Source organism: Ursus americanus, chromosome 14 (genome assembly GCF_024610735.1).
Source record: "Ursus americanus isolate L20-20 chromosome 14, mUrsAme1.1.p, whole genome shotgun sequence".
NCBI lineage: Eukaryota > Metazoa > Chordata > Mammalia > Carnivora > Ursidae > Ursus > Ursus americanus.
Window position 1 is genome coordinate 37262460 of NC_142140.1, and position 54222 is coordinate 37316681.

At 44.5% G+C, this 54222-nt stretch overlaps 2 protein-coding genes and 1 pseudogene across 4 annotated transcripts; 1 reads left to right on the forward strand and 2 right to left on the reverse strand.

Annotated features, from left to right (window-relative positions):
* Positions 1-5340: 5340 nt before the first annotated feature.
* On the reverse strand, positions 5341-7169 carry LOC148108940 (IQ domain-containing protein F5-like). Of its 2 annotated transcripts, XM_087866642.1 has the most exons (4): positions 7152-7169; positions 6822-6971; positions 6276-6277; positions 5341-5812 (listed from the first exon to the last, which is right to left on the reverse strand). In XM_087866642.1, exons 1-4 carry the CDS (start codon positions 7167-7169, stop codon positions 5341-5343), a joined length of 642 nt encoding a protein of 213 aa, XP_087722768.1. The 2 variants fall into 2 exon arrangements, with proteins under 2 accessions (XP_087722768.1, XP_087722769.1); XM_087866643.1 differs by lacking the exon at positions 6276-6277 and having other exon boundaries at positions 5341-5775.
* Positions 7170-15495: 8326 nt separating this feature from the next.
* Positions 15496-15712, reverse strand: LOC123798836 (large ribosomal subunit protein eL39-like; annotated as a pseudogene).
* Positions 15713-32905: 17193 nt separating this feature from the next.
* IQCF6 (IQ motif containing F6) lies at positions 32906-33530 on the forward strand. Of its 2 annotated transcripts, none has more exons than XM_045807248.2 (2): positions 32906-32950; positions 33162-33530. In XM_045807248.2, exons 1-2 carry the CDS (start codon positions 32906-32908, stop codon positions 33528-33530), a joined length of 414 nt encoding a protein of 137 aa, XP_045663204.2. The 2 variants fall into 2 exon arrangements, with proteins under 2 accessions (XP_045663204.2, XP_087722770.1); XM_087866644.1 differs by having other exon boundaries at positions 32936-33011; positions 33166-33530.
* The last annotated feature ends 20692 nt before the right edge of the window (positions 33531-54222 follow it).

The following is a 54222-nucleotide window of genomic DNA, read 5'->3' on the forward strand; positions in this document are numbered from 1 at the left end:
GTCTCTTTTTTCAACGTTGTCTTGACTGACTGTGGACAATCAATGTGATTTTTCTTTTTTTTTTTGGTATCAGTTTGTCAAGTGTCCAAAAACTCCTGATGAGATTTTTATAGGAATTGAATTTAACTTATAGATAAACTTGGAGATAACTGACAACTTTACAATGGTAAGTCATTCTATCAATAACTCTATGGCATATTTCTCCTTTTATTTGGTCCTCTTGTATATCCTCTGAGCTATGGACAGAAGTGGCATGTGTAACTTCAAGGATATGCCCTAGAAGAGAAGGAGGTGCCTTTCTCGTCCTCTTTCCTCCTTGCTGGCTAGGCTGCGGGTGGGAATATTGAAGTTGAAGCAGCTGGGGCGCCTCGGTCGCTCAGTCTGTTAAGCTCTGACGTCTTGATCTCAGCTCAGGGTCCTGAGTTCAAGCCCCAGGTTGGGCTCCACCACTGTGGAGCCTCCTTAAAAAACAAAACAACAAAAAGAAACCTCAGAAGCCATTCGGGATCATGAAGTGACCTTGGGCTAGAGACGGTATATACCCAAGTTCCAAGTTAGAAGGGGCCAGAGCTCCTCCCCCTGTGGAGTTCCATCCGGGCCTAGATACCTATTTCTGAACTTCTTTGGGAAAGAGAAATAAAATTCCAATTTATTTGAACCTCTGCTGCCTTGGTTGTATTGGCGTTCACAGTGACCACATAGTTATGCTCTACCCCACTGGTTCTCAAAGTGGGGTTCCATGAACAGGAGCCACAACATCACCTGGAAACTTCTTAGAAATACCCATTCTTGGGACCCTCTACTGAATCAGAAGTGCTGGGTGGCTATCTTCTCTAATGAGCCCACCCCGTGATGGTGATGTATACTACTTTTTTTTTTTTTTAAGATTTTATTTATTTATTTGACAGAGAGAGAGACAGCCAGTGAGAGAGGGAACACAAGCAGGGGGAGTGGGAGAGGAAGAAGCAGGCTCCTAGCAGAGGAGCCTGATGTGGGGCTCGATCCCATAACGCCGGGATCACGCCCGGAGCCAAAGGCAGACGCTTACCGACTGCGCCAGCCAGGTGCCCCTGATGTATGCTACCTTTTGAAAAGAATTGCTCTATTTCTCTCCTAGGGTCCAGCACATAAAATAATAGGATGTCCATGGGACGACTGCCTACTTTCTTTAGGAGGCAGAGCTCAGAGGTTATCCCGGAAGTGAAGGCTGCCACACATATACTTTGTGCAAGTCGAGGGGAGGGCAAGAGAAGGACGTGACAATTTTATTCCTAATACAGTTGTTTCACGAATGGCCGATGGCTGCCTGTAGCTCCCTCCTGCTGACTTGTTGAGCTAGGTTTATTAAAGACTCCACATTTGGCTCACAGGTGACCCATCCATGATTAGATTCATATTCAGGCCATTCTGGTTTTAGATAATTAGAAGATTTACCCATTAATCCACAGCACTTTCCCCTTTCACCACACTACACAGCATTACAAGAATGTTCTGGTCCTCTGGGCACATTAAACGAGAGATAATTCCACACTTACTGTCAAGAATTCCCTAAGCACACCTTCTGCCAAGTTTCTAATTCAAAAACTAATTTTTGAAAACCACTTTCTGAAAACCAGCTCACATCAAATTCAATCTCTTTTAAGTGTTTATTAATCTATTGAGATCTCCTATTCTTTTACTTTCTGTCCCAGCAAACTGACTTAAGGGAAAATGAAGGTTTATTGGCTCATGAAATGAATTCCCATAGTATAGGTAAGTGGTAGCTTCAGGCATGGCTGGATCCAGGCCCAAAGAAATCCTCAGAGTCTAGTCTCTCTCCTGGCACCTGTTGGATCTACTTTCCCCTGTGTCAGCTTCATTCTCAGCGATTTCCATGTGGTGCCTGTAGCAGTTCTGGTTTCATCATCTTTATACTTGGCAATCCTTGGAGTTCCAGAACAGCACCAGAATGGAGACTCACTGGCCTGGCTTGTGTCATGTGCTCATCCCTGAACCATAGGCATAAAATATTCTGACATTCCTCTAAGTACTTGCACATCCTAGGCCGAGCCTGGGTTAGGTAAGTGCCTCCATCATCCAGGAGCAAGTGTGTTGGTGCCCTCCATGAGACTTCTCCCTCTCATCTTTGTGAGGCTCTTAGGGATAAGGAGTAAGCAGCGCCTAGAAGAGCAGAACTGTATCCGAGGATTGGCTGGTTCACTATTAATGATCTTTACCAGAAACACACAGATCCAGAATCCAGTGGATTGAAAAAACAGAGATGAGGAGACACGGCATTATGAAATGTACAGAGAGGAAGGCCTGGACTGAGGGAGAAGGATACTGAGGAACATAAACAGATAATTATATAGTGAAAGCCAAAATTATGAGGGATAGACAGACACACATAGAGAGAGGAAAACCAACAGGGCAGGACTGGTAGCTGAAATGGAGAGACAACAATAGATCCTCCCTCCACCACCCAGTTCACGTACACACACACACACACACACACACACACACACACACACACACACATATGTGCACGCACACGTGGAAACGTTGCCAGAGAGAGATAATCATTCAAGAAGCCTGAGAATAACATGTCTATTGGGTATGAGGGATCTAGGATGGTTGTCTGAGAGATTCATTCAGGGATGGTGGGACAGGTGTTTCTAGAAGGTAGGATGTGAACCATGGTGAAACCACAAAGCCAAGGTCTGGTAGGATCATGTGCTCATTCATTACAGAAGTATTTGCTGAAACCACAGGAGAAAGCTACAACCTAATGAAACGTTTTTTTGAAAACTTGAACAGACTTTCCTCCGAAGGTGCTTGAACGGCCAAAAAGCCCATGAAGATGCCCAGTATCATTCATCATGAGGGAAATGCCAATCATAACTGCGGTGGGTACCGCTTCCCACCAAGCTGGCTACAATTTGAAAAAATAAAAATAACAAGTGTCAGCAAGGAGGTAGAAAACCTGGAGCCCTGTACATCGTTGGTGGGAATGTAAAATGGGGTAGACGCTAAATATTCGTAGTGGCGTCATTCACAGTAGCACAAAAGGTGCACGTAATGCAAATGTCTATCCAAAGATGAGCGGATAAGCAAAAGCCGGTATAGCCACACAATGGCATATCAACTAGCTATAGAAAGTAACAAAGAGGGACACCTGGGTGGCTCAGTCCGTTCAGTGTCTGCCTTTGGCTCAGGTCATGATCCCAGGGTCCTGAATCGACCCCCGCATCAGGCTCCTTGCTCAGCGGACAGCCTGCTTCTCCCTCTGCCTCTCCCTCTGCCTGCAGCACCCCTGCTTGTGCTGTCAAATAAATAGATAAAATCTTAAAAAAAAAAAAAAAGTAACAAAGAACATGGGGTGCCTGGATGGCTCAGTTGGTTAAGTGTCCGACTCAATATCGGCTCAGGTCAGGATCTCACGTTCATGAGGCCTAGCCCCACATTGGGTTCCCTGCTCAGCGGGGGTCTGCTTGAGACTCTCTTCCTCTGCCCCTCCCTCCACCCCTGCACCATCTCTCTCTAAAATAAGAAATCTTTTTTAAAAAATGATGAAGTACGGATACAGGCTACAGTGTGGATGAACCTTAAAGACATATGAAGTAACACCAGACACAAAGTAGTTTATGATTTCATTTATATGAAAAGTCCACAGTAGGGCACTCTATGGGGAGAGGCGGCAGATGGTGGCTGCCATTGGCTGGAGGACGGGGTACTGGCAAGGGATTGCTTCACGGGCACAAGGTTTTCATGTAGGACCGTGAAAATGTTTTAGAACTTGGTACAGACGATAGCGGTTGCTTAACACTGTGAAGGTACTAAATGCCACTGAATTGTTAGTCTTACATGAATGGTTAATTTTATGTGGTGAATCTAAGAATGATTATGTGAATTTTACTTACGTTAGATTGATGTTCTGTGTTCTTTTATGTGACGGTCTGTCAGGTGCGGCCACAAGAGAAGTCCAAGACCACAAAATTTATTATACTCCAAGGTCTGAAAGAGGAGGTCATTGCATGTCATGGGTCACAGGGTCGGCATCAGGTGTGGTCAGGTGGCAGAAGACAGAACTGAGAAAACAGCTTTTCCCATGGCCTTTGTTGGAGTGGGAAGGCAAGGCAGGATAAGGCAAATAGTTTAGGATTGGCTGGTTTGAGTATTTTCTGTGGCCTCCAAGTTGTTGGGGGCCCTCAGATGCCTGGTCCCTGGCGTGGGATGATTAAGGCAGAGGAATATGGCCTTCTGGGGGGTGTACAGGACAAAGAGAGAGGAGGTAGGGCCCTGAATTGGTTCGTTTGCAGATGAAAGGTATGCTCTGGGATGGGTCCTTCACTATTTCTAAGAACCGGCTGGCCCTGGGAGGGGCAGTCTCTCCCAACCCAGAAAGGGATTTTTTTTAAAGATGACAAAATGGCCTAATAATACAGAACCTAAAATAGATATGCAATAAGGCACTGGAAAGGGAGAGAGAGGGAGAAGCAGAGAACCTACTGACCTAGGTTCTGGGAGCAGCACTGAACCCAGAGCTCCTGCTCTCCTGGAGTTCACCCTCTAGTGGGGGCAACAGAAAATAGAAAATGAGGTAAGATGAGCTTGGGTAGGGATGAGGTCTTGGAAAACAGGAAAGCAGAGTCAGGTACTGAATACAGTCGGGGCTGGGGAAGCCATTTCAATAAGGTGGTCAAAGAAGGTCTCCCTGAGGAGGGAGCTTGGAGCAAAGACACGCTGAGTGGAGGGAGAACTTTCCCCACGGCCTTTGTTGCAGTGGGAAAGACAAGGCAGGATAGGGTGAACAGTTTAGGAAAGGCTATCTAAGGAGGCGAGGCAGCAAGTGCAAAGTGCTGAGATGGGAATGTGGGGGGGGGGGATCTGAAGAGCAGGTGGCCAGGAGGGACATGGAGAGGCTGACATGGCCAAGGCCAGACCATGCAGGCTTCTGGAGACCACAGGAGGGCTTTTGGAAATGTTCTAAATTTAATGGGAAGACACTGAAGAATGAAGAGCATCAGATGACACAGCCTCCACGTGGCACGACCACAGGGGGCGCCATTTGCATGGACCACACTGTGAAGGCGTCTCCCTGGAGTTGGCTGAGTGGGCAGCCCTGCAACCCCAACTCTCCTACCCAGGGCAGACATCGCTAATCAATGACAGGCCCCACTCATCCAGCACGGGGTGCCCAGAATCCTCCTCCAGGAACCCCAGATAACCTCCACCACTTCTCAGAGCTGACCGTGCCAGGCCCAGCCTCTGCCATCATGTTCCCTGACCCTTTGCTGACACAAGGCCCTCCTGGGGCTGGTCTGACAGAGACCCGGTGACACAGAGTTGGAGCAGACCTGATCAGTTCTTTATTGGGAAGGGGATGCTGTCTGTAATCCGACAAATCTGTGACCCCAAAAAAATCTCGAGTTCAAGACCTAGATGGGTGGCTGTGAGGTCATAGTTGCCACGGAAAAAGCCACGGGTGTGGCAGTTATGCCAGCGCCAATAGACCTGGATGATGCGGACAGCATGGAGCAAACGGCAGTACCGCTGACGGATGCGCCACATGCGGACCAAGGACTGCAGCTTGACTGCCGCCCGTTCCTGCTGCGAGAAGGACTCTAGGGCTACTCGTTTTCTCTTCTCCAGCAGCTTTGTCATCGTCACCTTCCACCAGTGCTGAATGACACACGCTCTGAGCGCCGCGTGCAGCAAGGTCCTGCGCACCAGAGTGCCCCGCCACCACGCCTGGATCTGTATGGCTTTCTGCTCTTGGTCAGGGCGCTTCTTTTTCTTTGAGGGGAGAGGTTGCCAAGATAAAGAAGGGATTCTCAGGGAACATTCCCCACCCACCTCAGCTCCAAGGCATGCCAAGAGGGGCTTCCTCAGAAGTTCAGGAGCACTGGGCAGGGAGCCAGTAGACCAGAGAGGTGTCCTATCTCTGCCCCTCTCTCTTAATGGACTGGGACACATCCCACTGCCCCCGAGGCTCAGGCTCCTCATCTGTAAAATGGAGCGTTCTGGCACGAGCCATCCTGCCATCACACTGACCTGGTTAGCCTGTCTGGAACAAGCATGCCATGTATCATGTTCCACCAGGGCCTGGCCCCCTACCTGGGCTGCATGTGCCTTCCCTTGCACCCCAGAGGCTGGAGAAGCGGCATCCTCGGTTTGCTTTCATGCCTGACTCAGCTCAACCCACAACCTGCTGTGTCGCTCCGTCAAGTCACAGCATTGGAAGTGTCCCTGCTCCACACAGTGTGGAGTCCTCCTCCTTTATCTCTCACTTTCACTTCTTTGGGTTCTCACATCTTACACTTCAGTTAGCACGCGGACATGCACACATGGGCACACACGCACCCCCCCCCACAGTTCTAGACTCAGCTTTCCCCGTACGTGGCAATGTTTTCCCCAAACACAGCCTCACTGCCCCACTGCCCAGCTTGGCATGGTCTGATTCCCACTTGTCAGGGGTTCCCCTCCCTCCAACCAAGTGTCTGTGCCTCAGTCACCCACCTTTCTCTGACCGAGAAGGAAGTAGGAGGAGACGATAACTGAGAATGAGTTGGAACAAGTAGGGATCCCTACTCATCCCAGCTCTGGATAGGGCGACTGTTCATCCTGATTGGCCTGGGACATTCTGGTTCATGCTTATTGTTCCTGAGGAATCATTCCTAGCACTATCTTTCACTCACAAATGGAACCCGTTCAGATGACAGATTCCAGGATCATGCCATGCTAGGGGGCACAGAGAAGACAAGCCACCACTCCTGGGTGACTTGCCTCAGAGACGTTGCGAATAGGAGTCCTCCTCCATCTGAGAGCCTCCATTGACCTACCTTTGGTGGAGGGGGTGGAGGTGGAGAAGGAGGGGGTGAGGGTGGAGGCTCTTCCTTCTTTTTCTTTTTCTTTTTCTCTTTCTCTTTCTCTTTCAGCAATGTGGTTTCATCAACGTCTTCTATTACGATTTCACAAAACTGGCCATCCTTCTGTAATCAGAGTTAGAGGGGAAAGGTATCGGTAGGTGTTCTCTGTACAATTTTGTGCCAAGTTCACTGCATACTCAACTTCCTGCCTGGCCCAGAGTCCCTAGGTGTAGAACTCGCATCCTAAGTTAACTGGGGGAAGCCGCCTTCCCCTGCCTGCCACTTTGGGTGGCTCTCTCTTACACAAAACCGAATGCCCATGGCTTGGATATAGATGGTTCAAAGCCCCTCAGGTCTGTTATCCCCTAAATTCCCCATGGTTAGGAGCTTCACGGTTCCATTGCTCCCAGGTCTGTACTCTCCCGGCCGCAGCCTGGCAGGAAGAGGGGAGGAAGGGACAGGGATGTGATGTCATAAGGGCACCTATGACTCGGGCACCAGGATGGTTCGACAGCTGAGTTCTTTTTGGTGAAAAGGTGGAAGTCCTTGCTCACTCTTTCCTACTATAAATGCCCCAAATTTGGCAACAAAGGCAGCACACAGAAAATACTGCCCATGGACACCAAAGTGTGTAGAGGCATACATTCGAGACAATTTAAACATCCATGAAGAGAGCATTTGGTTAGATGCATTTCATTTCAAACAATGGAACCAAATAATGGTTAGAAAGAATGAGTCTGCAGCAACATCTTAAACCAGCACTTCACTAAAAATTTATGAATGGCTAGGAAGCACATGGAAAGATCCCCAACACCAGTCGCGAGGAAAAGGAATGTCAGAACCACAGTAAGATCCCCCCGAACCCCCTGGAGAATGGCTAACATAAAAAATACAACGCCAAATATTGGCAAAGACAGACAGTAGCTGAGTCTCGTGAAACACTGCTGGTGGAAAGGTAAGAACCAGAAACTCTGTGTAAAGTGGTCTGGCAGTTTCTAATGAAGTTCAGCATCTATCCACCCTATAACTCAATGGTTCTACACCGAGATATTCATACGAGAGAGATGAAAACACATGTCTGCGAAAGAGTTGTGCATGCATGCTCATAGCAACCTTATTCAAAGAGGTCAATGCTGGAAGCAATTCAAATGTTTACCGACAGGTGACTAGGCAAAGAAATTGTGGTACATTCATTTAAGGAAATAATCCACAGTAATAAAAATGGGCAAACGACTGACACCCATGATAACACAGGTGAACCTCAAAAACGTTGTGCTAAATGAAAGGAGCCAGACATCAAAGAGCATTTACAGGATTGATTCCACTTATATAAAGAAAACAGGCAAAATGAAACTATAGGTAGAATAATTCCAAATAGAGTTTACATCTGGGGTACGGTATAAGAGGTATTGTCAACAAGCAGCACAAAGAAAGAGAAATTTGCTATATCTTGTTTTGGGTGGTGGTTACCTGGGAATACAGAACCATGAAAACTCATCAAACACCATTAAGAAGCACTTGATAAAGGCCCAAAGAGGGGGTATGTAGAGAGGAGGAGGCCATTTGAGGGTGCAGGGTGTTAGTAATAGGGGGTGGGGAAGATAGGAGTTGGCTGGAAGAGGCGGGAAGATGTTGGGACACATGGGTTGGGGAAGGCAAGGAAGCATCCGGTTGGAGATGTAGGTGTTGGACCACTCCCAAATGCCAGGCTTGCATCTCCTGATTTCTTTCTTAGTTTAGATCTTAGGCCCAGAAATTTTTTTACTATATTGTTACTTTTCAATTCATTCAAGCAGAAATTTACTTTTTTAAGATTTTATTTATTTATTTATTTATTTATTTATTTATTTGAGAGAGAGAGAACACGAGCAGGGGGGAGGGACAGAGGCAGAGGGAGAAGCAGACTGCTCGCTGAGCAGGGAGCCTCACGATGTGGGACTCGATCCCAAGACCCTGGGATCATTTCCTGAGCCAAAGGCAGACCCTTCACTGACTGAGCCACCCAGGCGCCCATTCTAGCAGAAATTAAAAATATATATATTTAGATCAGCTTTTCCAGTTCTTCTCAGCAAAAGGATGAATCCTAACGACTCAGCACACCATTATCTGAAGTGGAAGTCTTTCCTGGATGATACGTGCTTTTTTCAAATTGAGACACAGTTGACACACCCAGGTTCATTAGTTTCAGGCGTACAACACAGTGATTGGACAAGTGTAACCCCTGCTCTATTTTTATCCGCTGCCTTATTTTCAACTTTTCATCACGTTTTGTTCACAAAGTACAGGTGTCTTTCTTTTCCCCAGCATTCTTATATTTATTCAAATTCAAAAATCAGAATTTGGTTCTCGTACCACTATAGTAAACAGAGAACATACGATCCTAGGCAGAGCTCATGTAACAGAGAAGAGCAAACCCCCAGGAAACCTTCTAGAAGAAGTCACCGAAAGAATTCTGAAGGCCCCGAGCTGCTGATGGAAGCCACACTTCCTCCCACAGGCCAGATGCGGAGCCAGGCTCCAGGTCCCTGTCGTTCAGCTCAGCCCCTCATCTTGGGACTGTCCCGACCACAACAGTTTCTCGTGTTTTCACACCCCCTCCCCACGACAGTGCTGGGGAGCTTGGTTTCTGTGTGTGTGCGCACAGGAAAGGTGACAGCACCACTGGCTCCCGGGGCAGGCCATCCGCGCAGGAGCGCGCCCTCCCCGGGGAGAGCGACAAGTCCCGTGTGGGTGTGGGTGGGGGAGGGACGGTACCAGATTGCGGAGAATACCCTTTGGGCAACAGCATTTCTCTCTTTTTAAAACAGTATTAAATTCAGACGCACACAGGACCACAAAAATCGTAATCCATTATGTTTTCTTATGAACATATCTTAGATTCTTACCCTGCTCTTTTACCAAGGGTATTAACGCTTTGGAAACATCTAGACAACAGACCAATCGATCAAAATAATTCCGCAGAATCTTTCTGAAATGACCCAGAGAAGAATATGAAACGGTGTTCCCGGGTCCCGGTGTACAGAATCTCTGTGACTTCCTGGAATTCTAGAAATATCCAGGCCAGGCGTATGCTGAGGGGATCTATGCAAAACGTTCAGCAGGTTTTCCCACGTATCTCAGACAGCTTTCAGCGTTTGTGTGAAAGGACTGCCTTCACCTCACAGAAGAGCTCCAATGCGCATTGGGTATGTTGAGGTGGAAAGCTCGGGGCAGCGGACACAGGCACCGTGCAGTCAGCGAGCCCCAGGCCGGGCAGCCTCTGGAAAGAGAAGCACCGAGGCGGGGATGCTGCCGCCCGCCGGTGGCTTTAGCGGCCCCATCACCCTTCCTTGGATGTCCAGGGTCCATGCGATCTGGTCCCACCAGGGCTAGGAGTAGATGCATGGAAGAATCTGACTGTGATCTCTCCTCTTCAGAATAACATCTGGGCCACCACCTCAGCTCCTCGGTCAGCTCAAAGCGCCCGCGGGCGACCTGCCGCTGCCTGGCCCCCTCGCTCACCATCAGCTCCCCGGAGAGGTAGACGCCAGCGGCCTGATCCTCCTGGAGGAAGCTCTCCACGTCTTTGCTCGCTTTTGTGTGCTTGTACTTAACAGTGAGTTCACACCCCCGATGGCGAACCGCTGTGTCCTGCTGGGGCAGGTGGTATGCTGTCTCCAGGCTTTGCAGAGCTGGGGGGCTGAGAGTCTTCTGCTTCAAGAGAAGCTGCAGAGGCAAGACAGGTCCAGGAGGAGCTCTTCAAACACTTCTTCGGTCTCCCTCTGTTTCTGTTTTCAGGGTCTCTGGTCACTCGTTTCTCCACCCCCTGTGAGCCTGCGCTTTGCTGGGGCCTGGCGCTCCCTCTGCAGTGGCTCACCCTGGGAAGGGGAGGGTGGGAGCGGCTGGCTGGCAGGAGAGCAGGGGGAGTGCGGCCCCACCCCCAACACCTAAGGCACAGAACCCAGAGGTGGGGCGGCAGGGGCGACAAAATACAGGGGTCTCTTGATTCAGCAAGAAAGTCTGCATTTTTAATAGACGAAGGCTGCAAATTCACATTTATCATGCTTTCTAACATGACTGGAGTTTTTGTGATGCTATTTTATGGCTCCCATGCCTGGTTTTCCAAGGAAGTGGCCAGGGGAGGGGAGGAAGGCTTTGTCTTGCAGCCCCTGGGGAGGGAGGCCTCCCGCCCTGGCCTTCCCGGCTGGCTCTGGCTCCAGCCAGACTCTCTGTTGTCCTACCCTGAGTGCAGAAGATGCCCGCTCAGGGGCCACGGAAGAATACAGCCCAAATTCTGTACTCCCTGGGGACAGGCGCTAGACAAGACTACCTGTCCCTATGCGTATCCCACTGAGACTGAACCCCAGGGTCTATTTTAGAGAGGAGATTTTCCAGCTCTGTCATCAGGAGCAGAGCCCTTGGGCGGATTAGACCCAGTCTCCGCCCTCTATGTCACAGATTTCCAAAAGTGGCCATCAGGTTGGGTGGGCTAGGGTATCCTGTGTCATGGCCTTCTCTATTTCAAGCTCCATCCGGCTTTGCAGACCATAGAGAGGTAACAGGAATGGAGGAGGGACCTGGTAACACTGCCTGGGGCCCTGAAACTAGGTGCAGCAACGGCCACATTTGCCCCTCAAAATATGGGCCTCCAAAAGACAACCACGTCAAATCCCTGGAACCTGGGAAGGTTACCTCGTGCAGTAAGAGATGGGGTTAAGTGAAGGGTCTTTCAAGGAGGGGCTTATCCCGGGTTATGTGGGTAAGACCTACATGCAATCACACGCATGCCTCCTCAGAGAGAGGCCGAGGGAGTTTTGAGAGAGACACAGAAGAAAAGGCGACGCAAAGAGGCAGGCAGAGATCACAGCAGAAGCTGGAAGAGGCAAGGAAGGAATTCTCTAGAGCTTCTTGGGGCAGTCTGGCTCTCCTGATGCCTCGATTTCAGGCTCCAGCCTCATTTCTGTTGTTTTAAGCTCCCACACTTGTGGCGATTTGTTCCAGCCAGCCACATAAATGAATACACCCCCTAACTTTTAAGTAGAGCAGGGAAGTCTCTTTTTTGCTTAAGCCAAGTCAGTTTTCTATCATCTGCGACTGGAAGAGTCCTAATTCAGACAGGAGTTGAAGAGAAGAGAGAGAAGCAGAAGAATAGAGTGGTATCTGAGCATAATGGAGGAGAGAAGAAGGGAAGCTGACGGGTGGGGAGAGGTGATGACAAGCTGTGCCAGTGCGGGCGCCCCCGTGGGAAGGAAAAGGAGGTGGGGACAGCGCAGCAATGGGAAGTCTACCCAGGCCACCACGGGGGCAATAATCATCGATGGGACTGCCACGATGATCAGTAATGACGTAGGAACATCCACGTCGTATCTCCAACAGTGTGTGTGTGCACGTGTGTGTGTGTGTGTGTGTGTGTGTGTGTGTGTGTGTGTGTGTGTCAGAGAGACAGACAGAGAGACCGTGATCAGAGAGATGGGGCTGATCTGAGACACGACCAAAGTCTGCCTGAAAACCTAGATGAGGGCGCCCAGCGTTTTGAGAGGCAAGGCGGCAGTGATAAGCCAAATGCCAATACCTAACAGAGTAACACTGGGCCTTGTCTGTTTTACGCAAAGACATAAAAATCTTGGCCGCATACTAAGAAGGAGTCAAGGTAATATGAGGTTGGGGGCAGAAGCTAGAAAAAGCAGAACTTGCCTGAGGAAAGGGAAGGAAAAAGGAGGAGGGGTGGTCCCTTCTCAAATTCACAAAAATGCCAAATTTGCAGACACCCTTTATCGGTACCTGCAAGGGCAGTTCCAGCCACGGGAGATGCCCAGCCGTGACAGGGGATGTCTACACATCCTGGAGATGTCTACACATTGGGAGAATGTCTAGCTATGGTGGGGATGTCCAGCCATGGGTGGGAACATCCAGCCATAATGACGATGTCCAGTCACGGGTGGGGTGTCCAGTCATGGGAAGAGGTCCTGCCATGGGGTCGACGCTCAGCTGTGATTAGGGATGCCCAACCATGAATCAAGATATCTCTCAGAAGCTCAGCTGAGCTGGAGAGAGTTGAGAGCTGGCAGGTATGAGCGTAGAAGTCCTGACTATGACCTTGAGGCCCTCAGGGGAAGAGGAAGACAGGAGAGTACTTGAGGTCACTTGAGCCTGAGATGAGTGCCCTGGCTGGTCCTTGAGGCTTCATGGGGTTTTTGGCCTTTGTGGGTCCTGCTCTCCCAGAAGGCTAATAACGGGGTACCTAGCAGATGGGCCAGACACAGGGGATTCAGCCACAGTGAGAGAGTTTGTGTCACCCCAATTCCACTATCCTCGTCAAAGATGATTTCTAAATTTTTGTAGTATTTCTCTAATCCTCTCCTTTTAAAAATAACGCGTTTGTAACACATACATAGAATTTGTACCTAGATAGGGACCATACTGTACAATTAAATTCGTTTCACTTACACATTCCTTCTCAGTCCGTAGAGAGCAAACTCATTTTTGTGGTTTCATTAAGTGCTTCTTAATGGGGTTTGATGAGTTCTCACAATTCTGTGTTCTCTGGTAACCACCACCCAAAACAAGGCACAACAAATTTCTGTCTCTTCCTGCTGTTTGCAAGCAATACCACTTACACCCCCACCCAGATGTAAACTCTGTTCTGAATTATTTTACCTATAGTTTAGTTTTGCTTGTTTTCTAAGTTCTTATAAGTGGAATCATCCTATAATTATGATTTCATGCCTGACTTCTTCAATTTAGCCTAACATTTTTGAGATTCACCTATGTTGTTCTGGGTATCAGTAGTTCATTCATTTTTAAAAAATATTTTATTTATTTATTTGACAGAGAGAGCGAGAGAGCACAAGCAAGGGGAACAGCAGAGGGAGAGGGAGAAGCAGGCTCCCCGCCGAGCAGGGAGCCCGATGAGGGGCTTGATCCCAGGACCCTGGGATCATGACCTGAGCCGAAGGCAGATGCTTAACGACTGAGCCACCCAGGCGCCCCAGTAGTTTACTCATTTTTGTGTTAAATTTTCTATGTTCTATGAATTTGACTCCCTTCGATACCTCATGTACATGGAATCATACAGTATTCTTTCTGTGACTGGCTTATTTCACTCAGCATAATGTTCTCAAGGCTCATCCATGCTGTAGCAAGTGCCAGAATTTCTATCTTCTTAAAGGCTGAATAATGTTCCATTGCGTGTATATACCACATTCTGTTTATCCATATATCCGTCAATGGCCACTAGGGTTGCTTCCCCATTTTAGCTATCATGAACAATGCTGCTACAAACATGGGTGTACAAACATCTCACTGGGACCTGTTTTCAATTCTTTGGGGTATATACCCGGAGTGGGATTGCTGGATCATATGGTAGTTCCATCTTTAATTTTCTGAGGGCCCACCATACTGTTTTCTACGGTGGCTACACCATTCTACATTCCCACCAACAATGCATGAGGGTTCCAATTTCTCTACATTCTCACCAACATTTGTTATGTTTTTTTTTTTTTAAAGATTTCATTTATTTATTCGACAGAGACAGAGACAGCCAGTGAGAGAGGGAACACAAGCAGGGGGAGTGGGAGAGGAAGAAGCAGGCTCCCAGCGGAGGAGCCTGATGTGGGGCTCGATCCCAGAACGCCGGGATCACGCCCTGAGCCGAAGGCAGACACTCAACTGCTGTGCCACTCAGGCACCCCCCCGCCTTTTTTTTTTAATAGTATCCATCCTAATGAGGGTGAGGTGTGTCCCACTGTAGTTTTGATTTGCACTTTCCTTGTGATCAGTGATGTTGAGCATCTTACATGGACTTACTGGCCATCTGTAGGTCTTCTTTGGAGAAATGCTTATTCAGGTCCTTCGCTCATTTTTAAATTGGGTTGTTTCTTGTTGTTGTTGAATTTTAGGAGTTCTCTATATATTATAGACATTAATCTCTTAACAGGTACATGATTTCAAATATTTTCTCCCATTCTGTGGGGTGCATTTTTACCCTGACAATAGTGTCTTTTGATGCACAAAATTGTAGTCCAATTTGTCTATCTTTTCTTTTGTTCCCTGTGCCTTTGGTGCCATATCCAAGAAACCATTGCCAAGTCCAATGTCTGGCTTTTGCCCTATGTTTTCTTCTGAGAGTTTAAGAGAGTTTTACATCTTACATTTAGGCATTTGGTCCACTTTGATTTAGTTTTTTATAAGGTGTTAAATAAGGGTCCAAATTCCTTCTTTTGCATACAGAGAACCAGATTTCCCAGAACCATTTTTTTTTGAAAGCACTGTCCTTTCCTCATTGAGTGGTCTTGGCACCCTTGTCAAAAATCACTTGACCATATATGTGAGGACCATATATGTGGGCTCTCTGTTCTATTCCATTGGTCTGTCTTTATGCCAGTACCACAGTTCTTTGATTACTGTAACATAACAAATTTTAACAAATTTTTTTTGGTAGTAATTTTTGAAATCAGGAATCAGGGATGTGTGAGTCCTTCAGCTTTGTTCTTTTTCAAGACTGTCTTGGCTATTCAGGGTTCTTTGAGATCCCATATGAATTCTATATCATATTTTTATTTTTCAAACCAAAAATCTCACATATTACTGAACAAACCTACCAGTGCAGAAGCATAGTAACAGAGAAAAATCATTTCCCCAATAAAGCACATCTATTGTTCAGGCAGTAGTGATGTTTACACGTGCCCTTCACTCAGCATGAATATGTATGTGTCATTTCATGTGGGATCCCTTATAGACCTAGCTTCGTTCTTCTCCAATGCCTCCTCTTGGACTTGTACCCGACTTTATTCCAATTTCATCCAAATCCACAAGGGAACTGGATGATTCTGCTTTTGTTTCTTGGCCAGGAATCGCTTGATCCTGAAAGTCTTGTGAGAAGACATGGCGAGGAAGAGTCAATGGCACACACCACAACAGTGGAGAAAAGGAGAGAAGATTCCATGTGGATTTTAGAATGGATTTTTTCCATTTTTTTCTGCAAAAAAAAAAGTTTTTGGAATTTTGATAGGGATCTCATTGAATCTGTAGATTACCTTGGGTAGTACTGACAACTTTACTATATTAAGTTTCCGAATCCATGAATGTGGCATGTGTTTCCATCTATTTTTGTCTTCTTTAATTATTTTCAGCAGTGTTTTGTAGTTTTCATTGAACACTTGTCTTTCGTTTTCTAGGTTACGTGTGTTCCTATTTTATTCTTTTTTATGTTATTGCAAATGAATTTTTTTATAATTTCCTTCTCAGAGTGTTCATTGTTAGTGTGTAGGAATAAAACAGACTTTTATCATTGACTTTGCATCCTGTTACTTTGCTGAATTCATTTATTAGTTATAACAGTTATTTAGTGGAATCTTTCAGGTTTTCTAATATAAGATCCTATCATCTGTGAACAGAGATAATTTTATGTTTTCCTTTACAATTTGGATGCCTTTTATTTCTCTTTCTTGCTTAATTGCTCTGGCTAGCACTATGTTGAAACAGAAGTGGTAAAAACAGACATCCTTATCTTGTTCCTGACCTTAGAGGAAAAGCTTTTCGTCTTTCACCATTGAGTGTGACGTTCCCTGTGGGTTTTTCATATGTGGCTTTTATTACGTTGACTTCATTTCTTTCAACTCCTAGTTTGTCCAGTGTTTTTATCATGAAAACGTATTGAATTTTGTCAAATGCTTTTTCTGCATCAACTGTAATGATCATGTGGGTTTTTCCTTCATTCTGTTAATGTGGTGTATTACACTGATGGGTTCTGTATGTTGAACTATCCTCACCTTTCAGAAATAAATCCCACTTGGTCGTGTGCATAATTCTTTTAATATGCTGCTGAATTCAGTTTGTTAGTATTTTTGTTTTTTTTTTTTTAGGATGTTTGCATCAGTGTCCATGGCCTGATCATGGCCTGATCCTTTGTCCTCGGGTACTGGATGATGTCCTCCTGCGGGTACCTGAAGATGTCCCTCTCAGCTAAATCTAGATGCCACCCAGCACATATCTCTCCAGCTCTCCTCAGCGCTTCACAAACACGCTGATCCTTTTTATTTTCTAGATACTGTACGTGAGCAAAACGAGATAACCAAGTGGGCCTTGTGGCAGAATTAATGAAACTCTTGGTCCTTACTACACATGAGACGGTACAGGAAGTGCAGGCACCCACAGGTTTGTGTAATATCTCATTTTCTTGCACAGACAGCCAGCCGCCTCAAGATTGGCTGCACCAGCCAGTGCCAGACACGTTCCCCCAGGATTTCCTTCCTGGCAGACCAGCTTCTCCTGGACTTTTATTTACCCACCCACCTAGATGTGGCACTGGGTCCTGGCTGTGGTCACATGGTCAGGAGGAGATTTTACTTCGTTTCCCCTCACGGCTTCCCTTGGGCTAGCTCACGTGACGGAGGACAAGGAAGAGGATGTTCTGGAGATGCAGGGAAAGAAATGGTCATAACATGGAGCATCTTGAAGATGTGAATGGAATTCAAGGCAGCTCTGGGGCTCTCGGGACATTGATGACATTCAGTCTGGGCTACACTCCAGTTTGGTAACTTTTTTTAAAATTTAAATTCAATTAACCAACATATAGTCCATCATTAGTTTCAAATTTAGAGTGGAATAATTCATCAGTTGCATCTAACACTCCCTGCTCATCACACTCCAGTTTGGTAACTTTTTATGTTCTAACTTCTCTTGCTACCACCATTTCTTCATGATCTTTATTTTCTTTGTTTTCCCTGCCTTGTAACCTTGGGGACTGCAGAACTTGGGCTTGGCCATGACCACTCATGACCCTTGTACATCTATGCATGAGATCCTCAGCTCTGCTACTCCCTTTCCAACTGTCTTTACTTTTTACAGTTCAAACTTCAGAGCACAACAATGTTTTCTCTCTCTTTTTTAAAGATTTTACATTTTTAAAATAATCTCTACACCCCATGTGGGGCTTGAACTCACAACCCCGAGATCAGGAGTCACGTGTTCCACCAACTGAGCCAGTCAGGAGCCCCATGAATGTTTTCTGTATGTGCTTGAAAACAAGGCTCCACATATATCCATTAGATATTTAAAATACTCTCTCTCTATATATATATTTTTTTGGTCTGCGTGATTCCATGAGTGCCCAGGATAGGTAGAGTATAGAATTTCCTACTTGTCTCTGTAAGTCTATCAGTTTTTTACTTCTATGTGAAGTTATGCTGTTGAATACATACAAACTCCCAGTTATCATGGCTTCTTGGAATAATGTCCTTTTCGTTGGTTTAAAACAGGAGCTGCAAAGTTTTTGTGTAAAGAGCCAGACAGTAATATGCTGGGCTCTGCCAGCCATGCAGTCCCTGTAGCCACTACTCAACCCTGCCTTTGTAGCTCCAAAGCAGCCCTACACACAGGAGAGTGACTGTGGTCTAATAAAACATTTCTTATAAAAACAGGCAGTGGGTTGGATTGGCCAGCCAATAGCACAAAACACTATTATTCCTTCTAATGTTTAAATTCTACTTTATGTCCTCTTTATTCTATTCTATGTTACAACAGCTTTCTTTAGTTGAGAATCTGCCTGATAAATCTTTACTCTATCCTTTGTTTTCAAACTTCTGTGTTACTTTGTTGCAGATGTCCTTATTGTACACATTTTGTAGACGCATTTAATGTATTTAATGCCACCTCTGAACCCACGTTTTTAATTGTTGAGTGAATGCATTATGCTTAGGGTGACTGCTGACATATTTGGACCTCTTTCTGTCCTCAGTCTGAAAGTTCAGATCTGTCCCACCTCCGGCAGGGTGGGTTAGCCATCGAACTCAAGACACAACGGACTGTCATCTAGCACTAGGTTCACCAAGCTCTGCAGAAAACGCAGGTCAGGAAATCAGCACGCATGGCAACGGCCGTGTCCTCGGGGGTCCAGCAGCTACCCATGCAAGCGGGCGCTCACTCCTCCCCACCTCCTGCCCACAAGGAGCCCCTTGGCACGGAGAACCAGTCTCTTAGATGCCTCCTGGTCTTTTACATCATTCCAGTCCCGGGCACAAGGTCAGCATTATAACTTGCGGCTCTCCCAGTCCAGAGGTTTCCAAGTAACTACGACAGGTAACCCACCCCTGGTGCGTGGCTTTCGTCAAGTACACGCAAGACACAGGACAAGGGAAAACTGAGGCCAAGGCCCAACTGGTCTTCCTGGTAAGGATGCAGCGGGTCACCTTAGATTCAGACAGTTTATGACTCAGGTAGACAGTGAAAGCAAGATCAGCCAAAGTGCCAGGTCCCTGTGGTTCTTGTCCCACACAACACCAGGGATGACGTGAACTAAAAGGACCAGATGAGGGGCGCCTGGGTGGCGCAGTTGTTAAGCGTCTGCCTTCGGCTCAGGGCATGATCCTGGCATTATGGGATCCAGCCCCACATCAGGCTCCTCCGCTATGAGCCTGCTTCTTCCTCTCCCACTCCCCCTGCTTGTGTTCCCTCTCTCGCTGGCTGTCTCTCTCTCTGTCAAATAAATAAATAAAATCTTTAAAAAAAAGGGGGGGGGGCCAGATGACAGCAGCGTGAGTTCCTGCCGAGGATCCCGATCTAGGCTGTGGCCAAGTGGTTTTCTATTCTGCAGCTCTGTTTGGGGGAGGGGGGCAGAGAGCCCTGCTCCTCAGCGGAACCCAAGGGAGGGAGGGCAACTGTCTCAGGACAGCCTCCCAGGGAAGACAGAAGCTCCTTGCAAGCCCCCTATCCTCTCCTGTTGCAGGACAATCCCAAGGCATCCGGCCAAGACTCAGATTCGCTGTGGGTCAAGCCTTTGCCTTGGTAACCTCTGTGGGTATGTGCACGCCGGCCATGGGCAAGATCTTCCCTCTACAGCTCCATCCCCGGGTTTTCATGTGTCCACGGAGATGTCTCAGGGGCCCAGGCCACTCCATCGGATGCCCTCAGGAACTGTGCAGACGGGGGCCTGAGCCTTATTTATCCTAAGGCAACACTGGATGAGTGGCCATAATGGGCCTCCCAGGCAGGTGGTCAGGCCCCTGAGAGCACTGGAGCCGAGCCAGCTGAGCGCGTCATTCACCCAGATGCAGCAGAGGTGCTGGCAACAGCACACGCCCAACCTCACCCCGCCAGCAGAGCGTCCAGAGCAAAGCCATTGCCTGTCCCCACTCCCACCAGAAAGCTCCGCACGATCGGCAGTCTGTGGAAAGGTATGAAAGAGTCCAACAGAACCAGGATGAAGCTGCAGGGAGTCATACCAGTGTCCAGAAAGTCCATCTTATTCTGTTGTCTCAAACGGAGGCTGTTCCTTTCTGGAATCAGCAGATGCTGGCGGGTTTTGAGAGTTTCCATTTCAAGGTTCTTGCTGGTCAGTGAGGGTGGTGGTGGCAGTCCGGGTGCCCTGCAGACAAGAGTTGAGAGAGGGTAACGGTCCCTCCACCCTTGGGATCTAAGGTCTTCTCTTTTTTTAGGGAGGGAGGGACACAGGGAGAATCTTAAGCAGACTCCATGGCCAGCGGGGAGCCCGACATGGGGCTCGATCTCATGACCGTGAGATCATGACCTGAGCTGAAATCAAGAGTCAGATGCTTAACCGACTGAGCCCCCCAGATGCCCCTAAGGTCCTCTCTTCTTAATTCACCTTCGTTCAGCAAGAATCTGGTTCTGCAGTCTTCCTTATGTCCCTTCTGCCACCCTAGCATGCCTCCCATCTCCTGACATGTGGGCCACACCATCACCACCTTAGGACTTGTCACCTCATAGTCGTGATCAGACTCTTTCCCAGGAAAGGATCTCTGACAAGGCAGCCTGGAAGCCACCTTTGGAAGTAGAGACGTCTGTAGGTAAAGCCCAGCCTGGCTTCTGCCCTTGACTCACCAGGTTCCCTCACCCCCGTTGCTGGAAAAATCTCAACCATCCTCTCTAGACATTTCACATCTCTGTGGCACGTCTCCTAAATGTGTTGTTCTGACTTTGTCCTCCTCCCTCTCCCCCTCTCTTCCTCTGCTTCTGCCACAGCAGCCTCATTGGTGTCCCTCAATTGTGCTGGGCACGTTCCTGCATCAGTGTCTTAACACCTCTTCACCCCTGAGACGCCCGCAGGGCTTCCTCCCCGCCTCCTTCACCCGCTCTCTGGCCACCCATATAAAAGTGAGACCTCCTTTCCATCCGGCATGCTCTGTCTCCCCTGCCTGACTTTGCCCCATCACAAACATTACTACCCAAACCCTCTCTACATAACTGTCCCAGAGGTATCGGAATCTTGCCTGCCTTTTTTCACTGCTGGATCCCCGGCCTCTGCAGCACTCCATGGCACAGAGTGGATGCCCAGTAAAAAAGTGTTGAGTGACTACATTTGGTCCAAACCAGGTAAATAAATCCCACTAAGCACAGGCCACTCAGCCGTGGGTCACGGACAACTGTCTTCCCTGGGCCACAGGGCCTAGTCATGGATCCCTAGCATCACTAAGCAAAGAACTTTTGTTCACAGATCCACTCATTCGTCCGTGCAACAATATGGAAGCCCTACTGTGTGCCAAGTACTATTATAGGTATTTGTTAAAGCGAAGAGTAACACAGGGAGAAAGTCCCTACCTGCATAAAGGTCACATTCCAGGGCGGAAAACAAACCAACAGATAAATGTGCTTTCCACGAACTGGGACAGACGCCACTCGTGATTGCTGTGCACGGACAAAGCGGTTTATGGATCACACTGTCTAGCTGTGACAATGCTCTCACCAAGGAGGCGAGTTTGTCGGAAAGACTCCTGCAGAACAATCCTACACAGACAGGTGACTAACGCACAAGCCGCCCAACGACACCTGGCTGCTGCAATTTTTCTAGCCTCTGGAGGGAGCTCCTCATCAGCCAAAACAAAATGCCAGGGAAAACGCTTCTAGAAAACGGATGTTTTGAGACATTTCCCTTATATGATCTTGTTGCCAAAAAGTTCACTCACAAACACTCTTACCACTGAACATTTAAAACTGAAAATATCATTTCCTCGTCTATGTATCACTTCCAAATCTCCCGCCTCCACCGGCCTCGAATTGTATCCGTTGGCAGTGTTCTGAACAAAAGAATGAACTAACAAACTGTTAGACGTATGAAAGGCAGGAAGAATCTGATCATGATTGTAAGAGGCTGATCAGTAGCCAAAGCTAAGGACATCGGGGAACTGAATAAATAATAAAATTCATGAGACACATGCAGAACTTTAGATTTTTCAAACAGTAATCATTTATTTCATACATCCACAGAATATTCACAAAGGACTGGCACACACGTGGCCAGCAAGAAAAGTATAATTTACAAGTATAATCAGTGACCATGTCTAGTTATGTCAGAAACAAGTAAGTTAAAAATTTTTTAAAGCCTCATCTCATTGGAAATTCAGGAAAACCTTCGATGGAAGGCAAAACCAAAATAAAATGGCAAAGTATTAAAGAGCAAAAAGAAAAAGAAGACTGCTTCTATTTTTCTGAAAAGAGATTACTTCCTAACAAAGCCTGGGCTTGGAGGGATGGTCACAGCCTTAAATGCCTCCAATTATCAAGGAAGAGGGGCCAAAAATGTGGAAACCCAGGACTCAACCCTCAAATGAAAACAAAAACAACAGAAGAATCCAAAAGAAATGAAGACAAAGGAGATAATAATATTTTTTTAAAAGTTCAAATTACTGAAACAGAAACCCTCCCCCCTCAAAAAAATCACAGGAGAGATAAATGAGCTTAAAAGCTCTTATTTGAAAATGACTAATAAAATAGATAAACTTCTTTGAGCCTGATTTTTTTTTTAAAAGAGAGAGGGTAAAAATATACAAGATACGAAATGAGAGTTGGGGACATAACTACAGACGTGGGGAAAATTGAAATTATTTGGAGACAATATTCTGTGCAATTTTATGGCTAATCAAATGTGAAACTACTGAAGAAATGGATGATTTTCTAGCATAATATAAATTATCAAAATCAACCCAAGAAAACTTGAAAACTTGAATAGATCAATTACCACAGAAGAGTATATTTATTATGTATTAAATATTGCCTGGGAACCAGATGGTTTCATGGCTGAGTCTTAGTTAACATTTACAGAGGAGACAATTCCAAATCTATTTAAATGATTCCACATAATAGAAAAAAAGAGGGAAAACTCTCCAATTCATTTCATGAAGCCAACTTAACATTAACACCAAACCTGATAAAGATAGGCCCCATAAAGAAAGCTGGATAGACCAGGGGTTGGCAAACTTTTCCTGTTAAGAGCCAAATAGTCTATATTTAAGGTTTGCGGGCCATACGGTGTCTGTTGCAACTACTCAACTCTGTGTTGCAGCACAAAGACAGCCACAGACATAGAAATAGATAAATGCGACAGTGTTCCAATAAATCTTTATTATGGATGCTGAAATTTGAATTTGATATAATTTTCAAGTGTCACAGAATGTTATTCTTCTTCTGTTGTTGTGGTTTTTTTTTCCTCAACCATTTAAAAATGTGAAAATCATTCTTAGGTCATGGGTTGTACTGAAATGGGCATTGGGCCAGACTTGGCCTGGCCATGGGCGGTGGGTGGGAGGAACAGTAGTTTGCTGAGCAATGACCAATATAATAGCCCAATCTCACTAATCATTATAGATGTAAAAATGTAAAATAAAACATTACCAGATAGAATCCAGCAATATGTCAAAGGAAGAATACAATAAGATTAAATAGTTTATTCCAGGAATGGCTTGATATCAGGAAGAATTAGCATATGTCCTTAGCAAACAATTTAAAGGAAAAATGAACAGCCTCTTGATCAAATCAATATATGCTAAAAAGGGTGCTTATAAAGTTCAGCAGCTGATCTTAATAACATTCTGGGTAAAACTGGAATAGGAAAAAACTACTTAAAATTGATGAAAACATTTTTTTTTTGTTTGTTTGAGGCAAAAGCATTCTAAATGGTGGGGGGAAAGAAAACTATTACCAATAGAATCAGGAAACTGACAGGGATGCCTTCTATCATTCCTATTTTTTTTTAAGATTATTTATTTATTTCACAGAGATAGACAGCCAGCGAGAGAGGGAACACAAGCAGGGGGAGTGGGAGAGGAAGAAGCAGGCTTCCAGCAGAGGAGCCCGATGTGGGACTCGATCCCGGTACGCCGGGATCACGCCCTGAGCCGAAGGCAGACGCCTAACGACTGCGCTACCCAGGCGCCCCCCTTCTATCATTCCTATTATACACAGTGTTTTGGTTCCAGCAAATGCAATCCACTGGGAAAATCAGTATAAATTTTGAAAAGGAAATAAGAATTATTTCTTTCTGTTTCTGATATGATCATATACCTAGAAATTCCAAGAGAATCTAAAAAGAAAAAAATCAATGAAAATAAGAGAATATTTGGTATGTGGCCTGATATAAAATAAATATATAGAAATCAGTGGTGTTTCTCTTTATTAATAGTAACCAAATGGAAATTGGGTTAGATAAAACATTCCATCCATAACAACAACAACAAACTATTAAATACTCAAGAATAAATTAAAGTGTAAGGACAAAAAGAACATAAGATAGGGCAAAGCGATATAGGACCAAAGTTTTTATCTACTATTGAAACTAAATTGTATTAATTTGACTATTGTTGTAATTTAAGATGCTAATTGTAGTCCTCAGATTGACACTAACAAAAAATTGAAAAATATATAGTAAAGGAAACAAGAAGGAAATCAAAATGGTAAACTAGAAAATCTAACACAAAAGAAGGCAGTAAGGAAGGAATTGAAAAAAAAACACACCAAGGATATGACATATACGAAACAAACAGCAAAATGGCAGAAGGAAGTTCTTTCTTATCAATGATTACATTAAACAGATTAAACTCTCCAATCAAAAGGCAGAGGGTGGCAGAATAGATTTAAAAACAATACAAAACAGAGCGCCTGGGTGGCTTAGTCAGTTAAGCATCCAACTCTTGATTTCGGCTCAAGTCATGATCAGGGTTGTGAGATCAAGTCCCATCAGGCTCTGCACTGGGCATGGAGCCTGCTTAAGATTCCTCCCTCTCGGGGCGCCTGGGTAGCGCAGTCGTTAAAGCGTCTGCCTTTGGCTCAGGGCTTGATCCTGGCGTGCCGGGATCGAGTCCCACATTGGGCTCCTCTGCTATGGGCCTGCTTCTTCCTCTCCCACTCCCCCTGCTGTGTTCCCTCTCTCGCTGGCTGTCTCTCTCTGTCAAATAAATAAATAAAATCTTTAAAAAAAAAAAAAAAAGATTCCTCCCTCTCCTTCTGTTCCTCCCCCTTGCTCCCTCTCTAAAATTAAAAACAAAAAACAAAAAACACACGGCCCAACTATATTGTGTCTACAAGACACTCTCTTTGCATCCAAGAACACAAACAAGTTGAAAGTGAAAGGATGGAAAAAGACACCCCAGGCAAAAAAGACATTACATAGTGATACAAGGGTCAATCTATCAAGAATAGGTAGTAATTACAAACACAGATGCACGTAACAAGAGCCCCAAAATATAGGAAGCAAATCCTGACAGAAATCATGGGAGAAACAGAAAGTGCAACAATAATAGCTGGAGACTAATCAATAGATCAATTAGACAAAAGATGGACAAGGAAATGGAAGATGCGGGCATCACTACACCAACCAGACCTGCTGCACATCTATAGAACACCCCACCCAACACCAGCAGGACACCCATTCTCCTCGAGGGCACGTTAAACCTTCTTCAGGACAGACCATATGTTAGGCCAAAAAGTCTCAATAAATTGAAAAAGACTGAAATCATACAGAGTATCTTCTCTGACCACAGTGTAAGGATAATAGAAATATAAGTGAATAGCAGAATGTTATTAAAAATCAATCATCAGGGGCGCCTGGGTGGCACAGCGGTTAAGCGTCTGCCTTCGGCTCAGGGCGTGATCCCGGCGTTCTGGGATCGAGCCCCACATCAGGCTCCTCCACTATGAGCCTGCTTCTTCCTCTCCCACTCCCCCTGCTTGTGTTCCCTCTCTCGCTGGCTGTCTCTATCTCTGTCAAATAAATAAATAAAATCTTTAAAAAAAATCAATCATTAATAATAGAAGGAAATCTGGAAAATTTACCACTTTGTGGAAATCAAAAACACACTTTTAGGGGCGCCTGGGTGGCTCAGTCAGTTAAGCATCCGACTCGTGATTTTGGCTCAGGTCATGACCTCAGTGTCACGAGATCGAGCCCTGCGACAGGCGCAGTGCTCAGCTCGGAGTCTGCTTGAGGTTCTTTTTCTCTCTCCTTCTGCCCCTCCCCCAGCTCATGCATGTGCACACGCTCTCTAAATAAATAAAATCTTTAAAAAAACAAAACCAAAAGCAAACCACACTTTTAAACAACTAATGGGTCAAAAAGAAGTCACAAGAAAAGTTAGAAAATACCTTTATATGATTAAATAAAATACCCCAAACATCCCCAAATGAGGGCTGGTGCTCCAAGGGAAATTTATAGCTATAAATGCCTCAATTAAAAAAGAAGAAATATCTCAGGGTGTCTGGCTGGCTCAGTTGGAAGAGTGTGTGACTCTTGACCTCAGGGTCATGAGTTCAAGCCCCACGTTCAAGGTAGATATTACTTAAATAAATAAACTTAAAAAAAGAGTATTTCAAATTAATAAACTTCCACTTCAAAAAACTAGAAAAAATAAGAGCAAACTAAATGCAACGGAAGCAGAAGGACAGAAATAAAGATTAGAGCTGAGATGAACAAAATAGAAAACAGAAAAACAACAGGGGTGCCTGGGTGGCTCAGCCAGTTAAGCATCTGACTCATACTTTTGGCTTGGGTTGTGATCTCAGTGTCGTGAGATCAAGCCCCGCGATGGGCTCCGTGTTCAGCATGGAGTCGGCTTGGGATTCTCTCTCCCTCTCCCTCTGCCCCTCCCGCTCATGCTCTCTCTCTTTCTCTCAAATCAATAAATAAATCTTTTAAAAAAAGAAAAACAACTGATCAATAAAACCAAAAGCTGATTCTCTAAAAAGACCAACAGAATTGACAAACATTTTGCTAGACTGAACAACTGAAAAGAGAAAAGACTCGAATTACTAAAATCAGGAATGAAAGCGGGGACCTTATAAAATAAAAAAATCATAAAAGAATCTAATAAACAACTGTATGCCAGCAAATTAGATAACCAAGGTGAAATAGGCAAATTCCCAGACATGCACAAAGAACCAAAACTCACTGAAGAAGAAACAGAAAATCTGAAAAGGCCTATAACAAGGAAAGAGATTGAAGCAGTAATTTAAAAATTTCCAATAAAGAGAAATCCAGGACTAGTTGACTTCATTGGTGAATTTTATCAAACAATAAAGCAGAACTGATAGCATTCGTTCTAACATGCTTCCCAAAAACAGGAGAGAAGGGAATGCTTCCTAACTCAACCTTTGAGGCCAGTATTGCCATGACACCAATGCCAGACAAAAGATACCATAAGAAAAAAAAACCTTAAAGACCAATAACAATTATGAGTGCAATGCAAAAACTTCAGCAAAATACTAGGAAATCAAATCCAAGAGCATATTTAAAGGAATACACACCGTGACCTAACGGGATTTATCCCAGGAATGCAAGCGAGATAGGTGCAACACACGAGAACCCACGTTAGTAGAATAAAGGGGCGAAAATCACACGATCATCTTAGTTGATACAGAAAAAGAACTTGACAAAAGCTAATAGCCCTTCATGGTAAAACAACAACAACAACAAAACCAAACAACAACAACAACAAAAACCATTCAATAAACTAGGACTAGAAGGAAGTTTCTCAACCTGAATAAAGGGCAGCTATGAAAGACCCACAACTGACATCAGACTTAATGGTGAAAAGACTGGAAGTTTTTTCTCTAAGATGAGGAATAGACAAAGATGGCTGCTTTCATCACTGCTATTCAACGTCGCACTGGAAGTTTTGACCAAGGCAATTAAGCAAGAAAGAGAACTAAAATGCATCCAAACCGGAAAAGTAGAGGTAAAACTATCTCTACTTGCAGGTAACATAATCTTACATATAGAATGCCAAAGAATCTACCAAAAAATTATGACAGCTAATAAACCAATACAGCAAAGTTGCAACATACAAAATAAACCCTCAAAAATCATATGTATTTCTACACACCAGCAATGGAAAATTCAGAAATGAAATTAAGGAAAACGAGGAAACAAGTATAGGGGCGCCTGGGCGGCTCAGTCGTTAAGCATCTGCCTTCGGCTCAGGTCATGATCCCAGGGTCCTGGGATTGAGCCCCGCATCTGGCTCCCTGCTCAGCAGGAAGCCTGCTTCTTCCTCTCCCACTCCCCCGGCTTCTGTTCCCTCTCTCGCTGTGTCTCTCTCTGTCAAATAAATAAAATCTTTAAAAAAAAAGAAACAATTATATTTATAGTAGCATCAAAAAGAATAAAAATACTTAGGAATAAATTTAACCAAGCAGGTGCAGGACTTGTACACTTAAAACTATAAAACATTGTTTAAAGAAATTAAAGGAGGCCTAAATACATGGAAAGACATTCTGTGTTCATGGGTCAGAAGACTTAATATTCCCCAAACTGATTTACAGCGTCAACACTATCCCTTTCATTCCCACTGCCTTTTTTTTTTTTTTTACAGAAATGGACAGCAAATCTTCAAGTTCATATGGAATTGCCAAGGTCTCAGAATAGCCAAAACAATCTTGAAAAAGATAAAGTTGGAGGACACAAACTTCTTAATTTGAAAACTTACTGCAAAGCTACAGTAATCAAGATATTGAGGTACTGGTGTAAGGACAGACACGTAGATCAATGGATTAGACTAGAGAAACCAGGGGCGCCTGGATGGCACAGCAGTTGGGCGTTTGCCTTCGGCTCAGGGCATGATCCCTGCGTTATGGGATCGAGCCCCACATCAGGCTCCTCCGCTGTGAGCCTGCTTCTTCCTCTCCCACTCCGCCTGCTTGTGTTCCCTCTCTCACTGGCTATCTCTGTCAAATAAATAAATAAAATCTTAAAAAAAAAAAAAGAATAGAGAAACCAGAAATAAACCTATAGCTCTGTGTTTAATTGATTTTCAACAAGGCTACCAAGGTTCAGGGGAAAGAATAATCTCTTCAACAAATGGTGCTGGGACAACTGGGTAACCCCCTGCAAAAGCATGGAGTCGGAGCCTTATCTCACAGCATATACAGATATCAACTCGGAATTGAAGTCCTAAAGGTAAGAAATAAAACTATAAAACTCTTAGAAGGAAACCCAGGAATTATACCTCATGACCTTGGACTTGGCAGTGGATTCTTAGCTATGACACCAAAGCACAAGCAACAGAAGAAAAACAGATAAACTGGATGTCATCAAAATTAGGAACTGTTGTGCATCGAACATTATGAGGGAAGTGAAAAGACAACCTGCAAAACGGGAGAAAATATTTTCAAGTCATATATCTGATAAGGACCTAGTGTCCAGAATATATAAAGAACACTTAACAACTCAACAACAAAAAGACAAAGGAGCCAATTAAAAGTGGCCAATGGACTTCAGTAGACAGTTCTCCAAAGAAAAATATACAATGCCCCAAAAGCACATGAACAGATGTTCGACATCATTTATCTTAGGGAAATGCAAATCATAACCCCAAATGAGGTGCTATAATTGTGTGGCAAGCAGGTGGAGACTGGTGGGAACATAAAATGGTCTGGCTGCTGTGGAAAACAGTTTGGTGGGTCCTCAAAAAGTTAAACACGGGATCCCCACATGGCCCAGCCATTCCACTCCTGGGTATGTAACTAAAAGAACTGAAAACAGGTGTTCAGACCAATACTTGTACACAAACGCTCAGAGCGGTACTATTCACAATCACCAGAGAGTGAAAATCATTCAAATACCTGCCAGTTTATGGATGCACACACAACATGGGGTCTGTCCATGCAGTGGAATAGTATTTAGCCAGAGAACGGAACTGAAGACTGACAGCGTGCTATCCCATGGACGAACCTGGAACACACGAGAAGTGGAAGAAGCGAGGCATGCAAGGCATGTGGTCTCCGATTCCATTTATATGAAACATCTGGAACGGGCACATCGATAGAGACTAAAAGCAGGTTCGTGGTCACCAGGGCCTGGGGTGACAGAGGGTGATGGGAAGTGACCGTCTAATGGCTGCATGGTTTCTGTCTGGGGGGATGAAATGAGAATTGAAACAAGTTGAGGACAGAAACTGGAAGTAGGCAGAAACGATGGTTGTACAACATCGTGCGGTACTAAAAGCCACTCAATTATATACTTGAAAATGGTTAAGATGGTCAATTTTACTTTCTGTGATTTCGACCTCAACTGACTTAAAAAGATACATAAAAACACCCAAAACAGTTTTAGATTTCTTTAGGGACATGGATGCACTGTGTCTATAAAGGCATAACTCATTGTCCAGGATGCCCTCCAACCCCGAGGCAGTAATAATGTAAAGAAGGATTGCCAAGGGAAGTGTTAGCTTAAAATGTATGAATTAAATATAAATTATGTTTGGGGGTCCCTGGGTGGCTCAGTCGGTTCGGCATCTGCCCTCAGCTCAGGTCATGATCCAGGAGTCCCGGGATCGAGCCCCAGTGGCGTCGGGCTCCCTGCTGAGCAGGGAGTCTGCTTCTCCCTTTGCCCCTCCCCCACCTCCTACTTTCTCTCTCACTCTCTCTCAAATAAATAAGTGAAATCTTAAAAATAAAAGAGTATTTTTAATAGAAGATTTAAGCTAGGCTGTGCATGGTATAAATTCTTGGAGGAAGAGCTCTGGGGGCAAATTTCAGGGGAAATTCACTTTCCACCTTATATGTTTCTGCATTATTTGAAATTTTAGCAACAGGTCCACCATATTTATAATCAGAGCAAGAAATCAAGCAGAAGAGAGCTGGAAGCTGGGGAGGGGAGAACTGATGAAACAGAGGCCAAGGCTCATGCTCTGTGATCTTACCCTCGGCCCCATCTGCTGCCACTCTGTGAATACCTGCAAAAGCGTGAACATAAAAGGGACGAGCAGGTTTTTCCAGGGACTTCTAAGAAGGAGACAAAGCCAGAATATTCTGGCAACAACCCAACCAGGCCAGAGTTGGAGTAGGGGAGAGATCCGCAAGGAATAGTGGGCTCTGGCATCTTGACCATGGCAACCTGGCCCAAATGGACTGAGCCTCAGGGCCCCGGCCCCAGCCTGGGGATCCCTTCTGCGCACTCCGGTGGGTTGGGCTGGGAGTGGATGGATGCCTGATGCCTAGTGTGGCGATGGAGGTCTTTGAGAGACGGATACCAGCACTCCGCTCGCCCAGACTGACAGTCCTTAAAGGAAACAATAGGGTCTGCTGCCTGGGACTTTTAACACGATATAAAAGTGGTTGTGTGGTTGACAATAGGGTCAGAACCTGTAAGACACCCCAACGACCAGTGCCATGGCCATGAGAACAAGTGATCACGCGAGGCCCCAAACACACAAAAACAGGAGCACAGACAGTGCATAGCCCAGCAAGGAGTGGGCCCCCAGCAAACCCTCATGCAGAAAAACGAATGCTAGGACACACGCTAAAGCCAGAGCCAGAAGGGCCTTCCAAATCCCAAAGGACTCCCAGCATCTCGGCCTCCCCTGCGTCCGCACTTCCCGGCCTAACTCTGAATCCTAGAAACACAGCTTTCCGTGAGCTCCCAGGAGACCTGGCTGCACAAGGCAGGGCAGAGCCAGGTTTTGTGGGCCCTGAAGCTTATGTAATTTGGAAGCCTGCTTTAAGAAAAAGAATGCAAAATTACTGGCTTAAAATTAGACAATGAATATGTAGGACAAATAAAAAATCACAACAAATTGTAAATTTTCAAAAGTTGGAAAATACTAAAGCATAACACAATGTGTATATTAAGTCACTGTCCCACCTCTATCATGTTTTCCCAACATTTTTTTTTGCAGCATAACCTGTGATTACTTCTTCATATGATGATTTTGCAATAGCATGTTTGATAAAAACATGTTTATTACGGATGCCCTGGATGCATACAATGTGATTTCTCATGCTGCCCGACACACTGTTCACAGCAGCTCTCCTAGCTGCTGCCCTGAAATCACAGGGTTTCATTCTGATCAATTCTCTTCCACAAAATTGACATCGAAGTAAGAAAAAAGTATGGTATGTTTTATAATTGTCTCACTGCACTCTCAAATATATTCCCAACAAGACAGAACTTCAGTTTTAATCAGGCATCAGTTGAGAACAGAATCGGATAACAGGAAGAACTTTCTACTACACACCAGCTCTTGTCTCCACACTTTTCAAACCTCCCTCTTCCTCCCCTGCCCACCTACTTCTGGTGCCAGGCGCTGGAGGACCCGTTCATATCATTCATGTGACCGTAACAGCCTTTGCCCCCGCAAATTCACCCCATGGCACAGTAGCTGCTAGGAGCCCAGCAAGGACGTGTCTGTTCCCAGGGGTGACTGTGAACCACGTAAATCTGTCTCATTTAACCCAAACTAAGTACGCACATCCTAACTCTCCTTCTCCTTAGTCATGTCGCAGAGGAGGCTGCCGCCCGGTCCCCACCACCCAATAGAAGGGCGACAGAGGGCGTCAGAGAGGCGGAGACAAAGGTCCTCTCCAATTGCAGCTAAAGAATCTTGCTTTCACAAATTTTACATGAAATCATACTCGCCCGTGAACACAGTGCTTGGGGGCCCTCCCACGGGCTCTGCCACTTAAGCTTCTGGAAATCCCAACTGGCTATGGATGGGTGTTTCTACAGTACCCTTACTTGAAGGAGAGTTGCATGCCTCTCTCTTTGCTGCCACCAGCAGGAGCACAAAGAAGTGACTGGAAGGTGTAGAAAGAGCAGGACTTAAGACGCCAGTGGGCTCTGAGAAATACTGCAAGCAAGAGATAACGGCAGGCCCCCAAAATGACGGAAACCAACAAATGAGGGGACTGGTCAACCCGCAAGGAGACGTGAGCAAGAGGAGAGGGGACAGAGATGTGGCAAAAATGTGTATGGAGAGGAGTTGATGAGGGGGAGGCTTGTGTGCAGGTGGGCGGAGTCTAATGAGGGGGGTGACTAACAGTTGAGGGCGGGGCTAAAGACTAAGGTGTCCTAACTGATGGATGAGTGGACTGTGAAGATCGGGGCCATGGACACGCAACATGTGAGTAAGGCCCGCACGGCAGGCGTCTGCCTGGTGGATGATGAGCAGCGACTACAGAGGAGTGGGAGACTGGAAATAAGATGGATGGGCCTGGAAACGAGGGGGCAGGGCCGCTTGTGCCGGGCCCCCTTTCTTCCCAGCGCCACAGACGGTGACAGCCATGGGCGGGTACCCGACTGAGCATCTCCGTGTTCTTCCCTCCCCTGATCAGTCAGAGAAGGCAGCCATAAAGATTCAGTCATGGTGGCGTGGCAACGTGGTCCGCCGGACTCTACTGCACGCGGCACTCAGGGCCTGGGTCATCCAGTGCTGGTGGAGGTCGATGCAGGCCAAGATGCTGGAGCAGAGACGGCGCCTGGCCCTGAGACTCTACACTTGCCAGGAGTGGGCAGTGGTGAAGGTGCAGGCCCAGGTTCGAATGTGGCAGGCCCGCAAACGGTTTCTCCAGGCTCGCCAGGCAGCCTGCATCATCCAGTCTCACTGGCGCTGGCATACCAGCCAAACCCGGGGCCTGATCCGGGGCCGCTATGAGGTCAAAGCCAGCCGGCTGGAGCTTGACATCGAAATCCTCTTGACCTAGGGCGCTAGCAGAGCCAAGGAGACTGGATCTCTCTTCCAATAAAGACACTTACTGACCAGTCTTGCCCTTTGGAAATTAGACCCATACAAGAGGGATCAGCCCCTCAGCAATGGTCTAGAGCCCATCCTGGGACACACCACCCTAGGCCCTTGCACCCATGGCAAACGTGAGCCGTCTTGCACCCAAATGAGACCCCAGGGCCCAGCATAGGCTCTGACACCTCAGCCTGATCCCAGCTCCACAAGCAGGGCTATGCCCTGGTCTTAATTTTTCTGCCGCTCCTCCCCAGGCTTCTCCATTCGGGGTAGGACACCAGAGAGTTAGGCCGCAGCCAGAGCCAGCTGGGAAGGCCAGGATTCCAAAGCCCTGTGCTGGGCAGGGCCCTCAGGGCCAGTGCAGCGCTCGGCAGGGGGCCAGGAGGACAGGGCACCCAGCTGAGCAGCAGCGGGCCAGGCGCTGTGCCTTGCTGGGGCATGGTCCGCCAGAGCCGGCCCTGGGGAAGGCCGGGGCAGGAGCTGAGCAGCAGCAGCTGTGCCTGCAGCTTCGGCCCCAGGGGCTGAGACAAGGCTTCCCTCCCCTCTGCTGGCCACTCCCGGGGAGAACCAGGCACCGAGGGGGAGGGGAGAGAAAGCCCAGGGAGGTGGAGCGGAGGAATCAAGGGAGGGTGTCTAGGAGTGGGTGGGGGAAGGGCCGTCCCTGTGCCACTGGAAGTCACTGGTTTGGGGATGGACCTCTAAATCTTACCGCATCTTCAGAAGCAGCTGTTCTGGCATTCCCCCCAAGACCCCTGCCTTGGTCGCAACCCTCCCACAGACTGCCTCGGCCTCTGCAAGGCCGGCCTCTGGGGGGTGCCGATGGGCCTCCGCGGGCTGAGTCTTCTGCTAACACTCGGCCCTCTGGGTACCAGTCTCACAGCCTCTGCTTTGATGCTCGAGGTCCCTTAGATGTTTGTTTCTGAACCTGCCTCCCAGAACCTGAGGCTCATGACCCTCCCTAGGGGGCTGCAATGGGTGGCCTTGCCTGAGGGGTGGGAGGGCCAGGAGGGGAGGGTACAGAAGACTGAGGGCCTTGCAGCTGGGTAAGACTTTCCCTCCCTTCAGGGGTGCGCTCGCTTATGCGTGTGTCTGGGGCTCAGGGGAGGGTGTCCCCAGAAGAGCTGTGGCAGGTGTGGGGGTTCAGGGATCAGTCTGACACCCAAGGCCTTCAGTAGCTGCAGGTGACGATGATGCACCAGGTACTTTGCTCTTCCAAAGGAGCCCCTTCAGGAGCTTTGGACCCGGCTCTCACCTGCTCGCCTTGCTGGAATGAGTGGTAGGAGACTAGTTAGGTGTGCATGCTGAACAGGGTGGAATTCTGCATGAAGATGCCTGCAGGCGCCACCCCTGCGGTGAGAGGTAGTGAAAACCCAGGCTGGCAAGGCTTTCAGTCTCTGACTGTCAACCTACAGTGGACACAAAACATACTAACGCCCGGGCCCACCCAGAGATTCTGCTTTAAGTGGTGTGGGGAGAGGCCTGGGCACTGGAATTCAATGTGCAGCCACGATTTGGAAACCGATTTGGAAACCGCTGAGTTAAGCCCTTCCCAGCGCCAGGCAGAGGAGGTGAATGAGACATAGGGCAGGAGTCCACAGAGAGGATCCCCTTTAGCTGCCAGGTCTGTGGCCAGAGTTGGCCTGGATGGGTGGAGCCGCCTGTGCGTCCCCAGCAGAGCGGAGGCTGCAGCTGGGGCTTCCAGAGGCAGACACCCTCACGGAGCATCACAGACCCTCCCTTCTCTTCCCCACTGTCATTGAGACTGGAGCTGCAGAAGGAACTCTCCCTGAGAATGCACTGAAACACTAGAAGTGGGGATGGGGGGTAATGCTTGTAGCCCTGGGGCAGGAGGGGGCCTGAGGGCGCTCTGAAGGACTCTCCATTCTTGCTCCACCCCCAGGCGACATTGTGGTTCCAAGAGATATGTGCCCTAGGCCTGATCAACAAAGAAATATTTTGACCCTCAGACTGGTCCAGCATACTGGGCCCCTAAGAAGATAGCTCAGCAAGTGAGGGCCCATCCCCTACTGGTCCCTTCCAGCCCTGAAAAAGGATTCCCAGGTGGCATTTCATCTCCTTGCTCCCAGGATGCCCACCACATGCTCTCAAGCCCCTCACCCGATACATCTCCAACCTCAGTTCTGATACCACCGTTCAGGGTCTCCATCCTGCCTTGTCTTCTGCTTCTCTCTGTCCCACATGGCAAACCCAAAAGGAGATGGCACTGTGTAATTTCAAGATTTACAGTAAAGCTACAGTAATCAAGACAGTGTGGTATTGTTGAAAGAACAGAGAGATCAGTGGAACAGAAGCGAGAGCCCAGAAATCAGCCTACACAAATACGGGAAACTGAACTTTGAAAAAGGAGCAAAGGCAATCCAATGGGGAAAGGTTTTACAACGAATGATGTTGAAAAAACTGGACATCCACATGAAAAAAAAGTGAAGCTAGACACGGACCTTACACCCTTCACAAAAAGCAACTCAAAATGGATCACAGAAGCATAATACTCCTAGAGCCATGAAAGAAATAACCCACAAGCTGAACTTCATTAAAATAAAAACTTCTGTTCTGCAAAGACACTGCCAAAAGAAAGAGAAGACAAGACACAAAATGGAAGAAAATATTCGCAAAAGACACATCTGATAAGGGTTTGTTATCTAAAAAATACAAAGGACCCTGAACACTCAACAATAACAAAATGAACAACTCATTAAAAATTAAGAAAAGACCTGAGCAGATACTTCACCTGAAAAGATGTACAGATGGCAAACTGGCCTATGAAAAAATGTGCGACACCACATGTCATTACAGCATTGAAAATTAAAAATGACATTACTAGGAAGTCTAAAGTCAAAACACTGACAGTACCAAATGCTGGCTAAGATGTGGAGCAACAGGAACTCTCATTCAGTGCCAGTGGGAATATAAATGGCACAGCCACTCCGGAAGACAGTGTGGCACTTTTTTTTTTTTTGTATGATTTTTTATTATATTATGTTAGTCACCATACAGTACATCCCCGGTGACAGTGTGGCACTTTAATAGAAAACTGAAGTAGGATCCAGCAGTTGAGCTGCTTTGGATTTACTCAAGTGAGTTGAAAACCTATGTCTACACAAAAATCTGCATATGAATGCTTACAGCAGTTGTATTCATAATTGTCAAAAGTTGAAAGCAACCAAGAAGTCCTTCCGATGGGTAAACTGATAAACTCACTGTGGTACATTCACACCACAATGGAATATTTAGTGGGAAAAAGAAATGAGCTCTCAAGCCATGAAAAAGACATGGAGGAAACTTAAAGGCATATTGTGAAGTAGAAGCGTCTGGAAAGGCTACATATTACATGATTCCAACTCTATGACATTCTGGAAAAGGCCAACTATAGAGGGAGTAACTGGCTGGCAGGTGTTTGGCGGAGGGACTGAGGGATGAATAAGTGAAGCTCAGGAGAGTTTTACGGTATTAGAGCCATTCTGTACGATATTATAAATGCAGATACATGAAATTATATATTTGACAAAAACCATAGAGCTACATACACAAAGTAAACTCTCATGTAAATTATGGACTTTAGTTAATAATAAGGTATCAATATCAGTTTGTCAATTATAATAAATGTATCACATTAATGCAAGATGTTAATAATAAGTTAAACTGTGTGCAGCAGGATGGGGAGCAGGGAGCCCATGGGAACTCTATTTTCAGCTCAATTTTTCCATATGCCTCAAACAGCTCTAAAAGGAAAGTCTGTTAATAAAAAATAAAAGGCATAATGATTAGAACAAAGGTACTAAGGCTATCTGCATTTTTAAACAGCCTGATTATGTACATAGAAAGTCATAAAGAATCTACCCCCAAACTACTGGAATACATGAGTTTAGAACAGTCATGGGATACAAAAATCAATTGTCCAAAGAAGATATGCAAATGGCCAACAAGCACGTGAGAAGATGTGCAACATCACTAGTCATTAGGGAAATGCAAATCAAACCCACAATGAGATACCACTTCATACCCAGTAGGACGACTTTTATTAAAAAACAAACAAAAAACCAAAACAAGTGTTGGCAAGGATGTGGAGAAATTGGAACATTTGTGCATTGCTGGGGGGAATGCAAAATGGTACAGTGGTTGTAGAAAATGATATGGCAATTCTCAAAATATTACAAATAGAATTGCCATATGACCCAGCAAGTTCAATTCTGGGTATATACCCAAAAGAAATGAAAGGAGAAATTCAACAGATACTTACACACGCATGGTCATAGCAACATATTCGCAATAGCCAAAGGGTGGAGGCAACCCAAGTGTCCATTGATGGATGAATGCATTAACAAAATGCAGCACATATGGAATGTTATTCCGCCTTCAGAAAGAAGGAATTTTGACATAATTTACAATATGAATGAGCCCTGAGGACATAATGCTAAATGAAATAAGCCAGTCATGAAAGAACAAACACTGCATGATTCGTCTTATATGAAACTCCTAGAGTAGTCAAAGTCATAGAGACAGAAAGTAGAACGGTGTTTGCCAGGGGCAGGGGTAGGAGGGAATGGGAAGTTAGTGTTCAATGGGTACAGAGTCAGGTGGAGAAGATGGAAGAGATTTGGAGATGGATGGTGGCGACTGTTACTTTTATTTTTTATAATAATTTTTTATTATATTATGTTAGTCACCATACAGTACATCCCTAGTTTTTGATGTAAAGTTCCATGATTCATTACTTGCGTATAACACTGTTACTTAACAATGTGAATGTACTTAACCCCATAGAAATGTACTCTTAAAAATAGTTAAGATGGCAAATTTCATGTCACGTATATTTTACCACAGTAAAAAAGTAAGTTGTATCTAAAAACAAACTGCAAACTGAAATTAAACTTAAGTAAGTGTTTCCAATAGCGTCACAAAAATCAAATGCGGGGGCGCCTGGGTGGTTCAGTCCGTTAAGCATCTGACTTTGGCTCAGATCATGATCTCAGAGTCCTGGGATCAGGCCAGCGTCAGGCTCTGTGTCTGGCAGGGAGTCTGCTTGTCTGTCTTCCTCTCCCTCTGCCCTTTCCCCCACTCATGCTCTCTCTCTCTAATAAATAAATAAAATCTTTAAAGAAACCAAATGCCTAAGAAACAACATAAATAGAAGACTCCTACACTGAAAACTATACAACATTGCTGAGAGAAATTAAAGACTGAAATAAATGAAAAGATATGCCATATTCATGAATAACAATCCCGTTAAAATTATTTTCCACAAATTGATGTATATATTCAATGAAATCCCAACAAAATTCCAGAAGATTGTTTTTGTAAAACTCAAAAGGCTGATTCTAAAACCTATGTTGAAATGCAAAGGACCTAGGGGCGCCTGGGTGGCACAGCGGTTAAGCATCTGCCTTTGGCTCAGGGCGTGATCCCGGCGTTATGGGATCGAGCCCCACATCAGGCTCCTCCACTATCAGCCTGCTTCTTCCTCTCCCACTCCCCCTGCTTGTGTTCCCTCTCTCACTGGCTGTCTCTGTCTCTGTCGAATAAATAAATAAAATCTTAAAAAAAAAAAAAAAAAAGAAATGCAAAGGACCTAGAACAGCCAAGACAATCTTGAAAAAAATAAAATAAAATTGAAGGGCTTACCTGACCTGACCTCAAAATTTACTATAAGCTACAGTAATTAAGACAGTGTGGTGTTTATTAAGGTAAAAAATACATCAATGAGACAAAATAGAATCCAGAAATAGTCCCACCCATTTATGGTCAACTAATTTTTAAAAGGGTGCCAATATAATTCAGTGAGGAAAGTAGAGTCTTTTGAACAAACAATGCTGGAATAACTGAATATTCACAAGGATTAAAGCTAACATTCACCCCTAACTCACATCACATGCAAAAATTAATTCAACAAAGATCTAAGTCCCAAATGTAAGAGCTACAACTAAAGTTTCTAGAAAAAAAGCAGGAGTGGAGCGATATCAGTGAAAATGACAAAGCAGGTAGCTCCAAGGGCCCACTTCTCCATAGAAACATCAAAAAAATCAAACAAAAACTATCACAATCAACTTTGTCCACACTCTGGAAAACAGTCAAAAGTTTACAGTAACCAAATGACTGTCAATTGAAGAAGGCAATGCTTTTAAAAGTAGGCTTCATGCCCAGCATTGAGCCCCAACACGGGGCTTGAACTCATGACCCTGAAATTAAGGGTCAGACACTTAACCAACTGAGCCACCCAGGCACTCCAAAGAAAAATACAATTTAAAAACAGTAGGGAGATTTCAAGGAGTTTTTACTTGCCATTGTCCCCCCCACCCCTCCCCGTCTACAGAATGAGGGTTATCTTGAAGATGGCAGCCCATGTCCTCAGGAAGGGAGCTGGTTACTGGTTCCAGAGCAAAGCAGACCATACTCCCATGGAATTGTGTTTGCTGGTCTAATCTGTCCAGGTGTTACCTGAAGGACTAATGCAAGGCACTTTCTTTTGGTTTGCCTACGTCAGAGCTCATTTGGGGCGGAAGAGCAGTAAGCATTCCTTGAACAATGTAAGGCAGGTGAACCACCTCAGTGGCTTGGGGAAAGAGATTATAGTTGAGGCAGACACAAGAGTGCTAAAGGCCCCACAGGAAAATCTGGGGACAGTTTCTTTCAGAAATTACGGCATTCAAAGTGCCTGGATATACTGGGAGATTTAAAAAGCTGTGTTCATGACCAGGGCAAGACTTATGCCCAGAAAACACTTGCAAACCTGAAGCTTTCAGCTCTCTCTGATCTCTAAGCTAAGATCAAACAGGAAGTGAACACTAAGGCAGAGTTCTACATGGCCCGGCTAAGTGTTGAAGGAGTGTCCCAGTGCAGAAACACTTTGCAAAACCCAGGAGAGTCCTTTTTCCTTTGTTTCTTCTCTCTATTTTCCAACAAATTGCTAGCTGAACACAGCTATAGGAAGACAGACTTCAGAGACCACATATTAAGAGAACACAGACTTAAAATATTAATTTAGAAAAGTCACTACACAAAAACTATAGCCCACAGCAAGCCATAAAAAGATAACTTGGGGAGAGAGAAGATTCTGACTTTCAGAGTTACCACATTATAATCAAAATGTTCAGTTTTCAACAAAAAGTTGCAAAACATGCAAAGAAACAGGAAGTATGACCCATTTACAGAAGAAATGAACATAAGTTGTCCCTGAGGAAGCACAGACATTGAACCAACCAGACAAAGACTCTAAATTAACTGTCTTAAATATTCTCAAAGAGTTATTGACACCATCGACAAAGAGCTAATGGAAACTGGGACAGTAACGTATGAACCAAATAGAGATATCGACAGAGAAAAAGAAATTATAAAAAGGAACCAACCAGAAATTTTGGAGTTCAAATGTACAATAACCAAAATGAAAACTACAAGTGGGTTTCAACAGCAGATTTCAGCAGGCAGAAGAAAGAATCCGTGAACTTGAAGAAAGGCCAATTGAAATTATCCAGTCTGAGAACAAATAAAAAGAGAACAGAGAAAAATGAATACAGCTTAAGAGAACGAGACGCTATGAAAAGTACTAAAATATGCATAACAGGATCCCAGATTAAGAGGAGAGAGAAAAAGGGGCAGACAGAATATTTGGAGATGCAGTGGTTAAAAACTTCCCATATTTAATAAAATAAAATAATCTAAATCTCCTAGAAGTTCAATAAACTCCAAGAAGGATAAACATAATGAAACCCACACTGAGACACTTTATATTTAAATCGTCTAAGGCCAATGACAAAAAGAGAATCTTGAAATTAGCAAAAGAAAAATTCATCATGCATAAAAGACCCTTAGGAGAATGAACAGATTTCTCATCAGAAACCAGGGAGACCAGAAGGGAGTGGGATGATAGTTTTAAAGGGCCGAAAGAAAAATCTGTCAACCAAAAATTCCATATTCAGCAAAACTGTCTTTCAAAAATGAAAGAGGAATGAAGAGATTCCCAGAAAGCTGCAAGTGTACACCACGAAGACTTCCCTATAAGAAATTCTAAAGGGTGTACTTCAGAATGAAATAAAAGGACACTAGATAGAATTTTTAAAGCCTTATCAAGATATAAAGAACTCCAGTAAACCATACACATAAAAATAAAAGCTAGTATTATTGTGCGGGCCTTTTTCTTTTCATTTGTAGCTCTTCTTTTTATTTCCTATATTATTTAAAAGACAAATGTATGAAAAAATAATAAATCTATGCAAATGAACACAATGCATAAAAATAGAATTTGTGGCAATAACAACTTTGGAGGAATGGAGCTTTCTGGACAAAATTTTTGTATGCTACTGAAGCTAAGTTGGTATCAATTCAAAGTATATTGTTATAAGTTTAGGATGTTAATAGTAATCCCCTCGTAACCACTAAGAAAATATCTTTTTTAAAATACACAAAAACATTGGGCCACCTGGGGGGCTCAGTTGGTGAAGCGTCTGCCTTTGGCTCAGGTCATGATCCTGGGGTCCTGAAATTGAGCCCCATGTTGGGCTCCCTCCTCAGCAGGGAGCCTGCTTCCCCCTCTCCTGCTCCCCCTGCTTGTGCTCTCTCTTTCTCTCTGTAATATAAATAAATAAAGTCTTTAAAAAAAATAGTAAAAAAGAGAGCTGCAATGGCCTCACTATTACTATTATAAAATGTCTATATTAAAAAATATCTCAAATTAAACAACCTAACTTTACATCTTTTAGGACTAGAAACAGAAGAACAAACCAAACCCAATGACAGCAGAAGGAAGAAAACAATAATGATTAGAGTGGTGATAAATGAAATAGAGAATACGAAAATGATAGAATCAATAAAACAAAACATTGGTTCTTTGAGAAGATCACAATTGACAAACCTTAGCTAGACTCACCAAAAGAAAAAGAGAGAGATAAATGACTAAAATCAAAAAAAGAAAATGAGTCCATTTACTACTGACTCTAAAGATAAAAGAATTATACCCTAGTGGTGGGCTTGCTGCCACAGACCCAAAGCAGTCCAGCCCACCCGTGGACCTGGCAGAATGGCTACTCACACCCCTGCTAGTGGACCCACCACATGGCAATACAATAAAGTAGTAGGAGAGGTTAATACTCCACTCTCAGTATTGGACAAATCATCCAGACAGAAAATCAATAAGGAAACAGTAGAACTGAACAACGCTATAGACCAAATGGATCTAATAGGTGTATCCCCCCAATGGCAGCAGCATTTCATTCTCCTCAAGTGCACACAGAATATTCTCCAGGATAGATTGTATGCTAGGTCACAAACAAATCTTGATGAACGGAAGAAGAGTGAACTCCTTCCAAGTCTCTTTTCCAATCACAATGCAATGAAAACAGAAATCAATAATAGAAAGAAAAGGGGGAAATTCACTAATACATAGAAATTAAACAACACACTCTTAACCATTGGGCCAAAGAAGAAATAAAAGAGGAAATTAGAAAATATACTGAGAGACAAACAAAAGTGAAAACTACATGCCACATACTTTACGAGATGTGGCAAAAGCAGTTATATGAAGGAAATTCATAGCAATAAATGTCTACCTAAAATAGAAGATCTCAAACAACCTAACTTTATGCCCCAAGGAACTAGAAAAAGAACAAAGTACACCCAAAATTAGTAGAAGGAAGAAAATAGATTAAAGCAGAAATAAATGAAACAGAGAACAGAAAAACAATTTAAAAATTGATGAAATGAAGGGTTTTTTTTTTTTAAAGATAAACAAAAATCAATAAACCCTTAGCTGGACTAATTAAGAAAAAGAGAGAAGATTCAAATAAATAAAATTGTGAGTAAAAGAGGAGACTTTACAATGGATGCTATAGAAATAAAAATCATAAGGGACTATTAAGGACAATCATATGCCAACAAATTGGACAATGCAGAAGAAATGAAAAATTCCCTAGAAACACACAGTCTATCAGGACTGAATCGCAGACAGAAAGCCTGGATAGACCAATAACAAACAGGGAGGTAAAGCGGCAATCAAAACACTCCCACAAATAAAAGTCCAGAACTAGGTAGCTTCGTGGGGGAGGTCTACCAAACACTTAAACAAAAATTAGCAACAATCCTTAGACTCTCACAAATTTGTTTTATGAGGTCGACATTACTGATACATAGGTCAAAAACACCACAAGAAAAGAGAACTTCAGGCCAATATTCTTGGTGAATATAGATGCAAAACTCTTCAAAACAACAACAAAAATAATACTAGCAAACCAGGGAGCTTGCATGGCTCAGTCAGTTAACTGTCTGACTTTAGCTCCAGTCATGATCTCAGGGTCTTGGGATTGGGCCCCGTACCAGGCTCCACGCTCAGTGGGGAGTCTGCTTTTCCCTCTCCCTCTGCTCCTCCCCCCACTCGTGCTCTCTCTCAAATAAATGAAGTCTTAAAAAAAGCAAACCTTTAAAAAAACACTAGTAAACCAAATTTAGTAGCACAGTAAAAGGATCATATGCCATGACCAAGTAGGATTTATTCCTGTATCCCTGAAATGCAAAGGTCCCTACATACACGAATCAGTGTGAGACACCACATTAACAGAACGAAGGATAAAAATCATGTGATCACATTTCAAGATGTAGAAAAACATTAGACAAAATTCAACAGCCTTTCATCATTAAAAAAAAAAAACAACAATAACAACAACTCAACAAATTAGGTATAGAAAGAACTTACCTCAACACAATAAGGGACATTTATGAAAAGCCCACAGTTAACATCATACTCAGTAGTGAAAAGGTGAAAACCTTTCCTCTTAGATCTGGAACGAGGAATGGAACTCTACTCTTCTCTCTTCTATTCAACGTAATACCAGAAGTCCTAGACAGATCAATTAGGCAAGGAAAAAAAAAAAGACTCTAAATCCAAAAAAGAAAAAGTAAAATTATCTGTTTACAGATGACATGATCTTATATGTTAAAAACCCTAAAGACCACACACACACACACACACACACACACACACACACACACAGAGGCCTATATACACATACAGCTTGTTAGAACTAATAAACACATTTAGTAAAGTTGCAGAATATAAATAAAATAAAAATCAGTTGCATTTCTAAATAAATCTTTAAAAAAGGGGAGGGGGGTTGCCTGGGTGGCTCAGTCATGATCTTGATTTGTGCTTGATTTTGGCTCAGGTCATGATCTCAGGGTTGTGGGATTGAGCCCCGCATCGGGCTCCCTGCTCAGCAGGGAGCCTGCTTCAGATTCTCTCTCTCCCTCTCCCTGTGCCCCTCCCCTGTTCATGCACTCTCTCTCTCTCTCAAGTAAATAAATAAATCTTTTTAAAAAAAAAATCAGGCCAATATTTTTTACACTAACAATATTATACGCTAACAGTGACCTATCTGAAAAGGAAATTAGGAAAACAATCCCATTTATAATAGCATCAAAAAGAATAAAATACCTGGGAATAAACTTAGCCAGAGGTGAAAGACATGTACACTTAAAATTATAAAACATTCGTGAGAGAAATTAAAGACATAAATTAATGGAAAAATATCTCATGTTAATGGACTAGAAGAATTAATATTGTCAAAATGTCCATATGACCCAAAGTGATCTACAGATTCAATTTAATCCCTATCAAAATCCTAATGGCATTTTTTTTTTTACAGAAATAGCAAATACAATCCTAAATTCATTTGAAACCACAAAAGACCCCAAATAGCCAAAGCAACTTTGAGCAAGAAGGACAAAGCTGGAGGTATCATACTCCTTGATTATAGGCTATATTACAAAGCCACAGTAATCAAAACAGTATGGTACTGGCATAATAACAGACGTGTGAGTCAGAGGAACTGAGTAGGGAGCCCAGAAATAAACCCCCACATATATGATCAACTGGATTTTGACAAGGGTGCCAAGAATACACAATGGGGAAAAGACAGTCTCTTCAATAAGCGGTGATGGGAAAAATGGATATCCACATGCAAAAAAATGGAATCAGGCCTTTATTACACACTATATATAAAAATCAACTCAAAATGGATTAAAGACTAAAATGTAAAGGCTGAAACAACAAAACTTTTAGAAGAAAACACAGGGGGGCGCCTGGGTGGCACAGCGGTTAGGCGTCTGCCTTCGGCTCAGGGCGTGATCCCGGCGTTCTGGGATCGAGCCCCACATCAGGCTCCTCCGCTATGAGCCTGCTTCTTCCTCTCCCACTCCCCCTGCTTGTGTTCCCTCTCTCGCTGGCTGTCTCTATCTCTGTCAAATAAATAAAATCTTTAAAAAAAAAAAAAGAAGAAGAAAACACAGGGAACATTTCTAGACACTGGATTTGGCAATGATTTCTTGGATATGACCCCAAAAATACAGGCATCAAAAGAAAAGATCGGTAAGTGGGATTACATCAAACTAAAAAGTTTCTTCACAACAAGGGAAATTCAACAAACTGAAAAAGCAACCTATGGCATGGGAGGAAATACTTGCAAACCATGCATCTGATAAGAGATTAATATCCAAAATATGTAAGGAACTCTTACAACTCAATAACAAAACAAGTAAAGGACTTGCATAGACATTTCACCAAAGAAGGCATACAAATGGCCAAGAGGCAGACGAAAACGCGCTCAACATCACTCACCGTCAGGGAAATGCAAATCAAAACCACAACGACATATCACCTCATACCTGTCAGACTGGCTAAAATCAAAAAGACAAGAAGTAACAAATGCTGGTGAGGAAGTGGAGAAAAAGGGACCCTCATACACTGTTGGTGGGAATGCACATTTTTACAGCCACTGTGGAAAACAGTATGGAGGTTCCTAAATATATTAAAAATAGAATTACCATATGATCCAGTAATTCCACTATTGGGTATTTATCCAAAGACTAGGAAAACACTAAATTCAAAAAGATACATGCACTCGTATGTTTGTTGCAGCATTATTGACAATAGCCTGGATATGGAAGCAACCCAAGTATTTATCAGTGGATGAATGGATAAAGAAGATGCGGTATATATGCACAAAGGAATATTGCTCAGCCACAAAAAAAGAATGAGATTTTGCCATTTGCAACATCATGATTGGACCTAAGGGGTATTATGCTAAGTGAAACAAGTCAGTCCGAGAAAGACAAGTACTGTATGACTTCACTCATATGTGGAATTTAAGAAACAAATCAAAAAACAAAGAAAAGAAGAGACAAACCAACTAAAAACCTGACTCTCAAATACAGAGAACAAACTGGTGGTTGCAGGAGGGGAGATCGGGGGGTGGTGGGTGAATTAGGTAAAGGGGATTAAGAGAACACTTACCAGGATGAGCACTGAGTAATGTACAGAATTGCTTAATCACTGCGGGGGGGGGTGAGAAAAAACAGAATTGTTGAATCATTATACTGTACACCGGAAAGTAATATAACACTGTATGTTAACTATACTTCAGTTAAGAAGAAGAAACAAAATGTGATATAAATCCTATCACACACTCACACTGGAATGTTATTAGCCATAAAAAGGAAGGAAATGACAGGATTTCCAACAACATGAATAAACCTGGAGGGTGTTATGCTAAGTGAAATGAGCCAGATCCAGTAAGATAAACACTGCATGATCCCACTTTAATGAGAAATCTAAAATAGTCAAACTGAAAGAGAGTAGAACAATGGTTACCAGGGCTGGGAGGAGAGGGAAACGAAGAGGTGTCAGCCAAAGGGTTCAGAGTTTCAGTTATGCAAGTTGAGTAAGTTCCGGAGATTGACCATACAACATAGAACCTGTAATTAGTAATAGTGTATTACATACTTAAAAATTAGCTAAGAAGATAGACTTTTTTTGTCCAGTGCTTTTACCACAAAAGGAAAAAAAATGTAATTTAATAAATAAATAAAGAGAATGGAAGGAATCTTTTGGAGCTGATGGGTAAGTTTATGGCCTTGATATTGGTGACAGTCTCATGGGTGTATACTTATCTCCAAACTAATCATATTGTATGCATTAAATATTCAGCTTTCTGTATGTCAATCATGCCTCAATAAAGTGGCTTTAAAAAGACTTACAGGAGAATACTATGAACTATACTCCAACAAATTGGGTAACATAGATGAAATGGACCAATTCATAGAAACACACAAATCATCAAAACTGACCCCGGAAAAAATAGGAAATCTGAATAGACTGATATAAGAGTAAATCAGTAATCAAAAACCTCCCCACAAGAAAAGCTCAGGATCAGGTGGCTTTACTGGTGAATTCTAGTAGACATTTAAAGAATTCACACCAATCTTTTTCGAACTCTTCTAGAAAATAGAAGAAGAGAGAAACATGTCCTAACTCATTCTATGAGGCTAATATTACCCTCATATCAAAGCCAGGCAAGTACCGCAAGAAAAGAAAACTGCAGCTCAATATCCCTTATGAATACAGATGCAAAAATCCTCAACAAGGTACTATACTAATAAGGTAGATCCAAAAGCTTATGTAAAAGACGGTCCATAATGACCAAGTGAGCCCCAGAATTTAAGGGCGGTTCAACATATAAAAACCATTCAATGTAATACAATATATTCATAGAACAAAGTGGAAAAATCATATGATCATCTCCATTGACGCAGTAAAAGCTTTTGACCAAATCCAACATCCTTTCATGATAAAAAATATTCAGAAACCAAGGAACGGAAGATCGTCAACATGATAAAAGTTGACACACAATGTTACATTGGTTTCAAATAAAAAATCGACAAATTCTATTTCAGCAAAATTTCTTTGCTCATTAATGGAGTAAGATAATTAAAAGCAAAGCCACAGAGTAAAGAGTCTCAATACATTTATCTGATAAAGAACTCATCCTGAATATATAAAGAATTCCTACAAAACAACATTAAAAAATAAATCACCCGATCGAAATGGGCAAAAGATCTGAAGAAGTACTTCAAAAAGGAAGATACAGAATAGCCCAAAAGAACATGAGAAAATGCTAGAGAATAATTAATATATAATTAATTACAAGAGAAACACAGATTAAAACCACAATAGGACGCCACTACACACCCGCTACAGTTAAAAGGCCTGACAAGTGGCAAAGAGCATCTGGAATTCTCATGTATTGCTGTAAAATGGCACAATCACTTGGGAAAATCATTTGGAAATTTCCAATAAAGATTAAAAAAACACTTGACTCTATGACTCAGCCATTCTGCTTTTTGGCCTTTACTAGAGAAAACTGAAAACCTGTGTCCACAGAAAGGGCTGCTCAGAAGTGTTCATAGTAGACGTATTTATAATAGCTTTAAAAATCGGGAAAGCAGATAACAGAATTACAATGTATTTGTACACTGGAATACTACTCCGCGATAAAAAGGGCACAAAGATTTGATTCTCACAGCAACATGGATGAGTCATGTAAACAGACCCAGAGAAAACAGTCAGACACAAAGGAGTACATTAAGTATGATGCCATCGATACAAACCGGATCAGAATCAAACAGCGGTTGTCTTCGGGCGGGGGAAGGGGGGTACTTTCAGGAGTAACGCAAAAGTTCTGCTTCTAGATTTGGGTGACGCTAACATGAGTGTACACGTTCCTCAAAATCCACAGAGTCGTACCCCTAACCTCTGTGCATTTTACAGCGGGTAGAATACCGCCCCGTGTGTGGTTTAAAATCAGACGAGCATCATGGGGCGCCTGGGTGGCACGGCGGTTAAGCGTCTGCCTTCGGCTCAGGGCGTGATCCCGGCGTTGTGGGATCGAGCCCCACATCAGGCTCCTCCGCTGTGAGCCTGCTTCTTCCTCTCCCACTCCCCCTGCTTGTGTTCCCTCTCTCGCTGGCTGTCTCTATCTCTGTCGAATAAATAAATAAAATCTTTAAAAATAAATAAATAAATAAATAAATAAATAAATAAATAAATAAATAAAATCTTTAAAAAAATAAATAAATTAAATTAAAAAAAAATAAAATCAGATAAGCATCAAACTTCCCTACAGCAACACTCGACGCTAGAAGATGACAGAGAAATGTCCACCACATTCTGCGGGGAAGAGTGTGGGCCAGGAGGAAGGTGGTGGAAGGTACAAGCTGCCAGCAGGAAGGTGAGTGCGTGCCAGGGATGTCAGGCACCACGCACGGTGACTGCAGCCACACCGCTGTGTGACGTAGGGGGAAGCTGTTAAGAGAGTCATTCCAAGAGATCTTATCACAGGAAAAAAGGTTTTGACAAGGAAAAAATTCTTTTTCTTGTTTTGCCTTTTTTTTTTTTTTTAAGTAGGCTCCACGCCCAGCCTACAGCCCAATGCAGGGCTCGAACTCAAGACCCTGAGATCAAGACCTGAGCGGAGATCGAGAATCCCACGCTTAACCCACCGCACCACCCAGGCGCCCGCCTTTCCACTGCTCTGTCCCTGAGGTAATGGATGCTAACTAAACTCACGCCCCGTCGCGGCGCAACGTTCCTAAGACCCCTCGGCTGTGCACCTTAGACTTATACAGCGACGCGTGTCCATTATATCAACAAAACTGGGGGAAAGGAGAGATAGAGACAGAGATAGAGACAGAGACAGAGACAGAGATTTTTTTTTTAAGTCACAAATTAAAAAAAAAAAAAAAAAAAAAGAGGAGCCTGTCGGGTGGAAAGTTGGTGGCGGCCCCGGAGGGCAGAGAGAGAGGGAAGGAAGCAGCAGGCCGCTCCGGCTCGGCAGGTGGCAGGCTTAAGAAGCAGGCGCACTTACAGACGCGTCCGGGCGCGTCTGGGAGCCTGCGAGACTGGGATCTGAGGCCTTAGTCGTGGGTCACAACCCCGCTCCGGAGCTCTCAGCACCACGCTGCTCTCTCAGGGGCTCCTGCTTGAGAATGGCTCCGACGACGACGGTGGGACGGTGGGCGGGGCGCACCTGCCACGGCCGGGGGCGGGGCGCCGAGCCTCTAAGGCCCGGATCCAACTCCAGGGTTAGCCGCCGGCCACGTGCTGCCGGAGACCTCCTCCAACCGAGCCTCCGTGGTGTCCGGGTGGGGGATCCTGGAGCAGAAGAACGGGGTTAGGGGAAGACCAGGAAATCTGAATCAACTACGGATTTTTAGTTCATAAAAAGGTATCTGTATTTGCCCAGTAATTATAAGAAATGTGACTATTTGTTACTAATTTGCTTCTGTCAAATCTGGGTGTGGGGCATGGAGGAACAAATTATCTTCACAATCTTCTCATAAATCAAAAACTGTTTTAAAATGTAAAGTATACCAAAATGAAATAATATAACATCAAAAATGTTTAAAAAGAGTGTGGACCCCAATATGCTAAAACCAGCCCGTTTTTATTCAAGTAAAAAAGTTAAGAGGGAAATACCCCCATCCCTAATCTGGGTGATAGTTAAAAGACGTGTTCGCTTTGTGAAAAAAATTCATTGAGATTTACCTCTGCGAAATGTGTGCGTTTTTCAATAAAACTTTTGTTTCATGACTGTGTGTTATGTGTATTAATGGAATGTACCTAACATTGGATTAAATGAAACAACGTAAGTACAATATATACAATAGCATATTTCTATACAGTAAGAGTGTCCAGAACACAGTATGTACTCAATAATTGTATGTTATTTTAATCAAAAAGATAAGATTACACCCTGAATTTTACATTTAAAAATTTGGGACGGTGTGGGAGGAAAAGAATGGATGTCTGTATGAAAAAAAGTTAGCCAGAGATTGAGAATTCTAAAAGGTAGCTACTGGATTCATGGAAGCCTCCTACTTTTTTATATTTAAATAAAATTTTCATAGCAGAAAAGGAAAGTCATCATTAGAGACAAGGGGATCTTTTTATTAATATGAGTTACATTAAAATTTGATAAGATAAAAAAATTGGTAAAATAAGCTAATAAGATAAAATCTTTGCAATAACATTCATGGAACGTGGGGAGAAAGGGCCTGGTGAAATATAAAAGAACTCAGAATACGGGGGGCATGAGCTTTCCATGAAAAAGAAAAACTGCTTAACGAAATTCCAACAATTAAAAGTAAGTCAGAAGTTGGATCTCCGGAATGCGGAGGCTGAAGTCAGAGGACAGGCACTGACCTGTGGATACACTGGACAAAGAATGAACGCGGAATAGGTAAGTGCGTGCTCTTACCAAACGGAATTTGGACGTGACCAGACTGGACAGTGTAGCTAATGCCAGTGTTCTCGGTTTCTCCCCAAGGAATCCGTCCATATGGTCTACAGTGAAAATGTGGCTAATAAAAACATCATGCTGCTGGAAGGCCGCCAGAATGAGTTTCCGATGTTGTGACCAAGAGGCTGCCCCCGGTTTATTTTGCCTGGAGAAAGGATGCACCCCAGGGCCCTCAGACGCCCAGGCGCGGCCTCTCCCGTCGCCACCCCTGAGGGATGAGAACCGCCTGAGTGCTGACCGGTGAGGGCCAGGTGTGGCGAGGCTGAACCACAAATACACGCTAGCCAGGGGCCCCTGGGGGCGTCTGCCTCCGCGCCACAGTGCCTCGTGGCCGTGTAGACGACCGGCCCCCTGGACAGGCGCGGTGTGCGTGGGGAAGGGCCCACCCTCCTCTCCTTCGTGGGGCAAGGTCGACGACGGGGTCAAACTCTCCTCAGATTCCCTGAGACTACCAGAATGTGTACCTCTAAATGTCACGCTCTCTCTTCAGCTCAGGGGGATCCTTCCAGGGGGAAAATATCTTGTGTGATGAAGAAATGTCTGTGAAGTTCAAGAATTCCTTCAGTTTTACTTCAGATTCATTTTCTTCAATTAGAATCAAGTAAAATTAAATCTTCACTAAAAAAATAGACATATGGCATGATCCCATTTTTATGAAAGTATTTCTATCCCTCCTCCTCTCTGTAAAAATGCATGGAAATATGTCTGGGATGCGGTACCAGAAATGCTAATGATGGTTATATTTGAATGATGCAACTGGAGCTAATACTTTTTTTTTTTTTTAACTTTTCTGCAATGCTTAAACTGTTTATAGGGAGCATGTATTTTTCAACAAAAGAATAAAGTGATTTTTCTTAAACAAACAAACAAGCAAATAAACCTGACTTCTTGGCGAGAGCCCTGGGGGTTCAAAGCTTCTGGTTTACTTTCTTCTCCAGTTGCCACCGGCTCCCCTCCCCCACCTCCTCCATTCCCCCCCCTCCCTTTGCACCCACCCAACTTTTCACCTCCCTTTGACCACCCCACCTTTCTCCTTCCTCTGCTTTCCCCAGATCTAGCTCCTCTCTCCCAGACTGAGGACACCCATCTTTAGCACTAAATGGCCTGCTGGACCCCTGGGGGTAGGGAGGCCAGGCATCTTTCCTTTTCTGCGGGAGGTTGGGATGGGGACATTTTCAGAAGGTTTTTTTGAGACCCTCAGTGACCCCTCATTTCCCCTTTACCTCTCATGACCCCCAGCACCAGGAGAGGAGGCGGGTGTGGGGTGGGAGGAATGGAGAGAGAACTCTGGCAGGAATGTAACTCTGGGTCAAGTTTCCCCACCGGATCTGGGGATGTGGGAGAGCTTGAATCTCCCCCCCGCCCCCAGCCTCCACATCATCCCCTCAGCTCTATTCTTTTGTCTCCAACACCTTTGCTCAATACATCACCAACTTCTTAGATTTCAATGTCCCATCTCAAGGGGCTCCTCTGGAAAGGGCTCACTCTCCCCTACTCTGTGCCAGGACCAGGGGAGCAGTGAACAGAGTGGAGTCACCCAATCTACAGGGCCTCCTGGGTGAGAGAGAGAGAGCCAGGCCCACCCAGACAGGCTACTTGTAGCTTGCCCAGGACCAGCACAAGGGACAGGTGAAGGGGTGGCAGACGGGCAGGGAGGGGCTGTGAGCAAAGCCACGGGAGAGACCACAATGCCCCACAGCAAACTCGGCTGCCTGAGCAAAGCAGTCTCCTGGTTACGCTCAAGGACAGTCAATTCACCATGATGCGTGGCTCCGTCTGGGCGGAGAGAACCCCAAATGTTTGGCATCTCTGTTGTCAGGCCCCAGAAGGGTCGAGCTCTCCTTGGAGGACTCCCAAGTCTCACATTAGCAGGGCCAACCCAGCAGGGACAGAGGTGTCTGGGCTTCGTGGGACATGGAGGTGGTACTGAGGAGGAGAGCAGAGACATAAACCCAGGCCAGTCAGGACCGGGAGGAGGACCATGGGCGGGGGCAGCTGGAAGGACCTGGTCTGAGTAACGTGTACTAAAGACTGAGAGTTGAGGAGTGAAGACCTGGAGATTCTCGGCCCATAACGTTGTGGGCGTGGGCAGGGCAAGGCACGGGTGGTGGTGGAGGGAAAGGGGTGTGGTGGACAGACATCAGGTCTGGCCCTCAGGAACTCTTGTCCACCTCCTGCCCCCAGGTGATGGGTGAAAGGGATAGAAAGAGATTCTTCACTGAACATCTCTTGTACTTCTTTAGCCATGAACCATGTTAATTACTACCTTTAAAAAACTAATTATTATTGTTGTTGTTGTTGTTATTATTACATTTTAAGGTAAATAGCTGAAGCCTTGGAAAGGAAGGCTGCTTTCCTGGTGCAAAAGTATCTGAGCCCATCTTGGCCTGTCCAGCGGCTGGGAAGATGGGCAAATGTTTCCTAGGCTTGGTTTGGCAGGAAGACCCAGAAAAGGCCACCCTGGAAGCAGGGACCAGCACCGCAGGTCCCATGGGACACTGCCCCGGTGCTCAGCCACGGAGG

What these genes read in the sequence shown, in the direction of transcription:
- IQCF6 (XM_087866644.1), top strand. Translation starts at nt 32,936, where the DNA reads ATGGACACGCAACATGTGAGTAAGGCCCGCACGGCAGGCGTCTGCCTG. An exon ending in TGAGCAGCGACTACAGAGGA is followed by an intron (nt 33,012 to 33,165) that starts GTGGGAGACTGG and finishes CTGATCAGTCAG; the next exon opens with AGAAGGCAGCCATAAAGATT.